At 40.7% G+C, this 69,461-nt stretch overlaps 2 protein-coding genes across 3 annotated transcripts in view; both read right to left on the bottom strand.

Moving 5' to 3' along the window:
• Nucleotides 1-32,487: 32,487 nt before the first annotated feature.
• LOC104484661 (interleukin-1 receptor type 1-like) lies at nucleotides 32,488-48,389 on the bottom strand. The gene is given in 12 exon segments (XM_086769571.1): nucleotides 32,488-32,955; nucleotides 32,957-33,285; nucleotides 33,791-33,952; nucleotides 35,360-35,503; nucleotides 35,794-35,942; nucleotides 38,074-38,194; nucleotides 38,770-38,835; nucleotides 40,794-40,956; nucleotides 41,774-41,960; nucleotides 42,270-42,513; nucleotides 45,560-45,629; nucleotides 48,300-48,389. Coding segments are annotated over 12 exon segments (1,746 nt in total). The 5' UTR covers nucleotides 48,348-48,389; the 3' UTR covers nucleotides 32,488-32,892.
• A 17,677-nt stretch (nucleotides 48,390-66,066) lies between these two features.
• LOC104473405 (interleukin-1 receptor type 1) overlaps nucleotides 66,067-69,461 on the bottom strand; it is a 26,556-nt gene continuing 23,161 nt past the window's right edge. For both annotated transcript variants that reach the window (XM_086769579.1, XM_086769587.1), the window contains exons 12-13: nucleotides 68,331-69,257; nucleotides 66,067-66,482 (exon numbers count right to left, since the gene is read on the bottom strand). In XM_086769579.1, coding sequence (XP_086625705.1) covers nucleotides 68,881-69,257 — 377 coding nt within the window. In that variant the 3' untranslated portion in view covers nucleotides 66,067-66,482; nucleotides 68,331-68,880. The remainder of the gene's footprint in view (nucleotides 66,483-68,330; nucleotides 69,258-69,461) is intronic.

Raw genomic sequence — 69,461 nt, 5'->3', positions numbered from 1 at the left:
CTGCGCAGCTGTAAGCATTGCATTTACCATTAATAAAGCCTTCGTCTGAACGCTGTCCTTCACTACAGAGCAGTGGGTTCTACTACGATGTGTAATGAAGAAGCAGTTCCTTAGTACTACAGACAGAAAATAAGTTTTCAAAAGAAATGAAGTTAGAAATAAATTATAATTTACTTTGCAGATAGTGAGCACAAGAGGAGTAGTGAAAAATAGGCAAGAAATGCACAGGCAGGGTAAGTACTGTCGTCACACTTACTGCAAGGAATTTTTCTTTCAGTGCCAAAGATTTCCAGACTAAACAAACACTGACAGACCTTATCAAGACCTACATTTGCGCCAAGTCTGAAATCCAGAACAAACTTGATTTTGAGCTTTCAGAAATATCATTGGCTTTGATTGATATGGAAAGTTTCTTCATTTAGAAGGTTTAATAACATCCAGAGGCTTAGTCTTAAACTCTTAAAAATAACAACAAAACCTAGTGTTGAAAGAGAAAAGCGTGAGAATTTCAGTATAGGCGTTTTGCGGGAATATTCACAAATCACAGAAAAGATGAGGTTTAGACCGAAAAAGCAGCATCCCAGCATTATTGTCATGGCAAGGCTGATGCCATGCCTCTTATGGGAAGCGAGTGACCAGCCAGGAGCCCCTAGAAACAAGGTGCATGTGGAGCTGCTCGTTTTCGTTAAGGCTGGAGAAAAGCACCACGTACAAGTACATGCAGTCTATTGACTTCTTTTGTTTTAAGGAAATCTTAGGCCAGGTTAATAGAATTTTAGAAGGTACTTTTCAGCACAACAAACATCAGGAGTTTTGCCCTGGAAGGAATGAATGAGCTGGCCCAGAAAACTGTTCAGGAGTGACTGGGACAGGGTAGGCCCTCAGGAAAGAAAGATATGGAGCAAAACAGACAAAAAAAACCACAACAAAATTCACAGCATCAACACAGCAAAGCATTTCTCTTTGTTCAACCTTTACAGCAGAAGGCTTGTTCCTACAACTTATTTCTGACATGACCAGGGAGCAAACTAGATTGGCAGGTGGGAGTAGGTGGCTCAGTTTCACATGTCCCAATTATTAGAGGCCTGGATCCAATTTGGGACCTAAAATTATTTGTATTTGCCAGTAACTCGGTTGAATTAATTTGTCTGCTAAGATTTACTTCGATCACAGTTGAAAAATGATATGGGGACTCATGGCTCCATACTCTCCTGAGAAAGAAAAGGGAGGTGTAAATGCTCTGCATATGTTTGAAAACCAGTTCACTATTCAGCTGATATGAGCAACATTAGATAGAAACATGATGTCTCAATCTCCTGAACAGCACATCAGGAGCAAGTGACAAAAGTTTCTCTGGCATACTGCAGTGAGCACCTCATTTCCACAATCCATGAGGTATCTACCCATTCCATTTCTGTCTCTCTGAGTCAAATCAAAAAACTTCTATCTAGGTCTAATCTTTCTGAGAACTGATTTTCCTTGACTTGATTTCACTAAGTCTTGTTATGATATAGACCTGCTCTAAAACACTACTTTCCACTCTAATTAACTATCTTTCACTATCTGCTACTGTACCTAACCTTATTGGTTCAAATCAGCTTTGGTTAGCCTATGCCTCACTTGTTTTTTTCTTACAGAAGTGACTTTTTTCACTTGCTGTTCATAAGAGCCATTATTGATCATTCCGAAAATAATTCACCGTCTCCAGATACTTGTGACTTAGCTATTTAGCATTGGCTTATGCAGAGGAGGCCTTTTCTTTCTAAGAGGTCCTTCTGTCCAGGCAGAAGGCCAGTTTTGCAAGCTGACTTTGAATTGTTTGGTACCTACGTACATTTGGAATGGCTCACTTCTTGTGGAGAGGTACTGGCTGACATCTCTGGGACTGTAGGAGACAGAACTAGCAGAGTAGCAATGGAAAGTTAAACCCCCCAAAAGGTATTTATGCAGCCTTCCAGAGCACTATGCCATCAGATGGTGAATGCCTACAACGTGTAAAATACATGTATGTGTATACACAAAAGCAAATGTGATATGCAAAACACTAGCTGCAGCAGGGCTAGTTCATACAGCTGAGATTGGACACATCTATATCAACTGAGTCCCCACAGTGATGTCTCCAAACAGACCCTAAGAATCAGCTAAGTGAAGAACTCTAAGCTGAATAATAAACAAAATTTCATATCATTAGATTATTTGATTAATTAAATAGACATTTAAAAATATTCAGAATATTCCTGCTCTGCTGGGAGTCTTTTCCCTTCAAGTGTTTGGGTCTGTTCCAGGAATGTATTTACCCCTGAAGAGTATACTAAGTTACACTAGCTGTCCTACTACTTTTTAGAGCTATTTTGTTTAAGCAAGCAGATACTTCAGTATGAAGACAAAAAGTGAAGTGATAGATTATTAAGGAAAATCAGTTTCATAGACTAGATTTGAAGGCTGTCTGAAATGAGGTTCTTTTTCATTTGGTATTTTATTTGTATGTGTCTATTTTATATTTGGCCACAACTGATACCACTATTGGAGATACTGCTGAGTGCCTTATTGCCAGTGCTATTGTAGCCCTAGAAATGGAAGGCTGGTGGTTAACAAAAAGTTGTAAGGAGCTGTGCTTTCTCCATTCCTGAGATACAGTTTTGTCCAGGAATGGAGATGGCAAATTACTTGCCCGCACCAACTCTTCTAACAAGTGCCAGAATGATCCAGGAGTAAGAAATTTGTATTTGTCTATCATTGTGCTTGCCAGTTGATGTGTTTAGCCCTCTGTTCCTTGGAAAAGTTTATCTTTGAGACCTTACATGCACTGGGCTACCAGCCTGCATGAAAACAGTGCAAAATAGTTGTGCTAAACGGACAGATTCTCCCCGCCTAACTTCAACGATTCCTTTATTTATTTTCCCCTCATTTTTAAGTTGCTGTGTACTGGCAGCAGTTTAAGTACAGTTTGGGGATTGTGTGTGCAAATATGTGCAATATATGGAGCTCTACTTAAAGAGGAATGTTCCCTGACAATACAAACAGCTTAGGCAATTAAAAGAACAATGTGATTCTGTTTGCATTTTCCAAAGTCAGCAGCAAACTGCCAAATTACCTCAATAAAAACTGAGGCAGAGGTTGCAGTTCTAGACAGCAAATAGAAAGAGAAGGACTGGTTCATTAGTGTCTTACAGCTTATGGCACTACTCTGTGCAACACAAAATGAAAGCATCCACGCATCACAATGCTTAGGTCAAATAAAAAGGGTATTATGAGGCACAAGACAAAGGCATTATGACACCTCACATCCCACAATCAAAACGAAGACGTTCCTGCAGCTTGAAGCACTGAGAGACAAAGGCCATATTTTCTGGAAATAGTTATGAGTTTTCTTTCTGCTTTTGCAGATTTATTTAGAACTTATGTTCTATTACATTTGTCTAAAGTAAAACCTGCATAATGGATTTTTGGGTCTTCAGTATACCATAAATTCAGATTGCTAATATTCAGGGGAACAAAAGATAAGGAGATATTTCCCATAAATCTTTCTTCCTATAGCTGTATGTTATGAGCTTAATTCTGAGGTCTGTGAAGGAAAAGTTCAGCATGGTGCTGAAAAAACATTAGCTCCAAATACAGAGATTGAGGATAACTACCTGAGTACATCAAAACCTAGCCCCTAATGTTCCAATATCAAAGGGAGATGAAACAACCCTTTAGGTATGTTACAGAAGTAGTAGTCTATAGGGCTTAACTCCTTGCTTCTCCAAAGGCAACTGTGTTAGTAACATGTGATTTTTTTTTTTTCCAAAATTGTATTTGGTAACAAACTGTTTATAGTACTGTTTATATAAGTGAACAAACATTATAAAAATACCATACCTTGCACACTAACAAAACTTGGAAATGTTACTGCAATTTCTACTTTAAAAAGCTTAACAGACTTTACAGCGTAAACATACCACGAAATAGCAGTTGCGTGAGATGTGTTTACTAAGACATAGAAAACGCCATTCAATTTTTTTAAGTTATTTTCCAAAACTCATTTGGACTGAAAATGGGCTATTAAAACAGGAGCAGTAACACTGAACTTATTCCAGAACTAGCACTCACAATAGTTAACGCCTATACTAGTTAGAGTTGTAAGTGTAAAATTTAGGAATGTCAATGTTTAAGTATGGAAATACTAGAATTGATATACATATTATTCTTACGAAATATTTTGAAGAAAAAAAGTACATCAATAAACTAAATTCTGAAAATCCATTCTTTGGTAAATATTTTCTATGTCTTTGAATAATTAGTAAAAATATGTGCCAGAAAATTGAGGACAAGTCCATTTCTAAATACACTTCATTATAAGGCAAGACTTTATGCTGGTCCCAAAATTATTTGTCTACCACATAAGTGTATCCCTATTTTAATCTAATAATTTTTCTTGAGATAAAAAGGCATATAAGTGAACTGAAATAATATACTTCATACTATTTCCAGCAGCATCAGTTAGTTTTGCTTAAATGATAATACAAATGATAATATGAAAATTCAACCTACCAGGAAAATTCAGAAAGCAGAGAAGTGGCTTGCTCTCAGTGGCTGGGTCCTTTGCACTGATTCCTCTGCTGTAGCTTGTAGCAGATATTACTGGGAACTCTTTTTAACTGAGTTGTGCAATTCATATCTGTAGGAGTAAGATATACAGCTTGATTTTGAGACACCTCCCACTGAAGAGGGCAGACCATGCAAATTACTGTCATAACCCTAGGCATCTATCAGATATGACTTGTCACAGTTGCAACTATATCAGATATCTTTTACTGAGAGCATAGGTTTTCCATTAATCACAAAGTATTAAATTTCAGCGTGATTATACGACAATAAATCTGCTAGCTGGTTGTTGCCTTTCTCACATGCCTGGGGAGAACAAAGAAGAGATGCTCAGCCAGCAGAGGGTGCTTTGAAACAGATTTTGTTTTAAAATAAGTGACAAATTTGCCTGGGCTAGTCAGGCAGCAGTCCCACAGAAGAGCTCTGAAAGTCCCTGGAGCACCAGGAACAGTTTTTAGTAAAGAAAATTGCTTCACTGAAGCTAACTTGATTAAAGAAGGCTGCTGAGAAACCAGTTATCTGCATCAGTAGCTAAATTAAATTGTAGAATCATAGAATCATAGAATGGTTTGGGTTGGAAGGGACCATTAAAGGTCATCTAGTCCAACCCCCCTGCAAGGAGCAGGGACATCTTCGACTAGATCAGGTTGCTCAGAGCCCCGTCCAACCTGGCCTTGAATGTTTCCAGGGATGGGACATCCACCACCTCTCCAGGAAACCTGTTCCAGTGTTCCATCACCCTCATTGTAAAAATTTTTTTCCTTATATCCAGTCTGAATCTGCTTCCTTCTTGTGTAGCAGCCAGTCTAAATGGGTAATTTCAGTACCAAATCAGTCAAATTCCAGGGGACAAATCAACTTTGTACATCTTAGCAGAATAACTCCTAAAGATGTTTTGAGAATCAACTGTTCATTCTTTCAAACAAAATTATATACTATAGTCATTCAAATCCTTCTTTTTCCCTGGCAGAGTTATGAATACCATTTATCACTTCCAGTGTTCCTGGAACTCTGCTGTCAGCATGCAGCAACTCCACATTCATACACAAAGATGTAGCATGTCACACTCACACTTTCCCCAGTTCTTGGTATAAACTTTCCTTTGAAGTGGTCTGGGGGTTGCACTTCCTATATGACAGAAAATGCAAAAGAGAAAAAAAAAAATCCTGCAACAATGAAATCTCCCAATGCTTTGGTCAACTGTTCAGCAACAGCTCAGATCCCTACTTTGAAAAGCTCACAAAGCACTCCCTGCTCAGGTTCGTGAAATTTAATTGGAACCCAGGCCTTCCTTATTTCCTGGCACCATTTCCTAGAGACTCAGAAGAAAAGTCTGGACTAACCATCTGCATTCAGTCATAGATTCAGCGTCCTCTCACCATGGCATGTCAGGGAAATGTTAAGTACATTAAGCTCCAGCTAACTTCCATTGCCCAGATACAGAATGAGTTCTTGTATCATAAAGTCCACTAAAACTTATATCAGAAATGCTCATTGTGTTGCTCCATACCTCAGAAAAGCCCTTCATCCTGTAGCACATTCCCCATACCCAGGGTGCTCCCAGATCATGAAGCAAGTGGGAAACTGAGTGCCTGACTAAAAGGGATAGTTGCAAGCTGAACAAAAGCCATCCTGCAGCTTTCATAAGAAATCACAATCAATGTTGAATGCTTCATGACTTTTGGCCCAGCTTCTAAAAAAATCCTATTAGCTAAGTATATGGAAAAATATGCTTACAGAAAAATGGCATGAAATTTCTTTAAGGAGTTAGATGCATCATGCTCCCTTGACAACCTGTACGCATAGCACTCCAACAAGCAAGAGAAATCATCTGTTCTCCAAGCAAAGATGTCAAGAAGTAATGGGCTTAAACTGAAGTAGGGAATAGTTAGGCAAGACAGCAAGATAAATCTTTTAACAGGAAACATAATTGTTGTAGTTCAGCCCCACTTGGAAACAAGCAGTCTCTCACTCAGTCTCCTCACCCTCCAAGAGAATGGAGGAGAGATAATGTAACAAAAAGGCTCAAGGTTTAAGATAAGGACAGGGAGAGATCATCGAAGTTACCATTACAGGCAAAACAGACTTGACTTGGGGAAAACTATTTCAATTTATTAATAATAAAACCAAAGTAGTATAATGAGAGAGAAAAAAAAAAACAACTTCCCCCCATGCCTCCCCTCTTCCCCAGGCTTAGCTTAATTTCGGATTATCTCCACCTCCTTCCCCCACCCCAAGTGGCACAGTGGGGAATAGGGAATAGGGGTTGCAGTCAGTTCACCACATGTTGTCTCCTCAGGGGAAGAACTCTTCATGTTCCTCCCCTGCTCCAGCGTGGGGTCCCTCCCACAAGCTGCAGTCCTTGATGAACTGCTCCACCGTGCAGTCCTTTTCCATGGGGTGCAGTCCCTCAGGAACCGGCTGCCCCAGCACAGACCCTCCATGGGCCACAGCCTCCTTCAGGCATCCACCTGCCCTGGTGTGGGGTCCTCCACGGGCTGCAGGCGGATCTTTGCTCCTCTGTGGGCCTCCACGGCCTGCAGGGGGACAACCCGCTCCACCATGGGCTGCACCACGGGCTGCAGGGGAATCTCTGCTGGGAGCAACTTTACTCCTCCCCCTCCTTCTTCATCAGCCTTGGCATCTGCAGCTGTTTCTCTCACAAGAGAAGTTCTTCACAACAGGCAGGCAGATGCCTCTCAGGTTCTCCTCACATCTCCTCTCCACTTCTTGCAGCCGGGCTGGGACCAGTCAGGCCCAGACGGCCGCCCAGTGGGAGGCCAGAGCGTGAGGGCCACAAGGCCCACAAGGCTTGTGCCTCCCCTGCTTTTTCTTCTTTTTAAAATTTTCTACTTCTTAAAAATGTTATCACAGAGGTGTTATCACTGTCACCAATTGACTTGACCCTGGACAGTGGCGAGTCCACCTTAGACCTGGCCAGTCCTGCGGGACAAAGGGGAAACTTCCTGCAGCTTCTCACAGAAGCTGCCACTGTAGCCAACCCAGTTACACAAAATCAGGACAGTAAAGAAGCACTGGAAGAGTTTGCTGGGAACATATTGGAACTACCTCTAGGTGTTAGACCTTGAAGAAAAATCTAGTATCGATATCAAGAAGCTGTAGATGGCCCCATAGGTCCTTACCAGGACTAGGAGTAAATAGTCCAGAGACTCAGCTGTCTGTGAATCATAGAATGGTTAGAGTTGGAAGGGACCTTCAAAGGTCATCTAGTCCAACCCCCCTGCAAGGAGCAGGGACATCCCTGACTAGATCAGGTTGCTCAGAGCCTCATGCAACCTGGCCTTGAACATTTCCAGGGATGGGGCATCCACCACCTCTCTGGGTAACCTGTTCCAGTGTTCTACAACTCGCATTGTAAAAAATTTTTTCCTAATAATCCAATCTAAATCTACCTCCCTCTATTTTAAAACCATTACCCCTTGTCCTATCACAACAGGCCCTACTGAACAGCCTCTCCCTATCTTTCCTGTAGGCCCCCTTGAGGTACTGGAAGACCACTATAAGGTCTCCCTGGAGCCTTCTCTTCTCCAGGCTAAACAGCCCAACTCTCTCAGCCTGTCCTCACAGGAAAGGTGCTCCAGCCCTCTGATCATCTTCGTGGCCCTCCTCTGAGCCTTCTCCAACTGGTCCATGTCCTTCTTATGTTGGGGGTTCCAGAACTGGACACAGTACTCCAGGTGGGGTCTCACCAGGGCAGAGTAGACGGGGAGAATCACCTCCCTCGACCTGCTGGCCACACTCCTCTTGATGCAGCCCAGGATGTGGTTGACCTTCTGGGCCGCAAGAGCACGTTGCCGGCTCATTTTGAGCTTCTTGTCCACAAGCACTCCCAAAATGGCTGGTTTTGGTGCCATTCAATGGCTGGTTTTGGTGCAGCACGGCTGTATGTACTTAACTTAGTTGTGCTGTCAAAATTACCCCTGAGCTGTGAAAAGTATGCAATCTAAAGCCATGCTAGATGATAAAAAAAACGTGAAAACCCAAATCAACTGAAGCTACTGAGATCATAAGAGTTAGGAGTTCAAGCATTCAAGAGGAAAAATGATGACATGGAAAAAAAAAAGATAAAATCCTGAGATAAAAAGCAGAGATAGGAAAACAGCAATTCAGCAACATCAGGGTTCACTCTGCTCCGAGAAATAGTGCTGAGCCTAGCAGCATATTAGTCCTGGCTGTCTAATACCTACCTCTATTAGCCAGGAAATAATTGCTGTGAACATTTTTTGCACCCTGCTTGCAGACTGTCATTATATACTGTAGGGGACACCTGGACAGAAGTGACCCTGGCAGAGAAGGTTTTATTATCTACATTCATTGAGGCCAAGCTAGGGAGCACTGGTAGAGTTAGCAAATGGTCAGATGGCAGGGGAAGCTGTTGTTGGGTGTGTCCAGACCCACAGTAGGTCAAATATTTTTTAGCTGATAGGGATCCACCCAACTGAGGTTGCAGTGTTCTTCCTCTTCCTCTTTGTTGTGATGCCTTGCTTGCAGCTGGCATAGCTACCCCATGATAAGTGGAAAGGGAAATTAGAAATATTTTTCAAGGGTTATAATAGTCTCATGGGAATGGACTCCTCTTCCCACAAACTAAGAGTTGCCGCTCGTCTTTATCATTAATCATACAGTCTTAATACCACCCACATTGTGATAAAGATGAATGGTCTGGTCCCCAAATAGCTTTGCTGGTTCCTTTCATTGAGAAGTTTGAGACAGTTATTCCATGAAGACACTGTAGGGGAGTATGTGCCTAACCAGAGTATATTTGGTTTATGCGGCAAATCTTGAGGAGGCAAGGGCACAGCAGAGCTGGCTTCATATTGGAGAAGTTCATGAAGGACTGTCTTCTGTGGAAGGGATCCCACACTGGAGCATGGGAAGAGCATGAAAGGGAAGGAGCAGCAGAGATGAATCATTATGAACTGACCACAACCCCCATTTCCCATCCCCCTGTGTCACCTGGGGGGAGGAGGCAGAAGGAGTGGGAGTGAAATTGAGTTTGGAAAGAAGGGAGAGGTGGAGGGAAGGTGGTTTTAGTTTTTTTACTTCTCACTATCCTACTCTGTTATTAATTGGCAATAAATTCAATTAATTTCCCCAAGTCAAGCCTGTTTTGCTCATGACAGTAGTTGGTAAGTGATCTCCCTGTCCTTATCTTGACGCATGAACTTTTAATCATATTTTCTCCCTTGTCCTGTTGATGGAAGGGAAGTTATAGAGTGACTTGGTGGGCAGCCATCCAAGGTCAAGCCACCACACAGAGGCATGTGCCCAGGCACTAAGGTGAGATATCAGAACACAGCATCCCCCTTCCTGCATCTCACTGTCTGTGGAAAGGAGCCAGTTTCAGAACCCAGATGGGAGTCCTACAATATCTGAGACAAGGGCTCTTTTCTGCGACTGACAGACCATGCCATTACAGCATGGCAGGGTCCCTCACAACAGCAAATGAGGGCATGCATGTGGATAGAAAAAAGGTTAATAAGAATTTAAATGTTACAAAGCCATCAGTGTTTTTCTCATATGTACCTTTCTCCTTCATCTCACTATTAAATCTCTTATGAGGTTTTCAGTCCCACTATAGTTTCCAGCTAGTGTATTAAAGTTCAGAGGATGCAAAACGGAGGTGAGAATATCTTGAAGGAAGCAGTTGGATGAAGTAAGAAGAATTATATCTGCCCTTTTACATGTGGCTATTATGTATTTACCTTTGGGTTGAACATTGATCTGTTGCTTGGGAAGTTATTTGATCACCAGCAGTTTATAAAAGATCTTATGTTTGTCAGGCCAAGGATGATATTCAAAGAAAAATCTTAATGTCACCACCAAAGTCTTTGTAACTTAAAACCAGATTCCATTTCTAAAGAAGTTCTCAATTTCTCTGCTCCATGCATTGCCCCAAAAGTAAAGCAGCTGCACCGCCATCCCACAGAACTGGGTACGGCCAGCTGGAATAAAAATAACAACAGCTGTTCTGAATGTTACCGGGCTGCCAGCAGGATCCCTGCAGGGAGACCACAAAGCCCACCAGAGAGAGGATTGGTGCAGTACATCGGTTGCTCTTATGGAAATAAAAATACTCTGCTGAGACTCTAGGGTCTTCCATTCCCACAGGTGGTCTTGTCCTTGGATGCCAGAGTGCGTTGCAGTACAGAGATGAGAGTGAGTCTGAGCAGGTAAGTATCTTTGGGTAAGAAACCAAAGTTTATTCATAAAAGAAAAGCTGAATAAACCAGCTCTCTTGTGCCCAAATAACTTCAGGGCACAGACAAGATGTACCTAAGTGAATTCTTGCAAATTTTAAGTCAGTGACCATGAGATCCAAGAGGTCATTGCTTGGTGCAACTGTATAGACTAACTCCAGAAGTCCCAGGCCATTACAGCCACCCCTCCCCCCGAGTGCATGGGAAGCTAACCTCCTCCTGTGCGGCATCCACTCTATTTCCCATTACTGTGAAAACAGAAGTTTATTCAGCACATCATTTTTGTTTTGTTCCTATCTGACCTCCTCCCTGAGAATAAGGATTTTTTCTACACAATTTCTAAGAAAGAAAATTATAAATACATGACATTCTGGAAATCATAACTCAGATGCAAAAGACAGTTCTTTTTAATTTACACAACCAAAACAAATTGGGATTCTCTGGAAAGTCATGAAGATAATTTGTTGACAAAGGATATTGTTTATAATGGCTCCTTACTAAATAGTCTTGTTTGTTCCTTAATGTATATGAATTACTGGAAGTTAATGTCTTAGTGATAAACAAGGGTCATGACATACTGATAGCATGCAGGAGCAGAGCTTTAGTTGTAAAAATTATTTATACTTTTTATAATATAAGTTATGGACTCGGTTTTTTAGAAGAACAGTTTTTGCAATAATTATGCCACTGTATTTACTATCAGATCTGTCTGCAACTCGGAGTTTGCATTCCCTGAAATCCCTGAAATTCCCTGAAACTTACAATGCGAGTTGTAGAACACTGGAACAGGTTGCCCAGAGAGGTGGTTCATGCCCCATCCCTGGAAACTTTCAAGGCCAGGTTGGAAGTGGCTCTGAGCAACCTGATCTAGTCGGGGATGTCCCTGCTCCTTGCAGGGGGGTTGGACTAGATGACCTTTGAAGGTCCCTTCCAACCCTAACCATTCTCTGATTCTATGATTCTATGAAAGTTTAAAGTGTCCTGGAACGAAAAACAAGGCTTCTCACAAAAACTAAATCTTCTGAGCTTTTCCTTTGAAAAGGAAATGTCACTCATCTTCTTTTCTCTGGAATAAAAAATCAACATTTTTGTTATTTCTTTTCTATAGTTGAAGCAGCCAGATGTGCAGACCCTAAGGAGCCTCTTGCTACAGTTCAAAAATCCTTTGAGTACCTAATCCTGACCTTAGAGCACCTGTCAAAGCAAGGAGGGCCAAGAGCATGAAAACCTTCTCTGGCCCTGGCTTGCAGCAGCTAGTTACATGGAAACTAGGACAGAGTATGTCAGCAACTGGGTTGTTTATTTTAAAACTGTATGTACCTAGATGGGCCAGCTGCAAGAAATTTTGGGAATATAGGTGGTTGCCTATCTCTGTAAGCTGTGGAGGCACCAAATGGCATGCAGATTTCCTTTCAGCATTTACTACCTGAGGTTTCAGGCTTGTTTCTTTCACTATGAAAATATAAACTCAACACAACTTTTTTTTCTCTCCTCTCACTAACCAAAACTCCTCTGTTTATGGAAAACCTTATTGCAGCTCTCCACATTATTTCCTACAAGTCTTCTTGGGAGGTGACCTGTTCCAGGAACCAAGCTTCTTTTCCCATCAATCTAAAATGAGCTTTTTTTTCTCATCTGTGGTCACCGTGCCTACTCCCCCTCCCTAACATAGTCTTGGTGTATCCATAGCTCACCTTTCTATTGTCCCCCAAGTCAAATTCCTCATTTCTGTAGGATTCTAACATGGAAAACAATCTGTATGTAACTCTGGCATGTTGCAATTCCAAGCAGGTCTTCACCAGGGCTACTTCACACATTTGAGAGGTCTTTGTGTACAACAATTTGGCCTGCCAGGCGCCAATAAGAAGCAGCAGTTGCTGGGAAGACACAGGAGAAGCCCTACCCGATCTGCTTTGCCTGTAGTGTGTAAGTGGTATAATGCAGGCAATCCACTACTACACAGGATTTCAGTGCTGAATGGTAGAGTTTCTTCACATTAGGCAACATTTTTTTAAAGCCACTTATTCTTTGGACTTCAGGCACATCATGACTTCTGGGAGGCAGCTGTCTGAGGCAACAGAGCACAAGCTCCCCTAGAACCCTCTGTGAGTCCTCAGCACAGATTCAGCCAGAAATGGAGGCCAGTTTGTGTCTGGTTTTTTATCCAAAAGTATTCAGTTAGAAACATCTCTGTTCCACCTTATTTCCATGGCCAGCAGCAGAGCTTGCATAGTCTCCTAGTAGCTTCTGAGGACCTCAGTGCCTTCAAGAGCTGCAGGTTTCAAGCACTCCTGCCTGATTGCTCTCTGAGTCCATGACCACAGGCCAAACTGTTCCTAGACTTATGCTTTACAGCTAGCAGCTTGTAGAAGCAAGCTTGTCCGAGAACTCCCGCATGGCCAGTGAAGAGCATGCTCTGCATTGTATGACATGAGTAGGTACATCTCTCTGTCCTCCTCTCACCACGTCACAGCCTTAGATGCCAGAGCTCAACAGCCACGCTAGCTACCTGTGGCTCTCAGACACATCAGTCCAAGACTGAGGCTCTAGGACAGGACTCAAATGTTGGAAGTTTCCTAGATCCTGTGAAACTAAGTGAAATGCAGAGGCCACTCTGTCAGTCAGTTCTGTAGCAAAGTGATTGCTTTTGGACAGTGGATAAATTTTCACAGGAAATTCCATGAGATGAGGTGTCCTCTAGCTTTATTTGGCTTGGTATTGTTAGACATTGATCTACACAAAGCACAATTCTTGGAAAAATAATCTTACCAGCACATAGAAAGTGATCAGTTTTCACTACCTGGGAAGGGCATCTTGGGGTCATTTTGGATTTTCTCTGAAAACAGCCTGATGTTCAGCAGCTGCCAAGAGAACAAACATTGTGCGGAGTTATTAGCAAAATAACAGAGAACAAAACAGGAAGTGCTTTATACTGATGCAACATATCCTTATCTTGAGCACTGGATGTAGTTCTCGTCACCAGTGACCAGAGGGATATAACAGCATGAAAAAAGTGACTAAAAAGAGCAGTAATGGTATCAGAGGTATGGAATGCTTTTGCTGCAAGGATAAACCAAATTGACTGTCACTCTGCCACTGAGAAAAGGAAGGACTTTCAGTACCAGGAAAAATTATGCAGGGAACAATTTTTTCAATACCTCTCATGATAAAAGAAATAAGGAAATTTTTAGGCACATGGTTAAAGTAGAGAACAGTACTTTTTCATATAAATAAAAATGGAAACTAATTGCCACATGAACATGTTAAAAGTAGATGCAGAGACAGGTTCGAAAGGCATGACTCAAATTTAGGAAGGAGAAATACATTGATCATCATTTAAGATGCTGTTAAAGAAGCTACTTTAAACTGAGAATGTTCATTCCACATTATTGACACTGGTAGGGTTCATAATCCTCTTGTTTGCCTGTTTTTGATGGCTCGTGCTTTTAGTTATCAACAGGATAAAGTCCTGGGGATGGGGAGTGAGGCGATTGTGTGAGCTGGTATGACAGTTCTTATTTTCTGACATTAACAGGGAAACAGAAGAAACACAAAAATGAAAGCAACTCTTATTTGAGTTTCAATTCCTTTTTTTTGTTGTTGTCATTTATTTCATTGCATCTCACAAATATTGTAATTAATAATTCTACTAAGAGCTAAAAGAGCAATTTTCATTCCCTGAAACCAGGGATTCCTGCAGAGTCTGGAGGTCTGTTCCTGTAAGGTCTCAAGTTGTGCTTTTTGAAAAGGCTCATTCCTTTCCTCCTCTTTTTTCTTACTTTGGAGTAGAAAACTTGCTGAAAAAAAAAAATGAACTCACAGTAACGAATTTCCATTCTTTATGGCTCAGAAATACAGAGAAACACAGATATACCAAAAAAAAAAATGATCCTCCAGAGAGGAGACAATGATACTCATGGATTTTGAGCACTGAGAATAAATGTAAGGCAGCAAGTTTTTTTTTTATTTCTAAGGAAAGAAACCTATTATTTTATGCCAGCAGATCATTTCTTATTCCAAATCTCAGTTTCACTGAAGTGTCAAAGCCCTTTTGGGAGACAGACTTTCTGGCACAGTCTCTTCTTGGTGTTTCTTACTAGCCATTTAAGTACCACAGCACTGAACTCTGTTGAAACCTTACTGAGTTCACTGACTTGTGATAGATATCAGAGCCCATAGGCATCCTGCTCAGCAGCACATGAGCTACAGTTCTGGAGCCATGCTCTTCCATTGTAGAGATTGCCTCACTGACCATCACTCCACCTTTTTTTTTTTTTGTTTTTAACTCAGCACTGTGTGAGCATAAGAGGAAATTAAACCTATCTTGCGTTCAGATTGCCAGTGAAATATGAAGCAAATGTACCACAGAGGTAGAGTCCAGACTGTAGACACACTACACAGCTTGACAGGGCCACCACATCAACAGCAGACTCAATTTGCATTAAAGTGGGGAATTTGGGAAAAAACATGCATACAAAAACAGCTGTTTTGAGTATTTCTGGGTTCCTCCATTTCTAGGGAAACTACAGCTTAGTGTCAAAGACAAACCATATTCCACCTTCTTTGTCTTTACAAAATAGCATTTGAAACAAGTAGGCCTAAAAGAAGCAAAATTCAAGGATCCTTATTTTATTACCAAAAGTGGACATGTTGGTATCTGTCAGGGTCCATAAACAACCTTAATGCAGAAGTAGAAGTAAGTAATAAAAAATATTTAAAATTATGAAAAATGCTTACAAGTTCAGTGAGTATCTGTCCTGCAAAGACTGCATGACATGTAAGCCCTCATGTATGCTTACTTCCAGGGAATCAGAGTGCTCTGTGTACTGGACTCCCAAGCAAGTGCCAGCCACCCTGCATGGTTCATTCGGAGAGTTGCACGTGAGTGCTACCACCTATGTCCAGATTACTGATTAGGTCAGTAAAGATCTTGGGGCTCTTGTGTCTTAAAAGAATCACCTGACATCCTCAGGTGACATTACATACATGCACGCTATGTAACACACTAATCATAGGCTAGGCCACTGAGCCGAGGATGCTCCCTGGCCAACTCCATATTGCCTCAGCAGCCTCACTGCAGACATGCTCGTACCGCTGTGGATGTGATAGGACAGGTAGGTGACATGGAGCTGATTGGGTCAAACACTGCACATCCAGAGAGTAGTAAGATTTGCTATTTTCTTACTTCAAAGAAGTTGCAGACTTCCTGGTGTTAATTTCCATTACCCAGGAAAAGAGTCATTTTTGTGCATTATAAAGGGTAGAGTCAGTTTGCTGTACCCAAAGGCCATTCAAGCCCAGACAATGTAGACATGGCCACAAATTGTCTATCATTCAGGCTCCAGTTGTCATGTATTTCTAGCTAAATATTGCCTGAATTGGGATTTAGGAAATAGGACTGACCCACGTCTCATACATCTGATGTCAAGCACTGCCTGAACTCATTCACAGTCTCTTCTATGCCTAAGATTGACACTCTACACACTCAGAGCCCCATTCTCTGGAAAGGACAAGGATTTCTCACCAGCATAAAATCATTTACAACTCAGATAGAGAACAATCCACGATGCCCAGACAGGCTTCCAGTCAGAACACTTATTTGAAAACCAGAAGATGCAACTTCTAAGGTCGCTAGAGGCTTCTACACCACAGGAAGAACTCTCCACCTTGCCCACTGAAACTGGGATGCTGTGTGTTGCAGATTATGAATCATGGGAAAGACAGAGAACAGCCAAGAGTGGATTTGACTTTAGCCATGCATTGGGTGGACATTAGTAACACATTTGTATTCTAAGGCTCTGACTCCTCTTAAGTGGGTTGGGCTCCCTCACATTTGCTTTCAACAAGCAAAACTGCACCACCAGGTACAAATTGGCCCAGGTACCCAGGACCCACCTACCAGGAAGCAGAAAGTGTCCTAGGAGGAGTTGAGGAAGCACATTCTCCTTCAGGGCAAGAGAGCTCACCAGTATCCTGATGACTGCTCTAACCACAAGGCTAGTATGAGAATGAAGAACTGAGCGGGGGCACACAGATTTTTTTGTATCATGAGAGCTGTTTCTGCTCCATTAGCATCTATTCTCAGAAGACAGATAGCCAGTTTAGATCATGACTGGGGGTGGAGGTAAGCATTTTCTTTACAGTCAAAAGCAAGGGTCAAGAGTAGCCAATTTAGGGAGTAGGGCTCCTTCTGAAGGTCTTAGAGGTCCTCACCTTCTGCCATTAACCAGACAGGCATATTAGATCATCCTTTTCCCTTTTGAGGGGTATGTGTCTAAATTTGGGCAAAGACATTGCCCATAGGTGCTCACATTGCTAGCTCTGCAGGGTATCACAGAAGCAATACTACATTCCTGCAAAATAATTTATCCTAATTTTCTCAGACAACCAGAAGTTTTCTGGATGAGAATGCTTGTGTGGAGAGCTCTTCCCATAGACTTCCTCCTGCTGCTATCACAAAGCTTACAGATACTGTGAAGTCAGCATAAAGTTTATGTCAAGTTGGTTTTCTGCCCCAGCAAAACCTCAGGTGTCAGATCTGACCTTTGAGTAGCCACAAAGTTTGAATTTTAAGAGCTCAGCAGAAATGGAAGTTTATCATACAAAATAAAATCAGAAAACTGGTTTAATCTCTCTCCACATCACTAGCAAAAGCACTTTTCTTCTATGAATTCGTGTGCTAAAGGATAGAAAGACACAGTTTAAAATGAGTCATAGGCAGAACAGAAACTGTGGCTGATAAGCCCATGAAGGAAACATATCTGTAAAGTGGGACATTAATAATGTAAAGGGACATTATATACTCTGAAAAATAACTGGGACATAATAAAGTCTTTGAATTATTATTCTCATTGAAAATACTCTGTTCCATTTGTGTTGTCTTTCTGGAGTAATTTATTATGAAGTTTCAGAAAACACTGAATTACACTACAAGAATGTGTCTAATGAGAAATTCTGAATCAAAGAGAAACTAATTCTGTGTAAACGCTTTAAATCTAGATGGAAACTACATACAGATAGGAAAAGAAATAGAAAATGAACAAGATTGTGGCATTTTTTCCAGCATGTTCATCACAACAGAAGATTAGCATAGCAACGCAGCGTAACAGCACACACCTCAACTCCATTTTCAGGAAAGAGCATGAGGAAAGCAGGGACACATCTCTGGTCTGCAGATTTCAGAAGAAGCTTTCGAATGCATGACTAAGTATTGTAATAAATGTTACTATAACCTCTTCTAGCCAGCTTGCAGAGGAATGAGATTATAAGCAAAAAAAAAACCCTGAGATTGTACACTTCTGTAGGCATATCTTTCAGTTATGTTTCCTTTCAATCAATCAGTCAATCAATCAATCAGCTTCCCACCTGTAACCATTTTTTCCATCAGCTTCACCTCTAACTCCTTATTGGAAATTCCATTTGCCAGTAAATATTTAATATGTTCCAGCTAAAGTGGAAATTAGTTGTTCTGATTATCTTTTTCTTTTCTTTTCTTTTTGTTGTTGTTGCTCTTTTGAGCTGGAGAACAGAAAGCCTGGAATGGAGATTCCACCATTAAATAACATCTGCACATCATTGTTATGGAGAATTCCACCTACTATCACAGCTAAAAAGGTGGAATTTGAGGAGGTTTTAAGTAGTATGTGTCATAAATATTCAGAGGCTCATATTGAGTCTACAAGTTCAATTCCAAATGCAGTTGTACTGCATTTATGTCTAGTCCATGCATCTCCCTGTGCCATGCCAACAGAAAGTTCTGTGAGGTTCCAGGTACTGTTGGTTTTTTTGTTTTGTTTTGTTTTCTTTTCTTTTTTTTTAATTCTTTATATATGCTATATGCCAAAGTCAACTGGACTCACTGTAGGTCAATGTGCTCATCTGTATTAAATTATTACTACCTCTTATTTTTTCTGTTTTGGTCATTTGAATCAAAAAATCTCTGGAAAGAAAGAGCTAACTTCTTATGACTTAAATTCTTAGTAAATTAATGAGAAGGAAGAAGCACCCAGAAGTCTCAGTTAAAATGTAATATCCAATAGGAAGCAGTAAAAGTATCATCTGCATCAAGACAAAAAAAAAATATTTATGTTCCAAAGACTGAGACAATAGAATATTGATGATAAAAGAAGTAGAACCTGCTGTAGCAAAATGTTTCCAGGCATTTTTCACCAACAAGGTTCCTTCAGATGGTCCATTAAATCTTCAAAAGACAGAAAATAAATTTACTGTGGCAAACAATGGAAATATCAGATCTTGAACCAACAGTTGGGGTCACTGAAATCATGGCAGAAAGATAAATTCTCAGAAGGATAAAAAGCAGCTGTGGAGCCTGTTGATGAAATGTAATGGACAATGATAACAAACTTTGTTGACACAAAGGAATAGGCAGTGATAGACAAAAGAAGTAGATGATTAATTTTGAAGAGACTACAATTCAGATAGAATGATTCCTTCCAAGACTTTCCATTTATAGAATTAAACTATCAATAAATGATGTGAAAAAAGGACATGAAAGAATGCTTGTCAACAGCAGTGGTAGCAAACTTTGATGGAATAGCTCCATCCTTGTATTGCTTTTATAATTCAGCCCATAGAAACATGACAACAGGTGTGCTGGTTTAGATCACCTAGCTCAGTTCTTTTTCTGTATTGAGGACTATTAAGAAAAATAAAGAGTAAGGTCACATGCAACATACACCATAACTCTGCCTCAGTACTCTCCTAGCCTCCAATTGCACTCAGCACCAGGAATTTCCTGAGCCTGTTATGTTTTGTCTACTTATTCACTTCTTATTCGGTCTCTCTTTCAGGTCTCCCCAGGAACCCATGTGGACTTCCTGCTTCTGCAGTGTCCTCTGGCAAGGAGATACACAGGGCTGCTATCTCTTTTGTGAAGGTCCATCATCTATTTTTATTTAATGTGTTGTGTGGCCAGCACTGAGGTAAAGGAATGGGTAAAAACATGAGAAAAGTTGTGTCAGTTGCACAAAATACCCCTCATCAGAAGCTGGTGTCTCAGACCATGCTGCTTACTGTGGGATGCAACCTTTTTCACTCAACCCCTTGACCAGGGCAATTAAAAGTCCATCAGATGCAATGCATAGAAAAAAATCTTAAAACCCAAATGTGTGGCCAGCAAAGAGAGACATTATCTCCATGTGTTTCTGGCATGGTACTAGAGTCTGCAGAGGGGGCTCCGAAGGACCGTACTTGAGTGCTGGAAACGGTATATCCACAATAACACAAACCATCAAACAGCTGATTAACCTACCAAGACTGTGCTTTAGGACCAGTGCCTCTCACACCATCCTAATCATCCACTCTTGCCTTCCCTGTCTCTCCTGTGCCAGAAAAAAAAAATATTTTGTGTTCATAGATGGCGGACAGTTCAGAAAACAGACCTTCCTAAGAAATAACTTGATGAGAGGAACAACAAAAGCACAGTTATTTTTCAGCTGGTTTGGTTCTTGAGCAGGTTTCACAGACAGGCAGCTGTGCTAGCACAATAGAAAGGGCAGCCTTGAAGGAGATGTGAGCAGACAGAGGGAGCAGAACAGTCCAAACTAGTGAGGACAGGGAATAAGCACCTGTCAGGCCATGCAAGAAAAATGGCAAAAAATTGTCACAACTCTCCTGATATCCAGCTCCACTGGATGGCTGCACCAGCATAATGCCTGCAGACATTTCTCCAGTAACTTCATGTGGCACGAGCGTTTGCTGGCCAAGAACCAATGAAGAATGCCGTTTTCTTTAAAAGAAAAGTTGACTGTTTTAATACCTCCCAGGGTCCAAAGTCACTTTAATAAGGAAAGGCAGCTCTATTGTTTTTCCGGGGCAGGATGTGGTTGTGTTACGCAATAACAACAGACCAACTTGGCATTATTGTATCTGAATGAAAATAAGCTCCGCTCTGTGCGGTTTTCAAGGATTACAGAACAGTGTTTGGGTCCTAACCCTTCACCCCAGGGACTTCATTTCCCACCAACAGCAACAGACTTTGCAGGAAGCACAAAAACTTCTTTTTCACTCTGAAGAGGGAACTTCAACAGCCTACCTGAGTGTATATATTTGCTCAGTAAGCATGATAAAAGCACTTCACTGTAAATACACAACTTTATTTGACACCTGTTGCTACAGGCAGTGGCAAAATGCCGTGAAATACTGAAGCAACACAGGCCGAACAAGCTTCACAAAACTCAGCAGGTTTCACCTAGATTTTTGTTTGTTGCTACAGAGAGGAAAAGGAAGCAAAACACTGAAGAAGCATCAGGGTTCAGAGGCCGGAATGTCATCCTGATCACAGGGTTTCAGTGGAGCTCAAATTTCACATCTTGAGTGTTGGAGATAAAATCTGTGTATTCTGAACTACCCACCGCCCAGCAGCTGCAAGAGCACACAGCTCCCTGCTGACATTTGTAAGCAAACAGGTAAGTGGGAGCCCAGAGCACCCCAAGGTCTCCAGGAGGACTTCTATGACAATGTCACTTGCTTTTGTTCAACCACCATCACTTTCTGAAACTTGCAAGAAGAAAACAGTCCAGGTAGTCTCAGCTAACAGCTATTGTGGGCAAAACCTTGCCAGCACAAGGGGTCTGTACAACCAGTGCTGCAGCTTGGTGAGGTCAGGTCAAGCCAAAAGAGGGAGACTTTCATGTGGGGTCTCTGGTGTACAAGAAGGGCTCTTTTTAGGGGCTTGCCTGCTGTTGGCTCCATTCCTTGGCCTTGAAGTGGGTGAATGAGGAAGCATTAAGGAATCAGACCTGAGACACTGCATGAGCAGCGCATAGGATGGTGAGAGCACAGAAGTGACATGGCCACAGCACGGGAGGCAAGCGGGCCTGAGCTGACAGCAACGAGAGGTGCAGCTGGAGTCAGCACCCTTGGGAAGCTGTCCATGCAGGTGCAGCACCAGAGCAAGAGTGGCTTCCGCTGAGCCCTTCAGAAATGTCACCCAAAGCTGGAGCGCATTGAAGCTGGGCAAAGAGGGGAGAAGGCAGCAGAAACCTACCTGTCTGCCCTGACCTGAGGCAGCTGCCTGGGCCTCTGTTGAGGTATCGGTCAAATTTTCAGCAGCTTCTTTTGCCGCTGTTGAAAACAAAATGCTGCTGGCCTGACTCTGTAGAGCATTTCTTGTGCTCTTCTCCAGCATTTGTTGTTCCGCTTTTTTTCCCAGCAGCCCTTTTAAGTAAACTGGGTCCTTTGGATGAGAGACAGCTCTTGGCCTGAGGAACTGGTCAGCTGGAACTATTGCAGCTGGCAGGTCTCCCTCCAGCCCTTACAAGCTTCTAGCCGGAGGAACATGCAGACTTGCAGCAGCTGTAACCAAACCTCATTGCATGTCAAAAGCCTCATTTTTCTCCCCAGGGCATTTAGGATCAGCTAAATGGGTATTCCTGCACTCCTTTATGAAATAACAGGTGCGGGTTTTCAGTGTAGGTGAAAAATGCCAGCTTCCACAGCTGATTCCCTACACAGTCTGTAAAGTCTCTGCTCCCCTTCCCCTCAAAAGTGCTTTCTACTTACTGCTTGAAAAGACTTTGCTGATGACAAGCGGTGAACTTTCAGGGGAAAACCAATCTATTCTTCATCTAAGGCAAGTGAAGTTCCACAACACTAGGTCTTGTGAGAGGAACATGGTGAACCAGGAGGTGGCCTCATGCGGGAAATCAAAAGATCATCAGGCTGACTGGAGTTATCTTCAAAGAGAAAAACCAAGAGCAGTGAAATATGCCCACAGTTAGTACATTTGTGGTTAGAGAGAGGTACGTGCAAAGATAACACAGCACTTCCATAGAATCATAGAATCATAGAATCACAGAATGGTTAGGGTTGGAAGGGACCTTCAAAGGTCATCTAGTCCAACCCCACTGCAAGGAGCAGGGACATCCCCAACTAGATCAGGTTGCTCAGAGCCTCATCCAACCTGGCCTTGAATGTTTCCAGGGATGGGGCTTCCACCACCTTTCTGGGCAACCTGTTCCAGTGTTCTATAACCCGCATTGTAAAAATTTTTTTCCTAATTTCCAACCTAAATCTATCCCCCTCTATTTTAAAACCATTACTCCTTGTCATATTGCAACAGGCCCTGCTGCTTCACATGTCCCTGCCACTTTGCTGCTTCACATGTCCCACAAGTAGCTCAAAATGCTACACTTGATCTTAATCAGTAATTATACAAGGTGCTGGTTGGCTTTCTTCCTCCTCACCTCCTCTCTTCTTCTCCCCCAGGCCAGGCCACATGTAAACATCTTGACAGGAAACCATGGTACATCAGAGCTACTAGCAGATGTTTTCATTACACACAGAAAAACCTGTGTCTCACCACCCTCACTGTAAAAAATTTTTTCCTTATGTCCAGTCTGAATCTGCTTCCTTCTATTTTCAAACCACTACACCTTGTGCTATCACAACAGGCCCTGCTAAAAAGTTTCTCCCCATCTTTCTTACCAGCCCCCTTTAGGTACTGGAAGACCCCTATAAGGTCTCCCCGGAGCCTTCTCTTCTCCAGGCTGAACAACCCCAACTCTCTCAGCCTGTCCTCATAGGAGAGGTACTCCAGCCCTCTCATCCTTTTCATGGCCCTCCTCTGGACTTAATCTAACAGATTCACGTCCTTCTTATGTTGGGGGCTCCAGAACTGGGTGCAGTACTCCAGGTGGGGTGTCACCAGAGCAGAGTAGAGGGGCAGAATCACCTCCCTCGACTGCTGGCCGTGCTTCTTTTGATGCAGCCTAGGATGCGGTTGGCTTTCTGGGCTGCAAGGGTGCATTGCCAGCTCATGTTGAGCTTCTTGTCCACCATCACTCCCAAGTCCTTCTCCTCAGGGCTGCTTTCAATCCGTTCTCCGCTCAGCCTCTAATTGTTCTTGGGGTTGCCCCAACCTGTGTGCAGGACCTTGCACTTGGACTTGTTGAACTTAATGAGGTTTGCATGGGCCCACCTCTCCAGCCTGTCAAGGTCCCTTTGGATGGCATCCCATCCCTCCAGCATGTCAACTGCACCACACAGCTTGGCATTGTCAGCGAACTTGTTGAGGGTGCACTCTATCCCACTGTCCGTGTCGCCGACAAAGGTGTTGAACAGGGCTGGTCCTAATACTGACCCCTGAGAAATGCCACTCAACACTGGTCTCTGCTTGGACGTCAAGCCATTGACCACAACTCTTTGAGCATGGCCATCCAGCCAATTCCTTATCTACCGACTGGTCCGTCCATCAAACCCATGCCTCTCCAGTTTAGAGAGAAGGATGTCATGCAGGACAGTGTCAAATGCCTTGCACAAGTCCAGGTAGATTATGTCAGTTGCTTGTCCCGTATGTGATGGTTTAGCCCGAATCACCACACAGTTTCTCGGTCCCCCTCCTCAGCGGGATGGGGGAGAGAATTGGGAAGGAAGGAGAACTCATGGGTTGAGATGAAGACAATTTACTAAAATAACAAGGGAAAACTACAATAATAACAGAATATAAGGATATTAAAAATATACAAAGTGAACAATGTATGTTTTCTCTCCACCCGATGTCCCAATGACCGATACAGCCCATCCCAAGCAGCGATCACGGAAACAAAACCGAGCAGCAAGCAAAGGAGCAAAAGGGAGCCAGCAAGGTGGAGGGAACGATGCCAGCAAAACAAGCAGGAAAGATGGATGCCAGGAAGGCAGATACCCACCCTGGCCTGCGCCCACTTATATACTGAGCATGACGTTTATGGCATGGAATACTCTTTTTGGCCAGTTTGGATCAATTATTCTGTCTGTCTTTCTCCCAGCTTCCTGCATCTGCACGTTAACGAGACTTGGAAAGCAGGACGGTGTCCTTGGTCTCATTCACAACAACTGGTATCATCAGGGTGTTTATCAACATTCTTCACACACGAAATCCAAAACATACCAGCTACTGAGAGGAAAAATTAACTCCATCCCTGCCAAAATCAGGACACCACCGATGCTGTAACCCCATCATAGAAAGTCCAGGTAGATGACATCAGTTGCTTGTCCCTTATCCACTGATGCTGTAACCCTGTCATAGAAGGCCACCAAATTGGTCAGGCACGATTTGCCCTTAGTGAAGCCATGTTGGTTGTCATCAGTCACCTCCTTATATTCCATGTGCCTTAGCATGGTTTCCAGGAGGATCACCTCCATGGCCTTGCCAGGCACAGAGGTGAGACTGACCAGCCTGTACTTCCCTGGGTCTTGTTTGTTTTCCTTTTTAAAATGGGGGTTATGTTACCCCTTTTCCTGTCATCGGGAACCTCACCAGACTGCTACAACTTCTCAAATATGATGGACAGCAGCTTGGTAACTTCATCCACCAGTTCCCTCAGGACCCGCAGATGCATTTCATCAGGTCCCATGGACTTGTGCACCTTCAGATTCCTTAGATGGTCCCAAATCTGCTCTTCTCTTACAGTGGGCAGTTCTTAGTTCTCCCAGTCCCTCCTTTTACCTTCCGCAACTTGGGCGTTGTGGCTAGAGCCCTTATTGGTGAAGACTGAGGCAAAAAAGTCATTGAGTACTTCAGCCTTCTCCATGTCCTGGGTACCCAGGTCTCGTGTTTCCTTCCAGAGAGGGCCCACATTAGGCTAAATACTTCTAAAGCGTTACAAGGAATTATTTTTTCCAATTAGCCTGTTACTCGGTTGAGATGGTATTTAGCTGCCAAAGAAGAAGCCATACAGTTATTTTTTAAAATGATATGTTTTCTTTTGCAAAATACACATATTGCTTTACCCCCTGTTGCCATATGGCCAAGACCTCTCTTTTTATTTCCTGTGAAAGACCATACAATCCATCAGGACTCTACTCTGTAAACAGAAATAGCCACTACCCTGTATTATTCGCATCCATGAGAAAAATGTATGTAGTCACTGCCTTCTCAAGGGCTCTGGCTCAATTCCAGCTCGGATGTGTTGTAACTCACAAGTGCAGCGATATGAGTCAGGCTGATTTTTGTGAGAAGCAGCTGTGTGCCACCAAGTATGAGGTGATCAAGAGGCAGCCGTTTTTGGTGTGTTTCACAGGAAAAAAAAGAGAGACAGAGAGACTGAAGAAGAAGAGAAACAAGCGCATGACTTGACTCCCAGATTCCTGAAGCCCTACTAATCCTACTGAGCCTTTCTTTCGCAGAACTCCCAGCCACCCCTAGGATACCAGTGACTGCTCATAGCCTCCCCACAGCGGGAGCAGAAAATTTCAGCTTTGACAGCACTGTACATTTGAGGACCATAAAAAGCATGCCTGGGGCTGCTCTTTGACCCTTCTGTCATTAGATGAACTTCATCTATTCTATTGCATGTACTACTATAACACTTTAAGAATTGCCATTTGAGTGCTTGCTGCAAAATCCAGCTACTACTGAGAGCTCCTTGAATTGACAATAGCATTACGAATGACTCTGCTCCAGCCATCATGTGGTAATTGCTTTGATCACTTTCTGCAGAGTCTCATCTTCAACATTAGTTCTGGAACTCACAATCTACACTTTGCCTGAGTGATGGCAAGTTCTTTTGATTTAGCTGCATTTTTAATTATATTATTTTTATTATTATAATTATTAAGACAGGCATTAATGCAAGTAAAAAAATTTGCTTTACAGAGATTTTGGCAAAGGTTCCAGATAGGCTTTGAAATCACCCAATCACTTCCATTTTGCAAACTCTCCTCAACTTACAGTCATATTGCTGTAGACTTTAAAAAAAAAAAAAAAGGAAAGAAAGAAAGAAAAAAAAAAAAGGGCTGTACACCAGCAGTGAAAAGAGGGTTTGCTACATCCCTGGAGACCTGGGCACATTGGGGACTGAATCATTTTGGGTGGCAGAGACACTGACTGTGAAATTAGAGTCACAAATCTTCAGAGCCAGGGAGAATTGGCCAGTGCTTCCTGCTCCCAGGAATGTTGTGATATTCAGTTTTGAATGTTCCTCATTATACACTCAACAGCTCCTCTTTGATGGCAGGCCTGATGCAATTCTTCTTCAAGGACTCCGGGACCACTGGATCTTGTATACTATCCATCTGCAGACCAGGGTCCTGCAAAAACTTCAGCATCCCAGACTCCAAGATTTTCTCACCGTGTGACCACTGGATCCATTTGTTCCCAGCTCAGTGGGCTAGATCATTAAATTAGGCACAAATTCTCCATGGTTCAGTACGTCCAGTGAGCTGTGGGACTTCAATTGCCTGGGGAGCACACAGTTGGTAATTGTCCTCCAGCCATCACATGCGGCTGATCTGCTAGAACACAGGTCCCAGAAGAAGTGGTCTCCATTCATAGTATTTTTCTTGGAATAATCAATGGGAAATGTTGCTCAGCATAAAGCAACCACATCTAATTGACATATGCTGGAGGCTGATAAAGAAGCAGAGCTCTACAGAGGACAACGCCTCCTCATTTCCCAATTAATTCAGAGGCACTGAATTAGCAGATGTGCAGACTCAAAGGCCAAAAATCTAATTTTCCACTCAATTCCCTGCTAGTTCCTACAAAGGATAGGGAAAGCACTAAAAATAATAATTGCAGAATAATTCAGAACAGCAGTCGTCGGAATATCTTCCTTTTTTGACCCCTTCTTGGTGAGTGTGGTTTATTTTTTTTTTTTTTTAGTATTGTGGCTTGGCATTATTAGCAACAGAACTTCATTATGACCTGATGTAAACAAAGTGGCTTTTTTTAAAAAGAGCAGAGCTTCGTTCGCACTCGGCTCTCAAGCATCACTAGGTGGAGGCATTGCACATCGCACCACCGGTGCGGGACACTGCTGCGGGGGTGTCGGATTCCCACAGCTGCTTCCTATGGCAGACGTTCCTACACCCTCACCAGCCCTCACCCTGGCACCCCAAAACTTTTCCCATCCTCGGTTGTTTACCCTCTTAGAAGTGACCCTTTCCTCAAAAATAAGCTAGTTTGTCTCCTAAATCAGGTACCCAACTAACTATACGGCCCAGCCCTCCAAAAATGCTGAAGACAGCATGTTTTTAAAAAATGACAGCAGATGCTGCTGGCATGTCCTTCCCTCATTTAAATACATATGCGTACCAAGCCATTCAGATATAGGTTGCAGAAACATATTTTTGGGAAAAAACTTGGCTTTTCTTGCAGAAGTCAGCATGTGTTCTATTCTCTTCAGTCTCTCAGGAGAATCAAATCCTGTTTACTCTAAAAATACAGGAATTGGAGCCAGATATCAAGCAGAACCAGATGTCACGACCCAGAAGAGAGCATACATAGATGGTAGGGGGACATATGGCACATAAGTTCTTTCCCACTGTGAGTGTCCCTGTCAAGACAGCTCTTTAGCTTTTTCACTATTTGTTCCTGTAGGCAATATGCAAGGGAGTTAATTGCCAATTTTTTTTTTTCTGTTTTAAAGGGACAGATGAATCTTCCTTTTTGTAACTCCCAAATACCCTACTTATTTGCCATTTCAGAAGTGGGAGAATTTATAACCTTCTTTACCTGTCTGTAACTCCTTTACTCCTACAAAGATACATTTGTCCTGCCCCTTCTAAGCTCCATTTGACATTATGTGGTTGTGGCACACCCTGCCCAGAAAGTACGGACCTAGCTGATACAGTCTGAGTGTGCTTCCCTAGGAGTGAGAGGTAGGATAAGAGTAGATAGCTTGGATTTCTTTCCAAATCCAACTGCTTGTCCAAGTCAGCCACTTCCACAACAAGATGAAATAGTTATGCATATCTGAAAAAATAGAAAATGAACAACCAAACAGTATGGGTATTAGAAACAATGTGCTCAAAGAGAGAAAAAACACCTTTTTAAGGACTTGAATGTGGCTATTCCCATCTTTCAGGGAATTTGTATATATTCACAGTGTATAAACTGAGTGAGAAAGTGCAAAAGACCAAAATCAGCATTAGAAACTGGAGGAGAGATGAGGCAGCACTGGAGTGTGTTACCATGGTCAATGCAGGAGAAGGAAGCACTCCCCTGATACATATTGCTGGTGAGATGAGGGAAAGAGAGAACATGGATTTTAATAATTGCCAACAAAAATAAAGCAAATCAGGGAAACTGCTCAGTGGAAAAAAAAATCTAATTAGACAGTGTTCAAAATTCCCCTTCTACTACAGCCACTGCTGTGCTCAAAAAAAAAATTCAGGGCAAGATTAAATGAGTGGCTAGGGGCAAAAACAAACCAGAAAAATAATTTACACATCTATATCACCTGATCTGGAGCAGCAATTCAAAAACAACCTTTCTGGAGCAAAATAATTCACCTTAATGACTTGGTGAGCTTTTTGCCTTTCTTCAGGGTGAAATACCAACTCCTGATAGTCACTATCACTGCCAAGCAAAGCTCTGGCTCCAGCAGTAATGCCACAGTGATTTGCATGGTTTCTTGAAGGAAGTCACACAAGCTGTACCTTTTAACTGTGCCCCCTGGTGCCCAGAGGATATCAGACTCCTTTTTCCAGTCCATTTCAACATGAGAAGAAGTCTTTGAGTGGGCTGAAGACACAAGTGGTTTGTACTACTTTCTAGCTCATTTTTATTGATTAGTGTTCAGTTTGTCTCAACAAACGCATCAAGTCCTGGTTAATATTACCCCATATAAAAAAGAACAAGCACACACGTCAAGGGGTGTATTTTGCCTTTACTCTCCTGCTGCCTACATTAGAAGCAGGGAAATAGTGAGTGTAGGGATGAGAGGAGAACATTTTATTGCTCCTGTGTTCATGTGTTGTAGCATCTACGACTAAACCAGAGACCTGTGAGTACTCTGGAGTAAAGATGTTAGCCACTGATTTTACTTACGTGTATTCTGAAGCTCTACAATATAATACACCCTTAATATTTCTAGGAAAGAAAAAGTCTCTCCTTAGCCCAGATTTTATAAACATGAACTGTATTCTGTCTGCTTCATCGTCAAGTTTACTGCGGCTATGGAAGCAGGTAGAGTAGTTAAACTACCATAGCCTCTAAACAAAAACCAGAACGGGTTTTCCCCTCTAGCAGAAGCTCAAGGCAACAAGGTAAAGGGGAAATGTGAAATCACCTTTGTGCTCTTCTGCCTTCTAGGATAAAATATAGAGTTAAATTAAAAGGAAAAAAAAAAAGAAAAAAATCTGGGGCCATCGCATAAGCTCCACCAGGCTGTTACAACTCGTTCTGGGTTTGGGCTCAGAGCACATGCTCTTCCCCATCACGTAAGCCTCTCTCCATGAATTCATACAGTCAGAGATGTGTACATTAAAACATTAAACAGGCCACATCTCGGCACTAGCTGACATAAAGGTAAGAAAGTGGGATATGGGAGGAAAATTATGAAAGGAGGGAAATCTCCCAGAAGAAACTAGCCTCACAGTATGGATGGAAAGACATGGTGGAATTAGAAAATTTTACACCAGTTAAACGCAAGGCAAGAAAGGGAAGGGGCAATCTGGAGTGCCAAATAAATTGCCAAGAACAAGCCAACAGAAGAAATACTATATAGTTATGGTTGAAAAGTAAAAAATGGTGCAGAGAATGCTTTCAATGTATCTTACACCACATACCATTCAGACTGTTTGTCAGCATAGACAGACAATAAACTGAAATATATCTACCACATTGTGGTGAAGAAATACTTTTTCATGGATTGCTTTGCATCTGTCTCTTCTTTCTGAAGCTACTAAGTTTCCAGAAGCAGACCTCTAGCCAACCAATCATTTCTGAAGCTGGTTTTGTTTTGCTGAGCAATCAGCACATCGGTCTTTATGGGATTTCTTTTATTGTACCACAAAAAAAAAAAAAAAGCGTGTTTTCCTATGTGACTTTCAAAAAAAATTCCAAGGGGAGAAAAAAGACAAAATTCAGCTTAAAAATAAAGTCCCATGATAAAAGGATAAGCCACTTGGTGTCATGCTACGTTCAAGCAGTTAGCAAACGGTTAACCGCAGTAACTGAAATCTTTCTCCCACACTTATTTTCACACAAGAAAACTAAAATGCCTAAATAATCATACTAAATGTTGTTGTTTAAAAATAAAGTATCAGGTAGATAAATGCTGACTCACACTCATCTGTCTTCACTTAAGAGTCTTTAGGAGTCTCATTTAGTGGGAAAATGCTTGTCTCGAATATGGTAGCAAACCTTTGAAAAGAACTGTGAAAAAAAATTTTAAAATGGCCATAAATCATAATGTCACATTCACAGAAGAAACAAAAAATACCAACACAACTCCATGCAAATCGATGTACTTATCTGTAATACTGCAAATCCTAGTCAGTGGTATTTTTTTTTTTATTTCAAAGCATATGAAATTAAGAAGCTGAAAAAAAAAATTACCACAGTTTCAGTATATTTTCTTTACTATTTCTCTCATTCTACATGGAAATAAGAGGGTTCTGTTTTTAAACGCAAGTGAATAAAAGAATCTTTGAAGGGAAGTATAGTTTTCAACAATTTCTGAGCAAGTCTAAGTCTAAACACAATATAAAAATTTGACAACAATTATTATCTAAACTCTCTAGGTTCCTAAATTTATTTTTCAAAGGTTCCAGCCTAAACATTATGCATTTCCAAAGAAGACTGATTTAACCTCTACTAAAACAATAGTACCTCATCTGATGGATCTATGCTGTTCTCAGTTTTCATGGCGAGATCTCAGAAGTCTCTAGTCAACAGAGCCTGTGGAAAATTACACAGCTGTGAACTCCATAGCCAGGAGAATGAGACACCGCTCATAAGGAGTATTGTTAGATCTTCTCAAAGAAAAAAGTACCATGAAAAGCTATTGCAATTATTTCACTTTAACATATGTTCCACTCCTGGACCTTGCTTTCTCTCCCATCAATACAGCCCAACGAAGGGTATATTCTGCAGCATACACGCTTCTGAGAACCAGCTGAAAGGAGTTAAGTGACAGATGCTATTCTGGCAACAAAGATAATGTAAGAACCTACTTAACTTCATAAAACAACAACAAAAAAAAAGCAAGTAGAATTAATATTTGCATTCAGATGATGCTCTTCAAGGCTGGAGCATGACAAAAACTCCTGCCACTCCAGACCACCTTGAAAAGGAAGCAGTATGTCGTTTTCTCATGGTGATGCACAGAGAATAATTGACTGGGATCCAGAAATACCAAGCTACTCCCAGGCAGGTTCATGTAGCCACATGCCTCTAATTTCTTCTTTCACAAGTAGACAAGGTATTGTTTCTTGACATCAGCACTTGGTCATGTTTCAGAACTGGTCATTTTCCACTCTCTCCAGGATATCCAGCCCAAGCATGATCTTTTGATAGATTCTCAGTGAATTTCTGTGCTTATAGTTAGCACGGTTGAGACATGGAATGAGAACATCTGGTTTCCAGAGTAGTAGCACAGTTTAGAAAGCTTCCAGTTTGCAAGAAATCTTAAATATTTTCCATTTCCTGACCATTTCAAGAGACCAAGTTTAGAAACACTCCATAGACCAGATCTCACAGAACTATTCAACAAATGTCTAAAAAGCCATGGATTCCATTCCATTTGCTGAACACATTTGGTGCCAACTGTTCAGCAAACACATTTAGTGTTATGAAGAATTTTAAATGTACCTGCTATGTCATGTATTTCCCCAACCCCTTCAAGAAGCAAGGACAAGATGTTGCTCAGGAGGGGACCCCAAAGCTTGCACGGTGCAGATTATTGCAGACTTCCTCATTGGAAGTCAGACAATCACAGAGAGGCAAAAAGAAGAGGAACAGAATGACTAGGAAAATGCTGGTGACAGAAACAGATTTTTTAATTTATCAACTGTAGTTTCAATTTTTTTTTAAAAATGTACTTCACAGCTGCTTCTTCAGTGAATATGAAATCTATATAGACCATGACTATTTAATAGTCTACCACCATCAGCAACATTTACTTTTCATATCTGTGTGAGACTAACACAACAAGTTGTGTCACTATCCAAAACCCAGAACAGAAATAAAGTTGCACAGTTTTTATTTCAGGGTGTAATTTGGGGAAAGGATGAGTAGTTTTTACTCCTTGAAGAAAACATTTACTTTGTAATGTAAAGAATTTGTGTTAAAAAAAAAAAAACAACACAACACATTTCAGAATTACCTTCTCAGTATTATTTTAATAAGTACATCTTATCTTTCCTTTGCTGCAGAATTGTTCAAAGTTAGGGGCAACAAATACACTTCAGAATAAGATACTTTTTTTCCTGGATGGCATTTGATAGCGCACGTTTTTCCAGAATCTTGTATTTGCTGAACAAGATTTCTCTGAGAAGTCCCCTTTCCATTGGATAGCTCCATGTTTTTGCTTAATGTATTTGATTGACTCTGGCATGCTTGTATAGTCCTGTATTTCATCCATTTCTATAAGAATCACTTGAATCCCATCACGGATGAGAGCATTATACATAGCTAGTTGTTGTTCAGAGGTGTCTTCTAACAGGCAGCAACTAGATATTTCTGATCCCAAAATGATCATCAGTCTTCTACTTTGCTTAAGCGTTTCATCAGCAACACTGACCACCGCTGTAAGTAATGAAGGAACAATCAAAGCTTGCATAGAAACTTTAAAACTGATGTAAAATATTTCTTAATTTTAGAATTGCATATATATATGGAGCAGTGGCTAGCTCAGAGGACTAGTAGGTTTAAGATCTCCCAACTGTCACTCATGATTCCTGATCCATTGCATGAAATTCCTCATAAAAATTGTTTTCTTCAGTCCCCAGGAGCAGATATCATTCAAAGAACATCAACAATATTATTAATGCTGCTGAATCCTCATTTCTTCATCACTAAAAAGAAAGTGCAGACCCTCATAATATCAGAAAAGAATTTTTCTTAAGAAACAAAAAAAAATTTCTAATAAAAAAATAATTCTATTGGATAAATTGACAAATTACCTATTAAAAATAAACAAATACATTTCTATGTAAAACCACTAGGTGATTTTTAATTGTATATGTAATTTGCTAACCCAAGAACAATATGTTAAAAGACAACCCTATTAACTCCACTAATTAAAGCATACCTTCTCCCGGTAAATCATCCCTTCCTAATATAAAGAGATTGTATCCACACTGTTGTTCTAAAACATCAGGGAGTATTCTATGAACAAAAGTTTCCAGACGACTGAAGCTTCTGCCTCCACTGCTTCTTGTGGGCAGGACATATGCATCATAGATTTTCCCATCTAAAACAAATACAAATGTTTGTATTTAAAAAAAATTAAAACCAGCAACATGTCTTTATTGCAAGGTTTCATTTCAGACCACTTAAAAATAGCAATGGGGGGCTGATTCACCTGTCTAACAGAATAACATCAAAGCACTAAAACAGTCTACAAATCAAAAGAAAGATGATCAGTCACAGAATCTGATCTCTTTCTCCATCGTGGGGATGGATGTGCCAACAAGTGAGCTGGATGCAGGACCTGGGACCTCCAGGAAGGAGCCCCCAATCTCAGAGGTGCCAGGACACTAAGAAAGCATCCTCTTGCAGAACTTTCTTTACCACCTCTCCTGAAACAAACTCAACAGCAGTTATCTCCATGTCTGACTAACCACAAGAGAGGGTGGAAAATGGCAATTCTTTCTTGTAATAATTCTGTGAGGGAAAGGCAGGTAGAAGAAAAGGCCAGAAGGCAGCTGAGGTTTTGAGAGTTAAAATTGTATAATAAACAGGAATTAAGAAACCAAACCAAAATCATATTTAACTCAACAGGTTAAGTCTAGTTCAATAAGCTCCAAAACATAAGTTTCTTTGATTTTTTTTTTTCTCATTAGAACTCTATTAAAGTGTTCTGGGAAAACTGGACTTTTAACCAGAAGCTGAAATTACTTTTCTGTGAAAACATTTAGAACGGCCATGAGTAAATGTTAACTATCTCAAGGCACATAATCCATTTATTTTCAAGTTATGGGGAACTTCAGACAGCCTAATTCTGAGAGCTGCCACACAAAGTATCTATAATGTTCCTCTTAACGCCAATTTTTTCACAGCTGTCCAATGTATTCATCTACACCACAGCAATAAAAACACATAAGAAGAATCACAGAATAGAGAACTAGTAGCATTTTTTCTCTTTGGCATGTAACCCTCACAAAAAAAAAAAAAACAAAACAAACAATCAACAAAATTATCTCTGAGACAATGAGAGTCCAATCTTCGATATAAATATTTAATGCTTGTCTTTAAACAGCTAGCTTACAGGATGTAGCTCTGCTGACACCTATTGATCATCATCAGAGTGACCATAAACCTACATGTAAAGAAACTACTTTGTAGAAAAGCAAAAAGCAGCATGCTAATTTGGGAAAAATCTGGAGATTTTTTGTCCTATCTCACCATGACTGCCTTCAATATTATGCAGTGTTTACTGCCTCGGCTATGATTATATATTTTACTGAATATGACATATTTTTTACATATGACTGAAAAAAAATCCCCCCCCAAAAATGTCTGTGTGTACCTGAAAATTCCTCAAAGCAATTCCACATACGTTTTACTAAATAATCACATTATTGCTTAGAAGTAATGGCAAGTGGAAAAAAAAATCAATAGGCTAGTTCCACTAATATACCTGGTCACACTCACATACCTTCCTTACTTGCAAAGGTACAAACAGAGTTACGGTACCAAAGCACCAAGTCAATCTTGAAAATCTTGTAGATTATTAAAGTAGTAAATGTTAAAATTAACGAAGAGACAATCCCTCCAGTCAGCCATCTTTGTATACCAGGAACTGCACAAAAATATAAGAAGATTTTTTTTAAATGCTGAATTTGTCCAAATCTGATCTTTTACACAAATTTAATACAAATTTGAGTATTATATTTTTCATTTCCATCTACCTATTATTTTAATAATGATAAATATAATACTACAGTGAGTCCTCCTCTATGTACATCCATACATACAGCAAACTGTAATCCATCTGTCTTCTATCAACATGATACACAAGCATTTGGTATCAAAACCCCTTCTGGGGAAGTCAAGCCAAACACGAGCCTCAAAAATAACAGTATTTCTTACCTCTGCGTTTTAATATAATATAGGATGCAACCTGCCCAAAGGGATTTGAAGCTTGACAGACAAACGGTTGTTCATAATCTTCACTATTCACTTCTGAAATTATTAGCTTCACAGAATGCATGGGGCGTCCATCGTAAGAAGTCTCCTCCCTATCCAAAAGGCAACAAACAGAGCCATAAAACCATAGCCCTTTCTGGAATGGCTTAATTGTTAACAGCTACAGCACAACAACGGTTGTTTCCATCTGCAAATGTCAACCACACTGCAGAACAGACAAGCAATTGCATCATATGAAGGAAAAACAAACAACCATCTGGTCTCTTATTGACATTTAGCATAGGCGCTGGAAACTATCAAGACGTTAACTTGTCTGGAGCTGTGTTTCCCCAAAGGATATAAGGTTTCTGTAGGCTAAACTGCAAAAATATACCTTACCAACCAAACCAAACCCTCGTTACAGGCTTCCCAGCGCCTGTAAGAGTAGGTGGAGAGCCTCAGTGCGTGGTGAAAGAGAAATTCCACAATGTGAGATGACAAAGCAAGAGGCCCCGGTACAAGGGCGTCATCTTGCGGTGAGCAGCTGTGGGACAGGGAAGACATCAAAGGTGGTAACCCGCAGCAGATAGCACCAACTCACAGTGTGATTCCAGCTGCAGGGAGTGGAGCCTAAAATGCTGCTTCACTCCATGGATCAGAACAGACTTGTAACAGCTTAAGTGTCAGGATGCACCATTAAGAGACACAGGTTATCTCCCATACATTGTTCAAGGGCACAAAAATGCACAAAAACGCTCATTGTGCTGCATATTCAGTTAGTCATGTGTACCGTGATGTGTGAACTAAACAACTTTTTAACCACCAGCAAATTGAGGGGTATCACTGCCTTGTTAACAGTAGATCTCAAATGTAAAATGAACTAACTAGACTACTTAGCCAAACACTATTATCTCCTGAAAATATATTCTGGTTACCATTTAAAATGCAAGACAAAAGCTTGAAATAGATCACAAAGGGCATGCATAGGACCATACAAATCACTTTCTGAGCAAAAAGTTACAGTAACACTGTAACAAGGAATGAATGAATCAATAACACTAATGCAAATGACTAATGGTTGCAAAGACAAGCATTTAAGTGCTAGGAAGTAAGAAAAAAAATAACATTGCTTTTATGATATCAATTCAGTGATCATGTGCCTCTGCATTATGGCCAAATTTATGGTATTACAATTCTTTATGACAGTGAAATATATTACTTTTATACAGGGTTTTCTCTTGGTGAGCACTCAAAGAATTCAGCATTTTATTTTCCTCCCTTTGTTTTATGATGAGGACTTGTTTCTCACAACTACATTCTTACTTTGAAGAAATCATTCTCATTTCTTCATCAGTTTCTCACTCATAGATAGTGCCTGAGAATTTACAAAATTTACGTTTTTTCTTCACAGCAGCACCATGAGATGAGGGCTGACAAAAAACCTGTCAATTTTTTGTTCCCAACCTGTCATATCTAAGAAACGTGCAGATTGCTTTGTGCTCCAATTTTAGTTGCCTTTTAAGTCAGGTCTAATTCCTTCTCTCCTGACTCCATCTAACCTGCTTTTCACCCTCACCTTATCTCCCAGTTACCCTTCTCATGCTTTACTCAGTCCAAGTCCATTTTCCTCCCAAACCCCAACTCGTCACTAGAAATCTGTCTCTCTTTTCTCCTTTCATCCCACTAAGCTTCAGTATAAATGTCCTCAACAAAATCTTCCATTAGCTCTTCAGCTGATCTCAGTTACACTTCTTCCACTCAAGGCTCTTAAGCCTGGAAGTCTCAATTTGTCCTGTAAAGCACAGGTTTGACCTCCTGCAGCCTTTCAGAGAGGCAGATGTGAAGGGAAAGGAGAATACAGAAGAAAGAGATAGTCTAAAGATCACATGCCCAGACATGCCTGATGCAACTGAAAGAGGTCTCTGACAGGCCAGAGCCTGCTCAATAGAAACTGTATTACAATTATGAGACTGTAAGTCTACGAAACACCTTTTTCCCAAGGTTCAAAATTAAGACAGGTTTTTACAATGACCAAAAAGTGCACAATCATATGTGAAGTCCATGTGCCTACTAAGTTTCTACTTCAAAGCAGAAAATGGATTGGAAGAGGCAAGTATTAAAGTTTTTTTAAAAAAGAAAGCTATTTCAGCAAGTGAAAAATATGGCTAAATATTTTAATGTCAAAGCAAGAAAGTTCCACTTCGTTTGCTAACAGGGTATTTTCTAATCTGAAAATATACTTACTTATAAGGACTTGCAAAAATTCTGCTCATAAAAAATACATCAATAGACACACCGTTGCCTGTCCAAAACACCTCATACCCATCAGCACCTGTTGTATTGCAATCCACCGTAACCTGTGAGCCTATAAAATTGTGTTACAAAGTGAAAAGTTAATTTCCATACTCTAATTAAAGTCTACACAATTCTGTTGACAGATTCCCACACAGACTAGCTAGGGATGGTCCCACACCCTTTCAGAAAAGCTACTCTAACAGGAGGTCTATATACTCAGCAATCTGGAGGTTCAGAAACAGACTGGTAGAATGGAAGAGGCTAAGATCAGGAACAAGATGCCTCTCTCTTGGGCATCGCTTTCCCTTCAGTTTCAAAGATGGATCTGTTCTTAGAATCTCTTCCAGAGTGATGGAAAACAACAGATGTGACAGAGAATCACTGGAGTTTCCTATCATTTTCTTCACATCTGAGAAATTTCCATACAGGTTTCCAACGACTTTGGAAGCAACATGCCTTGTCTCTTTCCCTCTCACCCCCAAACACTCCTTCTTCAGGAGATCAACACAGAAAAACTGAGCTGGTCATTGAACTAGTTTTTGTCAAAAAACAAATGAAAAAAAACCCCACAGAATAAGGAGCTCTGAAGGTATAAATTTTCACTAGGACTCAAAATCATATTTTATTATAGAGAAAACTACTTACCAAGTTCCACTTCAATGGAATTGTTTCTTGGATAAGATATTTCTGGGGGCTTTTTTGGTGGGCTCACTAATCAAAAGAAAGAAAGTTCTTTTCAGAAAACCTGGGGCAGCTGTAGCCTGTTCTATGCTCTGTAGCCCAAGTACAACCTAAAAACCCCCTGTCCTGTGGCCAAGGTTTTCAGCAATTTTGTAGCAGATATCACTCAATACTGAAAGTACCGTATCTCAGGTAGTCGTTACTTCTGACTTGAAGCTATGCTGTTCTTTACTCCACCTCTTCCAAAATATAGTGCCACAAATCTCCACATGCTCATGGTAGCCTGGCTGTTCCATGGCATAAAAATCATGTAATATTGCATCCATAGGTGCTGAGAAGGGTATGGATAAATATCTACAGTATTATCCCTCTACAATCTGGACACCCTGTCACCCAGCACCCCACAGATACAAACTGAAGCCAAATACTTAGAAATGCAACTCATCAATTTTAGACTTTCACTATTATAAAGGGGAAATTTAATTTCTGTACTCTAGTTAAAGGCCTTACAATTCTTCCCTCAGCACTGTCCACAAGAAAGTACAACACCAGCGGTCCCTTTTAGATGTTTACATTAGGACTAGGTACATGACACTCTGGAAAGCTTATTTCTCTCTACAGGCTACAAAGGGAGAATAATCAACAGGCGGAGATCTAGACATCTGCATTAAAAATGTCTCAGTATGGCTAAATGAATTCCAGCTTGGAGGGTCCCTCACTGAACACACATACAATTTCCAGCAGTCTCAGGCAGCCGTAGGATGTCTTAGAACATTTCCTATCAGATATTCAAAGTTCAAGGCAATTTCTCCAAGAGCACAAATTAACAAAAAGAAATCATAAAGCATCCCTCTTGAGCCCCCTAGCAAGCACCCAGGATTGCTCCATATATATCCTTCCACTTCTGAAAACTGGGCCTGCACTATTGTTTGGACCCCAAATCACCCATTTTGGTATAGACTTGCTCAGCTGGAGACTTTAAAAACAAATGAGCTGCCTTCAGTCATTTATGGCAAAGGACTGACATGATTTTGCTTCTACTGAATAGTGAGAACTGAAATTACAGTGAGAGAAGTCCTAGGGACAGATTTTTAAGACCGGAACGATCATTTCATCTGAACTGACCTTATGTTCCTCATATTTTGTTTATCCACACAATATACATATGACATTATGAATATGATACATATTCATATCATATACATACATACATATGCATGCATACATATACACACAAACAGAACACGCAAGCACAAAAAGACATCATTAAATAGTAACACAGTCTATTATTAAACCTGAAAATGCCTTTCATCAGCTGGAATGAAAAACAGTATTTTCACTTCATCCCTTGACAGAGCACAGCCTTTTCAGTAATCTAATATCAATCTCATAATGCTGTGCTAGCAAAGGAGTTTGCATTTTACAGCTAGGTCTTTTTTTTTTTTTTTGTCGTTGTGCTGCTGGCCCCCCAGCATAAATCAGGGTCTACTGAGCTAGACACACAGTATCAGAGATCAGCAGTTCTTGTGCTGAGGAGTTTATAACCAAAAACGGGGGACAAAGCTTTGAAGGAGACAGACAGGACACACAGAGTCAAGACACTGCTACAATTTGGCCTGGTTTAATTTGTTGTTCTTGCAGCAAGAGGCTCCTGTAAAAGAGAAGCAATATGGGCAGGATAGAGGATGCAGCTACAGCAGAAAGTATTGTGTCTACTAAGCCTTACAGGGCACCTGTGTAGGGACCTTGGCAGCTGGTCTCGTCAGCAAAGCTTTGACATACTGCGACTTTGAACAGGGTAACCAATCTTCAACACAATGGCAACAACAGACAAAAACACATAAACTCTCAGTCAACATTTCTTTCCCTCATATTTAGGTGAAAACTAGTAGCCCTAAGCATGCCTATCCACAAATCGGGTCTTTTAGCTTTAGTCCTTAGAAACTCGGACAAAAAATTGGAGCCACTGTTACAAACACACTACTTACCTTCTACAATCAGACTGATGTCTCGTGAAATGTTATATTGTTTTCCATTGTAGGTATATGTTGTTTCACATGTATAGTTCCCTTGATCATGTACAGTCACGTTGGAAATTATAAGATCACGGTTTGAGAAGGCAAACCTTTTCCCTTCCAGCATCTGGCAGTCCTAAACATGTGTAGAGAACTCTGTTAATTCATACCGCTTTCTCTTTGCAAGGTTTGTCTCTCTTTAATGCAATCTGAACTTTCAGAGGACCGCAGCATAAGGATAAGCCTTGCAGAGGCTCAGAAAGAGTGAGGGGGGTGGAATAAAAAGCAAAACATACTTCATTTTGGCTCTGAGTTTTTAATTCAAAGATACTCCAGTTTATTTCCTATAGAAAACAATTTTCGATTTTAGAGAAATAAAAATGTGAAATGCAAGTGTCAGGATTTGTTAAAGGACTCATTAATGAAGAACCAATCAATAATTAGACTTAATTTTTTTAAGTATTTAAATATTCTTGGTACCATATGGACTGCATGGGCATGAGGCAGGAATGCTGCAGAAGGCAGTACATTCTTGTAACAGAAAGAGCCTTTAAATAAGCATGAACAATATGAAATTGAATTTATTTAATGGAACAATATTGAGGACGTAATGGGTACGCCATCTCTCACAAATGAAATACTAAATCTGTTTCTGCACAAGAAGAAATGCACAACAGTGTGTTTTCCTAGGAGGTAAAAAGATGCCACCTGGTGAATCCGTGGGTCAAAGTCTCTCCTACATCTAAGCTGAATTTCTACCCTTTAATAAAAAAAAAAAAACCTGTACATACCTTTAAAAGATAAAGTCTTAATCCTTCCTCAATTTGTTTTAAAAGCATTTTTCTCGCAATTACAATAAATCTTTCATTTGTCTCCTACAATTCACAAACATCAGTGATTTATATTTTAAATAGTGGGCAGTTATAAGACACTAGAAAATATAGCGTCCTCACCTTATACCAATGAACAGGTTGAATATTCTTTTCATTCCTGAAATAATCTAAGTGTGGACACACAACCTTTGCAGATGATGATGTGAATATTACCTCCTCTACAGCAAATTTTTCATTTAAGCATAAACCATCAATCCTCTCAAAAACTGTTACTTTTGTAGACATATTCCTGTAGCTTGTCAAATTCCTGCAATTAACATAACATAATTAAATTAATCTAATTGGCATATTTTCCCACTTGAAAATATATGATATTTTTCTGGAGAAGAAAGAGAGGGTGAGAAGTTTATAGTTTCTCTACTAGATTTACTTTTGCCGACTAGGAAAAAAACCCTAAACCTAGTCCTACTTTCCCCAACATAAAGCTAGTTTTTGTGAATGCACTCTCCCTTCTTCATTAGTTTTTCTCTTAACCCAGAAATTCTACTTGCTTTCTAAAAGTTATTCCCTCTGCAACTCATTTCTGTAGCAACGTAATTTTTTTTTTTACTTTCACCTTATGACACATTCATAATCTCCAGAATCTTCTAACATTGCAGGGAGAAACCAAATTAAGTTCTTCTGATGATGAATTCTAGAAAGTTTGTCTCTAGGCACAGCTGTCTGGTTACCAACTTTATACCATGTTATGTTGTAGTCTCCACTTTTCAAGCTTTTTTCCACTGAACATTTAATAGCAAGAGGCTGCCCAACAGGCACAAGACTTTGCCTCAACATCACATCATAGGCGTCACATTTCTCTAAAGGAAAAAGATAAACATTAAAGAAAACCTCGAACACTGTAAAAAGGATATACTGAACTCATTTCTTGATTACATTTACAAAGTTCATTGGAGGTTCCACCTCCATTCTTAAGTCATCTACTAAAAACACAATTATAATCCCTTGAGTACTACTCAGTGATATACAGATATAGTTACGCCACTGAAATAAAATGCAGTTTTTTGAATGCAAACTTTACACTCAACAGAATCTCTTAATTTGCAGTACTGTCATATGTACATTTTACTCCAGATGCAAATTACTAGAGTACTTTTATTTCTCCAGTCTGTTTCATGTGCATACACACAAGCACACACATGCACACACAAATTTGACTTTCAATGTCTTTATTTGTTAACTTCATTTAACTGTAGTCAAAGTAAGTCTTCAAGACAGAGGATGGTCTTAGTACACAAATGTCCTAAGAGGACACTGAAGTTAAAGTCACTGTTGCATAAACATTAAGTTTGCTATGGAAACTTCAATTCACCTTTCATTTTATGAGCATTTAGAGAGGAATTATTACAAGCACTTGCCAAAGAGCTCATTTTCTTTCCCCTGGACCCAAGGAGATTCACACAGGAAAAGAGGAACACCATGAGATATATATATATTTTTTTACAAAAAAAAAGGCACCAACTCAAAAATGTGACTCTGCTATCCAGAGTCAGTATTCTATTTATCTAAATTCCTCGTTTCGTCAGAAGAACAGTCACACAGAGTCATGCAAGTGTCTGTCTAGCCCAAAACTATCTCTGATAACAACCTGTGGAAAATGTGCAAGAAAAGAGAGCAGGACAGAACAAGCACAGTAATGCTTTGCTTTTGGCCCCTTTCTTTTCTCTCATGTTCTACATTAAAAACTATTCATTGGCTTTTATCATTTCTCTGGGTATCATGTACTTCTTGCGATGAAAAATGCCAAAGTAAATATTCCCTCATCTGCCTACTCTATAGTATTTACAGTTTTATAGACCTCCATCACATCTTGCCTCAGTCATCTTTTCTTTACCTCAAAGTCCTCATTCATTTAATGATTTCTCATATGGAAGCCATCCTATATTTGACAACACTGTCACTCATCTCTACCTTTTCTGACACAGTTTTTCTGAGGTGGAATGACCAGAACTGCAGAGCTCAATTGATTCACAGTTACCATGGTTTTACAGAGTAGCTTAATGAAGTTCTCTTTTTTCTGCTCTACTGCCTTCCCAAAAATTCTGTGTTTCTGACCACCACTGATGACAGTGCTAATGCTTCCAGAGAGCATGCAGAGATGTCAAAGTAGGATTTTTCCCAAGTGGTTATTAGTTAACTTAGTGTTCACACCACACACATACAATATACTTGTTTCTGCTAAATGGGTTGGCCCTTCCATGCCCCTACACATCCATTTGATTTTACTTATTGACATTCTACCACTAAACCATTCAATATCGAGATATCCTCTTCACAGTCAGCATCAGTTTAATGCTCTCCATTATTTCCATGGAGCAGGAAAGAATTATAAGACACACACACAACTAAGCAGACAATAGAACTCTCTGCTACTAGGGGGAGGGCACCCAAATAATCACTTTTCCATATGATTACTTAGTCATCAAAAACCAGACTATCCAGTGGACTGGTGAGTCTTGCAGATTGTCCATCCGTGGGCAAAAAAAAATCTAGTCCAAACCCAAACAATTTCCAAATAGCTTGCTAGAAATTCAAAGAATGGAAATTCATGAAGTTTTTCTTTTAACAGTCTGGCGCTGCTGCAAGATTCGAGGTGGAATGGCAAGATTATGACAGCAACTCACTTAACCATTTTAAATGTTTTAAACATGAACTGGATTGTTGGCTGACAGCTCAAGGGCAGAAACAAGTAGTTGCAACCAGGTAGCCTAGCAATTTTACAAAAATCTACATTATATTATTGTCAAGTGGCTGCATTTTCTGACATGAAAAAATGCTAAGAAAACATTCTGTAAAGTTAAAACTACAACTCATTTCATCAGTTTGTGCACCAGAGGGTCATGCTGCCACCCAGAGGGACCTCAACAGGCTGGAGAAGTGGACTGGCAGGAACCTCATGAAGCTCAACAAAGTGAAATGTGAATTCCTGCATTTAGTGAAGAATGACCCCAGGCACCAGCATGCGCTGGAGACCATTCAGCTGGAAAGCAGCTCTACAGAGAAGAACACCGGGATCCTGGTGGACAACAAACTGACCATGAGCTACCAAAGCTCCCTCATGGCAGAGAATGCTAATGGTGTCCTGAGCTGCATTAGGACCTGCCAGCAGGTCAAGGAAGGTGATCCTTCCCCTCTACTCAGCACTGGTGAAGCCAGATCTGGAGTGTTATGGCCAGTTCTGGGCTCCCCATTACAAGAGAGACATAGATTTACTAGAGAAAGTCCAGCACAGGGCCACAAAGATGTTTAAGGGAGTGGAGCATCTCCCACATGAGGAAAGGCTGAAAGAGCAAGGACTGTTCAGTAGAGAAAAGAGAAGGTGGATCTTATCAATGTGTGTAAATACTTGATGGGAGAGAATGAAGAACAAAGAGCCAGACTTTTGGCAGTATTGACCACTGAACAGGATAAGAGGCAATGAGCATAAATTGAAACACAAAAAATTCCATCTGAACTCAAGAAAACATTTTTACTGTGAGGGTGATCAAACACTGGAGCAAGTTGCCCAGAGAGGTCGTAGAGTCTCAATTTGTGGAGATATTCAAACTCCAACTGGACACAGTACTGGGCAGCCTGCTCTAGCTGACCCTGGGGGTGGTCAGGGATGTTAGACTAGACGATCTCAAGAGTTCCCTTCCAACCCAAATGGTTCTGTGATTCTGTGACAAGATAGTACATGAAATATCACATATTATATGTTTTATATGTTCCTACTTTTAAGACTGTTTAAAAGAATCCATTGGCATGCACATAAATTTGACTTTAACAGACATTTTCACAGAAAATTAGTATTACGTGTGTGAAAAAATAAGTTTCAGAACAAGATCTTGCCATCGATAAACTTACCTGCAATAATTAAAGACAGAAATGCTGTTGTAATATTACATGAAAAGAATGTTTTTGTTGTCATGCTTCCCTGCAGAAATGGAAAGAAAACCTTCAATTAGTGGTTTCCAATATAAACTTCTACAAGTTAAAGTCAACATTTGCAACACATAGTTAATATAGGACATGTGAAATGTAGGAATTGTCTTGGGCTTGTTTTGAGCCCGTTAGCTACTTGTTTTAACTGACAGCTCCTAATTATTATACCAGAAGAAGAAAAAAAAAGGAATGAACATTTCCTTTTAGCTTATCAAGTAGCACACTCCTTCCTAGTTCTTGCTTCCCCAAGCCACAGTCTTAGTCTCTCTAACTGTCCCTTAGGTGGAACCTGATTTCATATTTTTTACCACCTTTGCCACCCTCTTCTGAACCATCTCCAGTTATGCTACAGCCTGTTTGAGATGGGGAGGGGAGAAAAGAACTTGCATACAGTCTTCAAAACATAGGTGCACTATAGATTTATAAACTAAAGCAATTATTTTGTTTGTTTGTTTTTCTAATACTTTCCTAATAATTTAAAACAATCTAGTTGTTCTTTGAGTACTACGGAGTATTGACCCGATATTTCCATGGGGCTATGTAGTAAAATCCCAGGATCTCACCACAGAGTGTTAAAAATCAGGTAAACCCAGTCAGCTGCTGAGCACATAATGTTAGGATTTTGCCCATATGTTTTCATTTTAAATTTTCTTTACATGTATCTACAACAAATTTCTTCTGCTATTATTACTCAGTCATTCACTATCATGACATCCTTCTGCCCCTCTTTGCAATTAACATGCTTGTGTTCTAGCCTAAATAGCTTTGTATTGTTAGCAAATTCTGCCACTCCAGAATCTGTTTCCCTCTGTCCAGATCATTAAGAATAAACGCTGAGCAGAAGAGAGTTGTTTGGGACTCCAGTAGTGATCTTTCTCCACCTGAAAAAAATGAGTATTTATCTTCTATCTACTTACTTATACGTGTGAGAATAAATAAATTATGGCACTCTGGCTTCATTGACAGCCTCTGCTGAATGCCTTTTGGAAATTAAGGCAGATTTTATCAACCATGTCTCCTGTGTGTTCACACACACATGTACAATTCCAAGACACCTTCAGTATTTGAAAACTATGACTTCTCTTTACAAAGGTCACTGTTGACTACTTCCCCGCATAATTCATCTTCATTTCCACTGGTTCCATTCTTTAAAGTAGTTTCTACCCAGCTGCCTCCTGCAGATACCAGGCTCACTGGTCTCTATTTTCCTGTCTCTCTTTTGATCACTTGGGGAGGATTAAAAAAAAACATTTATAATTTTCTGATCTTTTGGTCCCAAAGCTGCTCTAAATGAGACATTTGCAGCAAGAGAACACAAGTTGTGGTGCTTTGTTATGGATCATTTTGTTCTGCAACTGCCTTTTACTGACTTTTCAATTTGACACAGATCTTTCCACAGAAGATAAGCCATAAGTAAAGGTAGTGGCACTGAAATCTCTGCTCTTCCAAGATGACCACAAAGGCATTTTTTTTTTCCCTTGTTATGTTCGTATCTTCCCATAGCCCATCCCATAGAGGGCTTTTATACTCGAATGATCTATTGGCTCTCAGGACTGTTTGGCAGGCTTCTTATCCCTAACATGTTTGGAGAAGGATCTATTAGTTGCATGCCTCTGACAAGTTTTTCCTTAACTTGGCCTGCCTTAATGCTTTCTTTCTATTCAGCCTATCCTGGTTTTCACAGCGCTGTGAAAGTACAAATGCAATTATGCAAACTGAAGGATGAACAGCAAAACTCCATCTTGATGTGAGGAATCCTTAGCTGATCACCAATTTCTACAACAATCAAAGATGACACTTCCGGCTGCCGTATCTTACTTCACAAAACTGACTCAGAAGCGTGCCATATATTGAGTCACTCACACTACTTCTTGCAGTGCCTGCTTTCTTCCTTTTTCCCCTTCTCTTCCCTCCTCCCTAATTGCAAATTTCCATTCAAATTACCAGACAGGTCTTTTCCTGCCTAGCTGCAAGAAGAAATGAGTTCCCACAAGAATATCAAGCACAAAAAGAAATACAGAAAACTTTAAAATCACTAGAGGGAGTTTATGCGTGTTTGTACAAGAGCTCTAACTTTCTTCACTAACTGACAGGCAGTAACTCTTAAAATATCCATATATTCTTTAATCTTAAAGAAGATTAAAATATTATAATGGAAATAATCTAAAGAGAAAAAAGGGACTGACTAGATGCTACTTATGACCAGGTATTACGACTTTTCTGAATGACTGTTTTTTCCATAAGCTATGTTCCATTACAGCATTACCTTAATGTACTGTTCTGTCTCACACATGTTCTCTCAAGCAGTTTTTTGTCCCTATCAGTAGATGCAGCAGTAGTATTTTGGCATGTTCTAAAGGAAAGTCTTCCAGAATCCTGCTTCTCTATAAATTAAATGTTTTTTTTTCTATTTAAATTTATAACTTGCCCTTTTGCCAGCATAGAAGACCTGCAAATATACATAGCCCTGTGTAAAACCATATACATAAACTGCTCTGGGGAGACTCCTTCTTGTCTCTGACTTTTCATGATGAAAAAACTTCCATTTTTGTGGAACCCAAGAGCAAAATTAGGCTCTGGTCTGTGCATGCATTCACATAATTCATGATGAAAATAACAAATGTATGACTGCAGAGTCAAGTGCAAATGTTAGATTTCCTACCACATTCCGCCATGATAAACAGCTAAATTTCTCCCTTTTCCCAGCCATTTTGTCCACATCTTGAGCCTGAAATCAACTTGTGGAGCTTTGCCACTCAGGACAGAATTCAGCTGGAGTTATCTTTGCTCAAATTTTCCAGAGGGGGAAAAATTCCATGTATCTGAGGCCATGTTCATAAGGTTTCACCCTGAAAGGAAACATTTGTATCAATTTAAGATTACAAAAGAAAAGTGTCTGAAAGAGGTCTTCAATGATACAGGCAGATAAATTACAATTACAGCATCTATGATAGGACACAGTAAAGCATAATTCTCATTAAAATCTGTCCTTGAAATGGTACAGCCACCTTTTCCTCTGCTCTCCACTCTTTTCAAAGTTGATCTAGTCAATTAAAAAAAAAAATAGCCTCAGAACTTTTAAGAATCACGGCTTTCGCTAATTTTTGCACACTTGTAGCACTTTTTCTTCCAATGTCTTATCCAAAAACATGGATAGATTAAAACATGCAACAGTCCTGTTCTCAGAATTGAGAGAACTGACAGAAAGCCAGAGTATCACACCATCTCTTTTACATAAGCCCATGACCATTTTAAATCATAAAAACATACATATTCATATTACCTTAAACGCTTCTAATAACTGCAGGGTACACCACACCCCTTCTCTTCTTAAGAGAACTTAAATCAAGTGTCTTGCTTTTGACCTAGGAAAAATTATTACAACAAATACATCTATTCCTTCGGTGCTGAGGCACACGGAACTGGGTCAGCCCCCTCGCTGCGGGCAGTCACCGCACAGAGCCGATCTCCACAGCCATTTTTCTGCGAACCGCTGACATCCCTCACCAGGTACGGCGGAGAAAACATTTTCCCATATCCTTCATTTAAATTCTTAGGTATTCCTGGAAACATTGGCGGAAAGGGGGTGCAGCTCCTCAGCTGGCCAGGAGACCGGGCAGACCCAGGGGCCAAGGCTTCACCCCGGAGACGCGGCGCGCCCACGCTTCCCCTCACCAACCGAGCCACGGCGCAGGCAGGGCTTGCGCAGGGAAACGCTGACCTTTCCAAAACAGATTTCACTCCCCTTCCTAAACTGTTCCCAGCCCTCAGTTCCTCCAGCAGACACCACCTCGGGCTAAGCCACCTCCCAGCCCCCAAAAACGGGACACCGGAGCAAAGTTACCGGCGCGTCTCCGCGGATCCTCCCCCCACCGCTGCGGATTACCCCTGACGCCGTCCGCCCAGTTACACCAACGGTCCCCGCCTGACAGTTCCCCGCCGCCTCCAAACCCGTCACCGCCCTCGGCCACCCCCACGGTTTTCGGGGCCAGGCGCGCCCACTCGCCTCCCTCCCACCGCCCCCGGCCGCCATCGCCACGGAGGTCGCCCCCACCCCCGCCGCGAAACGGCCGCCCCGCTGCAGGGGGAAGCCCCGCCGGCCGGCTCACGGGCTGGCGGCCGGCGCTGAGGCGGGTGGGGAATCCCCACCGCTGCCTTACCTACACCGCCGCCGCCGCTGCCAGCCCTCGCCCCCGAGCACAGGCAGCTCCCGCCGCCGGGGCCTCACCCCTCTCCCGGCTGCCGCTGGCAAACCTGGCCGCGATGGTGCGGTGGCCCCGTCAGGGCCGAGTCGAGTCGAGTCGAGCCGAGCCAAGCCACCTCCCCTCCCCGCCCCGGCGGAGGGCGGCGGTGCTGATTAAACCCAGGCTGTGAAAAAAAATAAGGCGTTTGAGCAAAAGCCACTTTCTGTCGAAAAAGGGAGGCGGTGGCACCAGGTGAGGCGGGAACCTCGCTTCAGCCCCACTCCGCCGCCCTGCCCTGCGCGGCCGGGGGGCGGCCTCAGCCCCAGGGCAGGCGCGGGGGGAGCCGGCAGGAAATCCCCCAAGTAGGGGCTGAAGGATTCGGGGTGAATGATTTTTTTTTTAATTTTTCTTCTGTAGTACGGGCAGCTGCAGACTTCCCTAGTTGAAGAGACCGTGTCACTGGAAGAGAAAGATCCCCTTAAGGCTACGGAGCCTGTTGGCAGGAGCACAGAATCATAGAGTGGTTTGGGCTGGAAGTGACCTTCAAAGGCCATCTAGTCCAACCCCCCTGCAAGAAGCAGGGACATCTCCAACCAGATCAGGTTGCTCAAAGTCCCATCCAACCTGGCCTTGAATGTTTCCAGGGATGGGGCATCCACCACCTCTCTGGGTAACCTGTTCCAGTGTTCCACCACCCTCATGGTAAAAAAAAAAAATTCTTCCTTATATCCAGTTTGAATCTACCTCCTTCTAGTTTAAAACCATTACCCCTCATCCCATCACAACAGGTCCTGCTGAAAAGTCCCTCCCCGTCTTTCCTATAAGCCCCCTTTAGCTGTCAGAAGGCCGCTATCAGGTGTCCCTCCAGTCCTTCTCTTCTGCAGGCTGAACAGCCCCAACTCTCTCAGCACCCCAGCGACACTGACAGTTTTACGAGCTTCCTCAACAGCCTGCTTTGACAGCTCAGTCTAAATTCCCCAGACAGCCACACGTCACTAAGATATTTGGCTCTGGAGCTTGAACATACAGGTTTAGTCCCATTCAGCCCAAAAGTTTTTACCTGTAAACTTAACAGCTACTAAGTAGCCCTGACATTTTCTAGAGGTTACGCAGCTTGTGGCTGTTGTGGGAACAGTATGTTTGCTATATCCTGGTGTTCCTTAGTTCTCTGTTTCACTCGCACTCCACAGCTGGAGTCAGACTTCTTCAAAGCAGAAGTTCTTCAAATATAGCGTGGCGAACACACAATCAGGTATGGGTATTTTTAAGGCTGCATTGTCGCTGTACTTGTTGACTAACTACTGAAATATTAAGGTAGAGGAAAGCTCTTTCATAGATTCCTCCCAAAGTAGGCAGAAATCATGGACCTTTTAGAATTATCAAGGTTGATGCTCTCATTGTTGTTTAAAATACATCATAAACACATTTGCTAAGCAAATTACAAGTATTCTGCAAGAAGAGTGGAGAATAATTCAGACATGTCCTGCTCCTTCCACCTTGATTTTTCATTCTACTTCTGGTACTTCTTTCATTCCGCTCTCTGGTGCTATTGTATTTACCAAATGGAAACACGTTCACCCATCCTGCCCATCACCTGGTAGCCACAGATGAGCAAAAATGAGAGATTACACCCTGCTGTGCCTGCATACGCTGGCTTCCATCAATGGAAGGCATGTAGTGCTAGCTGGATGCACGTTGTAACAGCTCACTGTTGTGAGGATCACAGGGAATGAATTCCTGGCTCAGCAAAGATAGCAGGATGTATGGAGTCAGGTAGGCTCTCTTCCATCAGCAATTATATCCATATTTTGTTTTGGATATGTTTCTTACAAACTCACTGCATTAGGTCAAATAGTTTTTATGCAAGATTTCTACTTTCTGTATTGTTATTTTGCACTACCAACAAATATTTATGGGTTTAAATCTAAAAGCAAGTGAGGTGTTCCCTAATCTACTCTACTACATTTTCCTAGCTGCACTGATTTTTTTAAAAAATCATTTTTTAAGAATTCTTTCTGAGACATACAGACCGGAGGTTCTGCTGTATGCAGTACTTTCGTTTTCTTTTATCTTCTTTATAGTACCACTAATAGTGAAAAAAATGTCTCAGGTAAAAATGTTTCTGGTATAAAAGACAGTGTTAAAACATTACCAGAATGAATAGGTAAAATGAGAACTATTCCATAATTCAACTATTCAGTGACTGACGTGAGTCAGAATTTAGAAAAACTGTGTTGTAGTAAATCTGAAGGAATATCAACTGAAATGACTACGTTTCATGAGACAACAAAATATACAGAATATGACAGTCACAATACAAAAGTTGCATGGAAGAGCAGAGAAGTGGGTTTTCTGAGGAAAGTGGACATTGACCTCAGTCTGCTTGAACATTTGATGTGGTCACCAGGAACGCTTCAAAGCAGACCAAGAAACAACAGCTCCAGTGGTGAAGGTGAAGCTAAGCAGAGAGTTGTCCAAATATTCTCCTTATCAAATCTGTGCAGTAGAACTTACCCTTTTTTTTTTGTGTTAAATCTACACAAACATTCAGAACTATTTTGTCTCATAAAACTCCAAGATAGAATGATTTGTTGTAATTAGCATGGGGAGGGCTCTAACACATCAGTGCTGTCTTTGAAAGTGGATTGCAGCAGAGCAGTGATCATGACTTGGCTTGTCTTTCTGTGACTGAGGAGATGTTCAAAGAAGGCTACTTCTGTGCAAATGAAGAGACTGAACTTGAGGGTACCATTTGCTATATTGCATTTTTCCAAAACGTATTTGTGAAATAAGGTATCACTGAGAAGTCCTTTTCCCGTGGAGTGGCCGCATGCATCTGCTTTATTTGATAAATGTTATATAAGAAATGAAGGGATAATGTTACCTGCAATAAATAATTCAATTCTTTTGAGTTATTCATAGAAGGAAATCAGGGTGAAAGCATTCACTTAGGTAGGGGTGAAAGTTGCCTGAGATGAATTAAGACTATTGCCTTTCATTACCACAAACCTCTTATTTTTCTATATCCTCCAGTAGTTTCATTCCAGTTTTCAAGATTCAGTTTATCTTCCCTAATTTATGGTATTGACAACTTTCCCTTTTCACATATATTCATCTCCTTTGGGCATATGCATGTGGCTCTGTTAGCATTTTTATTTGGATCAGGAGAGTGTTTTTAACGGTGATCTCCCTGTCAACTCCACCCCTTGCATTTTGTATGACCAAACAATCCTGGAGCCCCTGAAGCAGATTCCTTTCAGAAGAGGCAAAACTTGAATACAAGCTCCAGCTACTTGGGCATGCTGTCATCAGTACCTGGCAGCAGTTATTCTGAAATAAAGTCTCTTGAAACATGCGTTCTGTGGCCACCAGGTCCTCCCCACCTGACTTAACCTGCAGAAATCAGGGCAACACTTGCCCTGATTTTTTTTTTAGGACAAGTGACAATGACAAGCAAATGTAGCTGATACTTTTTTAAAGGAAATTATACAATTCAGTAATCTTGTGTTTTACCTGCTCCTGGTAAATCATCCCTTCTACAGGAAAAGAGACTACAGACGCACCGTGCCTCTCAGATGTCCGGAAGTATATTTAGGGCAAAACTACGTGGTTTGTAGCCACAATCTTACTTTTTGGTTTTGGCTTCTATGTATATTAATCGTGTATCTTTTTCATCTGAAACTGAGCAGGGCAAATAAAAACCCTACAGAATTTTAAAGCCCTTTATGTATTTTTTCTGCCATTTCTACTTTAAGCTTTGTTGCACAAGATACCTTTGATGAAGACATTAAGAATATTGTTGTACGTACAAAAATGTAAAGCTACAAGATAAAATATAAAAAAAAAATGTAACTGCAGGTAATTATCAAGATACAGTTAAATCTGCCTAAAACAGGCTGGTTTGATACCTGTCATCCCAAACCAGAATATTAGGAATCTCAAGGCCATCTGAATGTTCTTGGAGTGCTGAAAATGTGTAACTTCATTTTACTGAGCAATCCCACTTTTGGTTTTAACACCTAGCAAGTAGCTCAGCATTTACATCTTGCAGACATCCATTTTATGAGAATTTGTCTGGACTTTTAAGTGTGGTAATCAAACATCTTGCAGTTACAAGTTCTCCACCAGTAAAGCATAGGAAGTAATTTGTACTTCTAGCAGGTTTCTAGTAGAAAAGGCACGCACACTTTTTATGGCAAAACCTATCCTTTTTTTTTCCCCCAATTAAAATGATTCGTCAGTTTTCATGCTTCTAACAAATTTACTTTTTCATACTTTACCTGCAGGTTGGAAGGCTTAAAACTCAGCTGGTGGGATCTGTCTTGGCAAAAAACATTAGAGAAATGGGACATGGGACTGACTGGTAAAAGATCTGTTTTCAAGGTCATAACCATGAGCACTGGTAGAAGTCAGGTGGAGATTAGTTTCACAAGGTAACTGAAAATATTTAATGAAATATTCTTTAGCTATAGAAATGACCAATTAAATAGGAATTCAGTGCAATCAGAATGAGCAAAATAATTACATGTGGCCACAAAACCAAATGAATCCTCTCATCTCCTTTGAGAAAGAGAATGGCAAGTATGGAGAAGGCTGCAAGGCTAACAGAAATAAATATATGATCCAAGAAATTACAATAAGTAAGAAGAAAGCAAAATTCTTAAGTTTTCTGCATATTTCATTCAGGGAGGCCAAGTACTTTCTATCCTAAATTCCAGAGTAACTGCTGTATGAAGTTGCAGGCCCAGTATCTAGTAATCTCTGCTGCAAGAGGTATTATCTTTCTTTGGGCCATCTAAAATAGTTGGAGGAACAGACAAGCTTTTCTGCAGAAAAAAAAAAAAAAGCATTCTGCAGTATTTTAGAAAATGTGTTATACAGAGAACAGAAAATCTTCTGTTGAGGAAGAAATATTCAAAACCAAACAAACTATTAGCTGCAGGGCATGCAAAAACTTTTTATTCAGAAAGATTAAAATAGGAGTGGAACATTGGAAATGGAAAATACAAAATTAATGTTGCAGCATTTGGTCACATCACTTTAGTCTGTTGGTTTTTTTCAATATCCTTCTCGCCTTCTCTTGAAAACCAATTATCATGGTAGAGTGGAGAAAGTTGAGTTATATTGCAGAACCAGAATTGCAAGGCTGATTGGGAAGCCAGCTAGTGAAAGATGACAGCAGATGCTTGAAAAGGGAAGAGCCAAGGTGTGGCAGTAGTTACTGTCACGGAGGGAACTTGCCAGGGCATCAGCCATTGCCTTCATATCGATGTTTTCATTAGTGCTGTCAGCACAAAAAAAAAGAATTTGAAGCTTTCTGGTGTGATTTACCAATGGCACAACAGCTGGAAGAGAAGTGTGTGACCCTGCATCCTGGCTCATAACAGTGTTTCCTCGTGCGCTCCTCATGCATTCAGAAATTCCATCCCCCCCTCCTTTTTTTTTTAAACACAAAAATAATGGGTTGCCATCCAGAATCACAGACTAAGGAGAAGAATTTGGTGTCAAGATACCCATGACTCACTGGTATGCTACATCTATAAAAAAAAAAAATGTTGCAAATACTGTCTTAAATCAGGTGAACTATTTCCAGTAGAGTTAGAGAAGTACCTAAGGCACCTGCCATGCACTGGTGTACATGTTCATTATAGATCCCAGTGAGAAAGACACTCAGACTCCATGGGATATTGATTAAAATTTGGTTTATTGGAGATAACCTGAGAAGGTAACAGGACATAGCACAGATAACCTTATGTCTCTTCACGTGCTGGGAACCCGGAGCTGTGCAGCATTGGCCAGATGTCTAGTCAAGGCATGGCATGCTGTGCAAATCCCATCTGTGGGGAGATTTGCCAGCGCTGAAGCCTTTAGTGTTTTTACAAGGTGTCTTTAGAAGCAGACATCTCTGTTCATCATCTCTACTGTCAAGCAGAAGGATGTTGTATGAAAACAGGCTGTTTCTCCTCAAGGTAAGCTGAGACATGCAGATGGAGTCACTGCCACGTGCCAAGTGGGAGCTGCCTACAGTTTCCTCGTTAGGGCGAGCTGGCTCAGGTTGTCCTGCAGCCGCATGATATGTGCAGCGCAGCTCAGGCCAGTGCCTTTTCGCATCAGCTCTCACGTGGGTCTCTAACACCTCCATGCACACGCATCTTCTGTTTAGGACCTTGACAACACTGTTCAGGGTACTGGACCACGTTCAGCAGAAGTGTTTCGTACTGTCCTGTCAATATGTTAACAAGCGCAAAGGGACTTCACAGGACTACTGGTATACTAGGGAAAATGAGAAGCTTACCTTTCAGGAAGGTATTAAGTTAATTTAGCTTGTCTAGGTTAAGTTGAAGACAGACTACAGCTGCTGTCTATAAATAATACATCCAGTAGATACTAATGAAGGAGAGGAATATGTCTCAGCTGTCAATTAATACATTAAAGCTACAAATGTATAAGTTTCTAAGAATTGTATTGAATGAGATACTTGAACAGCAATAATGGAGATGAGAAACCTAACTACTTTGTTAGGATTAAGCATGATAAATCACTGAGAGAACAATATAACTGAACACCTGAGAGGTGAATGAACTAGCCAAAGGACAGAGGAAGCCCCTGCCTATCCTGTGTTCCCCAAGCTCAGGCCTTCTAGGTACTATATATGCGTTGCACAAGTATACACAACCAAATTCTTGGTCACAGACAAGGAAAAAATTGCATTTATAATTAAATACATGTGACACTCACTGGCAGAAAATTGTGTCTAGGGGGCTTGAGATTAAGCCCTCTAAAAACTGGAGGCCAGAGCAGGGGCCTACAATTTAGCTGGTGAGAAGATAACACAGGAAATACCAAACAAAATTCTCCTATGAGGTCTTCTCCTGCAAGTCTTCACAATTGCTTACTTTGTTAAAAATTTCTTAGCAGTCATAGGAGTGCGTACTGCAATTTATCTGTGTGATTATGCAAGCACACCCCTTTTCTGCAGGCAAAGATGACAAAAATTAATGCTAAGGCACAACATCCGTCTTTTAAAATGTGTAGAGTAATACTTCCATGTTGCAACAGTTAAAAATGCCTGCAGCCAAGAAGCCACAAACATTTTGAGATAAACCAGCAAAGGAAAAGAAAAGCATAATGGAAGTATTGCATCAGTTACTGGAACTTTCAAGCAAATGCAAAATACAGACATACAGGTCTCCTTAAGCTGCCTAAAGGGAGTTCCCCTGGGCAGTTCATAGAAAGTCAAATCTCCCACTTGTGGTGGGTTTTTTGTTATTATATAAAACCACTCATTAAATTATTCCAACTTTTTTTGTAAGAACTTCACTGTAGGTCATTAAAACATGTGAGCTTCTTCAGTAGAAGCAAAGGAACAAAGCATTTCAGTTCAATTACTGGGGAAAAAAAAAGTCTCAGAATCAAGTGCTTGATACAACTTCTATGCTTGCTTTCTATACTTATCAATTACTTTAGTTACACTTAATTATTTAACACATGCCTTACATTTTTCTGGTTTTCATTCATACTCCTTCTAGAGGTTCATTCATCCAAGTCTCCACATAAATGGTTCTCGGTTACACTCATGGAATTAGGGGTAGCTTTGTTGTTCGTAACTAGGGAAGTGTTCACTATTTTAATAATTTAGTCATTTTAAAGCAATGTATGCTGCAACATGGCCAGTATGTCACACAAAGCAATGGCTGTAGTCTTCTACCTGCACTTCTGTGATATTGAGCTTCACTGCAGCATCTATCGAGAAAAGAATCTTGTATATGAAAAGGAAAGCAATGAAGTCGATGCTAGGAAAATGGCTCTGCTTTGGGAGCACAGTGGTGAAGACATGTTTTATCATCTTAAGTACTTGAAAGTCACTCAACTCTCTTCAAAACATACCGAGAACAGAGATCCAAGATTATGAATAGTAAATATTTCTATTACAGTAGTGTACCCATGAGTAATTAACTGTGAGCAGACCTTTTTTTGGCTAGGTACTGCGTAGCTGCATACAGCCACTGTCCCAAACAGACTGCATCCAAACAGACAAAAATGTTGTGGTATCATAGCCCAATGAGGAAAGAGACTGAGAAACTGGCTTGTACAGCACTGACAATTTTGGGGATGTCAACACATGTCCAGGTTTTACGAATTTCACCTCTCTTTCAAAGACAACCAAATGTGTCTAGATTTTCCTTTAAAAAAAAAAAAAAAATATAAGCTGAGTGGACAACTGATGCTTACTAACCTGAAGACAAAAAAAAAGAATCCAAACCTACAACAAACATTTTTAGTTTTTCAAAGTCCATTTAAAACTAAATTGCATGCTGGTACTACTAGTGTATGGGTAAACAGTGCCAGCAGAACTGGGGATACTGATGCTGTTCTGCCTTCCCCGTGGCACACAGCAGCTGTACCTGCAGATGTCCGACTAAATCCTTAAATGAAGAGGACTGCCAGGCTGCTAAAGCCTAACAGTGTGGAGGGGAAGCAGAGTGAGAAGGGTAAAGGCAAAGCAGAAAGATATTGCGCAGAGATCACATACTGTTTTTGACAAAGTGCGCTCTTATAAAGCCATAGCTTTTAAGTATCATGTTAGTTTTCTGCTGGAGTCTGTTATAAATCAGTGAGATGGTGTTTCTCCAATTCAAACAGTAAAACAAAGACAAAAGTGAAAAGCAGAATATTTTTATTCGGAAACAGCTGATAACCACATACAAATACAGCTACAAATCTCCCACTCTGATTCTCCTTTCTACAAAAAATTTGACTAGTGTATCCTTGACTTTCCAGGGTACAGCAAATAAGTTATCTTTGAAGCTTGATACATTGCAGTCTATGACAGTACTATACTCTGAAAAACACCATTGGAGTATGGCCCTAGAAATTGTTTAATTTTACATACTCTGAGCCGTTTAAGTGATAGGAAACAGCAAGAAGCCAAAGAGGAATTTGACAGAACAAAGGAACTGTTTTTTAGAAATAGAAGGCTTTCCTAGCTGCCATTTCAGATTACATTTGTGTTTTGAGACCCCAGTCCTGCAAATTTTTCTCTTATTTAACATGAGATTCAGCAAGCTTCTTTTGGCCCCTAAGCCAGAGCCAATGGCAATTCTGTAGCTGAGTGTTAAAGGGAGACTGGGAAAGCCCCATGCACTCTAAACTGAACTTTTGCAATCCTTTAAGTCTACATGACAAATCCAGGGTTTCTGCATACAGACAGGAGCATCCCTGTCCAAGTAGCTCCTGTGGAAGGCTGGCCAATATAATATGGAACACACATAACCTGAATTACCCAAATGAGTAAGTTCTCAAACTCAGCATCTGATGCATTTGGGCTGTTTTAAAATTAGTACCTTTGCTTCTGTTTTGTCTCTATGCAGGTAAACATTAATGTACAAATAAGCCCATTTAACATGTCTGAGTACTAAATCTGGCCTTTAAAGGGGATTTGTAAAGGGAGAGATATATTGGAGATAGCTACAACAATATGTGTTCACATTTTTTCATATTTTTAAAATTACTTTTTAAAAGCTAAATAATCACAGATGTTCCTTTTCTATAATGAGGAGATGGATGTAACTGTATCTCCCACGTCTTGTGCCCTAACCAGCAGACTGCACAGTGAAAAAAAGTAATTTGGATTTGTCCCCAAACTGGCCTTGATTTTAAGTGAACAGTATATAGCAAAGCAAAACAGTACATTGTATGAAAGAGAGAATTTTACTAACTGGAAGAAGCAGATTTAGGATAATTGAGCACCAGAATTAGACCTCACTCCCTTTTTTAATTATTAGGGATAGAGAAAGTCTGAAATACAGAAAGTTTAATTTATCTTCTAAAAATATGTTATCACTCATGGTGACTGTGAATACTAGTATTCAAATAAACTCTAGTTCATGTCTTCTGTACTCTTCTCTGCTGCTCTGATAAAAAATAAATTTTATCTGTTCTAGGACTGCAGTTTCTTACTCATCACTGTAGCGTCCCAGTGCATCCCACGTAAGCCATAGCAAATCATCTAGCAGATTTCATGCATTGGCTGGCATATCTCTGCTTCTGAAGGCAAAACTCTGTTTAAAGGAGAATGAGTTAAGAGAAAGTAAAAGGTAAGATGTTTCAGCATATCATCTGTTAATTTCCTTTCTACTAGATGCCAGCTTGTACCAGTTTTCCTCTACAGAAATCTTTTTGCCTGCTCCCTGTAAGACGTGTCTCTTTGGCATTTCCTCCTTATGCTCCTCACTGTGAGTTTCCCAATGTTCCACTGAGGCAAAACTTACAAATGACTTCTGCTGTGCAGGAGGCCTATACAACCCCCCTCTGTTTCTATGTATATCACAAGATATATAATCAAAAAGCTCTCTTTTTTTTAGTTTCTGAACACAAAGGGAAATCCAAGAATCTGTGGAGAGTATGGAAAAGGTTTTCTAACGAGGACAAGTCTTAATAATCACAATAAATGCATCAAGTGCCTCACTGAAATAGATAAATTTAACTTATTACAACCTGCAGATGGAAGACATACATTAAGTAGTTACCAAGTTTAATTTCAATTCTGTGGTTTTTTAGAAAAAGAAGCTCATTTTCTTCCTGAAGGGGTGAGGGGAGGGTTTGTAAGAGTAAACAACAACAAAAAACTAGCCTCAAATAAAAAATATTATCTGCAAAAAGGCACTAGCCTAAAAATATCTACCAAAACAAGTAGGATAGCACTAGCCTAGAAATATCACTAGCAGCTGATAGACTGACATTCTGTCTCACTAATGAACTGCAAAAAAAAAGCAGGTCTGCACCTGAATTCTTGTTCTTTGCATCTGGTATAACTATTTTTTAGTACTTGTCTAGGCTGCTATGTTTGAATGTAACACTGACCAAAAAAACCCCAACAGATGTAAGAAAATATTATGGACTAGGGAAAAAGATAAAGTATTTTTATGTTACTAGAAATACCCGAACAATATTATTTTAGATTAAAATAAAGCTTTCTTGGGAAATACTTGCCCTGTGTAGTAGACAAATATTCAAATTACTCAGATAATAAAAAAGGAAAACTAAAAAATAGCCTTCTGTCTGGTTAGTACCTCATTTGCTCATCAGTTCATCATCTCAATCCAACTCCGGCCTTTCCATTATTTCCTTTTGAAGCTAGAAACAAGCAAGCACCCTTACCACCACCCTTTGCTGTTGAAATAATCATCTGTTTTTAAGGATTAGCATGGTACTGACAAAGATTCCAGGCTTCTGTAACTCCCTGTTGCCTTTTTCAGATGGTTTAAATAACCCAACTGAAAACATGAGTGCTTTCTGTAACACTAAGGAAGACTTGCAAACAGCTGGTTTATGTTAGTAATTGTTCAAAGTTTGTAGTCATAACAGTAGTTTGTTGGAAAAAAATCCACAACACTAGAACTGTAACAATATTTATATTTATGCTGGTAGCCTAGGCAGAGCAGAGATTGCTCAGGGAAGGAACAACATCCAGGGCTCCTGGGTGAATAAAGCAATGGTTGAGTCTGAAAATAGGAACTGAAAGAAGCAGCACCAGCAGCTGGCAGAATGCATCTTTGCTGTTTATTCCTCTGGGGTCAGCGGGAAATTGAGGCTGGCAAGTTTAACTCAATGTTAATCAAGCGTTTGCACTGGAACTTCTCACTATATTTCAGCCTCTGAGGGTGACCGCTCGTCACCCATGTGCATGCTGGGGCTCTGTTGAAGACCTGGGCAGAGCGTGCTCATGACTCCCTTCTAGCTGCAGACTGGGTTTTCTTCCAGGGAAAGCTGAAGAGCTGGTTTGAATCCACGTTACATCCCACTGTGGGGTCAGGATACCGGTATAGTGTGCACCTAGACTCAACAGCCCTGAAGAACTAACACGCTATATAATGCGGATACAGCCCTATAATACAGCTATAGCCATGGAGGGCTCTCAAAGGTTTTATTTACACTTCTGCTTGTGACCAGAAGACTTACCTGCCTGGATTTGCATTTCTTCCATTCCTGAGGCAATGAAGGTGCTATGCCGTGCTAGGAAGGTGCCCAAACTGCCCACGTTCTTGCTCCACACCTGATGAACTGCTACGTACAGCGACCTGTCTGTTAGTCAGCATGCTCGCCTTCCAAGAACTTACTGGTGTTGATGTAACTTCCAGGCCAGTGATTTTCCCCTCAAATTTTCACTCTCCAATCATAACCAACATAATTTGACTAGAAAAGAGTAGCTGCTAACCAGAGCACCAAACAAAGAGTAACTGGGTAACGGCTGGGTTCCTGGGCTCCGAATTTGAAAATGAACATGCTTCTAAACACGCAAACCACAAAAGTATTAACAGACTGTTAATAATGCTATTATCACTTCTTATTTTAGAAATGATTACTGTAATTGAAGAAAACACTTTTCTCGGGTGTTTCAATTCAACATTCCACATGAATGCAGAGAATTATGATGTCACACTTTTTGATTTAGATAAAGAAATGATAGAAAATCCATAAATTGCACAACTTTGTTAAACAAAAGACTGAAAGTAGACTAATAACTTTTACATAAATGTTACATTGTTTTACCAAGCAATTATGTGATTTTGCAAAAGTAATTCCCTCCAGACCTTTTACAGTGATATCGGTTAGTACAAGATCCTCTCTCAATCTAAGAAACCTTTTGTCTTTAAGCGGATTACATTCCTAAATGCACTAACAATTAAATATTAAAATATGGACAGATAATACAAATAAAGAACTTAATTCAAAATCTGCAATATTCCTTCTCAAGAATGCAGAAAGTAATCTTGCTGGTAACAATACAATTCCTTTCGCATTAAGACATTTCTGAATACTTTTTTTATTTTCTACTTTGCGTATCGTAGAAAACGGCTGGTTCTGCCTATGATGTGCCAACAAGTCTGCTACAAACTCCGCAAAGCCAGAGCAGCCCGTCAAGACCAGGCATGCAGGAAAGGGTACTGGGGCTCAGTGATGCGCCCCAGATGCAGTGAGCAACCTTCACTTCCAGAGTCATTCTAGGCAAGGGAACTATCACTTTATCACCCACATTTGTGTGGATATATCTACTTAAAATTAAGGTGTCCTTTTAAAATGTAATTTAGAAAGTGAAGAGCGCCAGAGAAAATAACAGAGTGTATCTAAACAGCCAGAGATACAAAAGCTTGATATACAAAGTCCCCTCTTACATAAACAACACTTTTGCTTTTTCCTGTAGGATGCATTTACTGTTTAAGCAGAAGCTGAAAAGAACCTGGCTTTAGTTTCAATTTAATCACAATGCATTTAAATAAAAATATTTTAGGGACACTAATGTTAATTAAAAAGATCATATTCATTTCCCCTTCTGTCCTCATTTCGAGTTCTGAACATTATAAAATAAATCCCGCAATTAAAAATTAAGTAGGGGCCGTCACAGTAATGTGCTGCACCCTGTATCAGTGAACGGGCCAAGTATTTTTTCTCATCTCTGAAACACTACTGATAAGGACAGATAATATTCAAGCTTGTCAGTGTTGGTATCAATTCAAGCTTGTCAGTGTTGGTATCACTTGATCGTAGTAAGATCCATTCTGATAACAGAAGCCAGCAGTATTTTTAAGTACTAAGACATTTAAACGTATTTTGTTACAGCTTGTCATGTAATGAAAATAAAGCAATTGAGTAAACATTCTGATGTGTCACATTTATATTATTTAATCCTTGTTTCCTAAATACTATCTTGTAATTAACTTCTAATTAAATCAGTGCATGAGGTTAGGGAAGTAACATTGCATTCAAAAGTAAACTTCCTGCTGTCTGATGTACCAGCACAAGTTAAGCAACCTTATAAAAAAGAATAATTACCATTTCTGCTATCCTTCCCTCCCCCTCACGTCTTCATTTTTTCTGGTTTTACTACATTTTCTTTTCTGTCATGTAGAAACTTCAGACAAAAGAAGAAAAACAGGATCAAACCAGTCACACCCAACTGAAAAACTGAATCCTGCAATGAAACCACTCTGCAGAGCAGGCAGGTGCAGAAGTAGTGCAATGCTTTCTTTTGCACTGTTCCACATCTACGTGCCGGAGTCACTGTGCAAGCTGCACAAGCCTGTGCAAGACTCGACGGGTGACAAGAACAAGCTGGCCCAGTTGCTTGTCCTTGCTGGTCTGTCAGTCAGAGCCTCTGGCTCTTTGCATCAGTAGAACAATGGTCTTGATATCAGGGTTATCTTCTCTGCACCGCTGACGACTGGAAAGTGTTTTGGATAAGTCTGTTAGTCATGCATCACAGTCATTTGAAGCTTACCATGTAAGTCTATCAAAAATGGCAGATGGGGAGTTAAGAGAGCTCCAGCTCCTAAGGAGTCTCCAGGAAACTGCATGCTGACAAAACAGGACACAACCCTCCTGTCTGCAATTAAATGCTCATAACAGAGTCATCACCTTCCTCCTGTCTTTCTGAAAAAGCAGGAGAAAACAGAGTACTTGCCAGGAATAAAAACTAAATAAAATCTAAATAAAATCATGTTCAATTTTAAAAGCTTTCTGGAACCATAACTTTGCTCACCTCACATCCAGTTCTTCTCTATTCTCCTTACTGAATGGAAAGCTTTGCTTGCAAGGGCTTTGAGGAGGACAAAACTAAACTCATGCAGAAGACCTGAAAAGCTCACGTGGGGGCTTTGTCACAGTATTGGCCCCATTGCTACTGTTCCTCTAGTCCAGGCAGGAAACTTGCTGGTCAGGCTGGCTTCAGCTCTCACAGTAAATCATGCTGAATCCAGTTATCAGGGAACAGTTATTTTATCTGATTTGACTCTTTCCGCCACAATCTTTTAATCCATAAGTACGCAGACATAGTTCAAAGGTGCCGTATCTTGGAAGAGGTGGCAAACGAAGAGCACCTTGGCAGAAGCAAATTGTTCACCACCTCCTGTTTAAGCAGAATTTGTACTGTGTTGCTGTCAGCACGGAAGTGATGCTTATATTGATCCCCTTCCTAAGAGGAAGCAACAAATGCATAGGACCTTCAAACACACATTAATTTACAGCCTGAACCTTTGTCTGAGATTTAGACAGGTGTATAGAATAGATCAGGCCAGAAAAAAAATGCAAAAGCATTGTCAGTACAGGTCTTGAAAATACTTCATTCAGGAAATTTCACATGAAAATGCTGATACAATCTAAATATAGAATTAGATTAATTGCAGCTGGTTATACAGAAGTTAACAAAAGTTCTTGGAAGTCTAACAAGCAAATACTGTGAGAGTTACACAGGTATATAACAACTCATTTCAGAAGAACTTCTCTAATGGCTTTCTTATCTGCTTATCTACCTTGCATGAAAACAAACAAGCCCAGGATTAACCTAGCAAGTAAACAGAGCCGTAATCACTTGTACTGGAAAAGGAGTCAGCAATCATATTCAGTAACAGTTTTCAAGAAGTTCAAAACAATCACAATGCAAAAAGTACAGACCAAATTTCAAACTCCTACTTTTATAAGCTACTTTTATCCATTGGGGTTTACAGAATAATATTCAGTCTTATGCTAAGCACCTTAGCCCCTCTGAAATCAACATGAAGTCTCATGCAAGAGCAGCCCCTACAGCCCCACTGCCAAGGCTCTGGCTTTCTTGGAGCAGATTAGGAAGCCAGGGCTTGCCCAAGGAGCTAAGCAGAGCAGGCTGCCTCTCCACTACTGCTGAAAAGCCCTTCACATCTCCATTTGAGGTCTCCTGCATTTCCCCCAGCTCTTGAGGAGCTGCAGCAGAAGGTTGCTCAGTGGGGCACTACTGGGGACCATGCTGGTCTCAGAAAGGGAGGCAGCAGCCTTCGGGCTGCTCTAGCTTCGCCCCACTGCAAGGAGAGTACAGGACAGAACAGAGCGAGGTGGTCAGCGCCAATGTTGTGCCAAGACCAGATTAACACAACGGTTAACGAAACCCTTTCCCTCCCACACACACACTCAGTCGCCTGAATAAAGATCTAAGATAGCAGTCTTGTTTAAGACACTTCAAGTCAAGACTGCTGCTTGCCACTGTGCATTCTCAGCATGCTTTAGTAGAGTAATGGGGGGAAAAAAAAAGCAGCGCTGTATGAAAAAAAATATGTAGTGCTTTATTGAATTAAAAAATTGACTTTTCTTCAAAGTGTCTACATAACACACAAGAAAACTTCAGCATCAGTTGTATAACTATATCAAAAGGAACAAATATTTTTTAAAAACAGTATTTTGGCTCAGTAAAATAACTTTTCACTTTTCATTGTTTTTCATACAATCTATTCCAGTCAGCAAAAAAATAATTCAGGAAGCCTGAGGTCGCTGGAAGTCTGTTGGCTGGCCTGCATACTGCGAGCTGTCAAGGTAGAAGCACAAAATCAGTATTGCACCCTGGTGCTCAGAGTACAAATATCATACTTCAAGTGTCTAGTCTTCACATTTGACATAGGGATCTTCTTACAGAAGAGTTCTGTGACCAAACTGTGCAGCTTCTGTCCCACTAAATTCTTCTGTCGATGCGAACAGTAACAGCCTTGCTCAGATGGATGTCAGTCACTTCAGACGGATCTCAGGGCTCTTTTAACCTACAATGGGCTGTCACCAAACACACCTGGCTGTGTGCAACAGCTAAGTGAATGTGGCACTTCATGACCTGAACTGTCCCTCCCTTGACACTTCTGTCTTGACTAAAACACAGAATGAGAAGATAATGTAAGCATGTGCATTGGTCTATACATACGTGACATTCATGAATAAAACATTCCAGTGCCATGACAATTTGAAATAGTCTGATGTTTTTAATGCACTTTTTCCCTCCTAACCTGAAATGAAGAGATTTTTATTCCATTCTGGCTAAACACACACTTAACTCACAAAGCTCAGAAGGCACTGTCCCAGAAGCAGCGTTTCAAATTTCCAGTATACACTGAGGTAACCAAAGCCCTTTAGGTGGGAGAGGAACCCTTTCCCCTAGTTTTGTCACTTGTTAGGCAGAACACAAGGGTCACACCATCCCAGGTTGACTGGGCAGATCTTCCGTGGGATGGCACCTCAAACTATCAATTTTGTTTGGTTGAGAATGGAGGCATAAGAAGATAAAGGCCTAAGACATGAAAGAAGAAAAAGACAACGCTGCAGCGTCAAAATGAGTAGATGAATTCTGAAGGATGCAGAACATGAGTTTTTTCAGACAAACAAGTGGAGATATCGAAGGACCAACTCAAAGGGAAAATTTCTGCCTAACACTGCATTGGCAACAGCCTGCAAGGGCAGCTTGGAAAGTGATGGAGTTTGACACAATAGTAAGTTGCTTGTTCCACGATAAGGGAGCTGCATGGAAAAAGATAGGCTGGAGTTTGAATGGGAGGAGCACAAAAGATGCTGCAAGAGAGAAGCTGATAGGACACAAACAGGAATTCAGAGCTGCAAGCAGAAAGTAATAGTCAAATCCTGAAGCTTCCATATACAACTAGACCTTGTAACTTAAAATGTAACTTTCAAGCACAGACTGAAAAGCGTAGGCAATTTGGCTCTCACGTCTCCTGCTCCTATAAAATTCATAGCTATAACCATGGCATTAAACAGATTGGATAATTTAAGATCAATCAAGCCAATTCCCTCCCCCGAAAAGAGAATTGATCATAACAAACTACATCACTGCCTACACACAAGTCAAACTTAACTTCAGAGTTAACAAAATAGTCATATATAATATTGTTTAAAACAAACAAACAAAAAAAAAAAAGGAAAAAGAAAGGATTCAACATGCACAGTAACTTTTAACAACTTCCTTTCCCAAACAGTTGTAAGGAAGCTGTGACTCCAGCTTCAATTCATCCAGCCGCAGCCAAATTAGGTACACAGTCCCCTCAGATTCCTTACATCATCAGGGGAGAGGAAAAGGAGAAAACCAAGCAGCTGTAGAGGGTAACACAGGGCATCTCTCTCTGGGCAACAATTCTATTTTAGCTTTATTTTCTAAACACACTAAGAGCCAAAAAGCATGGCCCCGCTACTCCTTTTCTTCTGCCATTGTCCTCCGAACCCTCTGGAAACCACATAAACTCACTAATCTGGGAGAAAACTATCCCAAGGAAAAGAACAATTTCCGCCACATTAGTCTGTTCAGTCAGGTTCAGCTCCCAGAGCTGACAAATGCTAGAGCCAGCACCCTGGCTGGGAACAGAGGGAAGACCTGCTCTCCCTCAGCAACAGCGACCCACTAGAAGTGGGTGCCCTGAAGCCTCTGATCTGGTCCTTAAAGTTGGTGGGGATGAAGCCAATCATCCTGTACTCCCCAGGAGACAGTCTGTGTCATTAGACAATTTTTCCACTTGAGTAATAAGGATAAATATATTAAGCCTCTGAAGAATTTTTTGACTCAGTACAGCATTACAATGGTATTTTTATGATGCCTGTGTGGGAAAAGTTACTAGAAATGGTGCAGTTCTTTAAAATGTAAAAAAGATCAAGGAAGAGTATTTATGCTTTTTCAGGTTCAATAGCACTTTTAGGAGGCTGGGATTGTCTCTTACCTTTTCTCTTGAATAACATACTGATGCAGTAACGCAGAGGGATTTATCTTTCAGCAAACTGAAGAGCGCAGCAAATAACGAACTTGTAGCACATAAAAGTTCTGTGACGTTTCATTTTAAAAATGACACAAATATTTACTGGCATCAGTCATGCCCATTACATAATATCACAATTATAATTAATGTAGTTCCCTTCATATTCAAACTTTAATTGCAAAAAACAAGTTTTCTGGGGTTTTTTTTAGATTTTTCTTTTCCCCTTCCATTTTTAATACCAAAATAATTCCACCAAAACAGTGCAATTCTTGGAAACGGCTTCATGTACTTCCTACATTGTTTCAATGTCATCACTGTGCTACTGACGACACAACAAGGTGTTGTGTTGATCTGTCCAGGATGATTCACATCAGTAGACGACGTTGTAGTACCTTCAATCCAGGCAATGTGGATGAGATTGTCTGCACAAAACAGACACATGGGACCTTCAATCAATTCATCACCAACTATGTGAACTGAATTGACTCAGTAAGTCTCATTTTTCTGTTGTTATTTAGGGAGAATTAAAGTCTTTCCGTAACAAATGTAATCCTGATGAAGATGTGCTTTTTCTGGATGGCATGTGGTAGCGCACTTTCTTCCAGAATCTGGTACTTGCTGAGTGAGATCTTTCTGAGAAGTCTCCTTTCCATCGGACAACCCCATGCTTTTCCTTAATATATTTGATGGCTTCTGGCATCTCTGCATAATCTTGTATTTTTTCAAGTTCAATGAGAATTACTTTAATGCTGTCTTGGATGAGAGCATTATACATGGCTAGCTGCTTTTCAGACACATCTTCTATAACACTGTAACAGGAGGGTTCTGGTACTAAAACAATTATCACTCTTCTACTTTGACGGATTTTTTCATCAGCAACGCTGATCAAAGCTGTAGAGAAAAGGGTTGTGCAAAATTAAGGCTGTATATTTCTATTTTTGTAACCAACATGCTGCAGCTGCTTCATTCGCTGTTGATATGTGAGCCTACACACTTTACCTCACAAGTAGGGACAGGGTAAGAGCATGCAAGCAGTTACACTGAGTTAGCCAACAAAGAGAGATTTGGCCAATGCAACACAATCTGACCCCATCA

This window comes from Chlamydotis macqueenii, chromosome 1 (assembly GCF_036417535.1).
Source record: "Chlamydotis macqueenii isolate bChlMac1 chromosome 1, bChlMac1.mat, whole genome shotgun sequence".
NCBI lineage: Eukaryota > Metazoa > Chordata > Aves > Otidiformes > Otididae > Chlamydotis > Chlamydotis macqueenii.
Note: the sequence above shows the minus strand (reverse complement) of the source record. Positions and strands in the feature narration are given on the sequence as shown.